Source organism: Alexandromys fortis, unplaced genomic scaffold (genome assembly GCF_014885135.2).
Source record: "Alexandromys fortis isolate MF-2015 unplaced genomic scaffold, M_Fortis_MF-2015_v1.1 scaffold_2_1_26212458, whole genome shotgun sequence".
Taxonomy (NCBI): domain Eukaryota; kingdom Metazoa; phylum Chordata; class Mammalia; order Rodentia; family Cricetidae; genus Alexandromys; species Alexandromys fortis.
In genome coordinates this window covers 16802197-16874285 of record NW_026067930.1, presented here as the reverse complement: position 1 = coordinate 16874285, position 72089 = coordinate 16802197, and the positions used below count along the sequence as shown (strand labels likewise).

Below are 72089 nucleotides of genomic sequence, written 5' to 3'. Positions count from 1 at the left end.
TTAGAGTTTGTGGGCACCATGAATAAAGCTGTTCTGAATATGTGTATACAAATCCCCATATGGACCTCTTATTCCATCCTTAGGGAAATAACTATAGGAAGAAAGGTTTGGTTATAAGAGAGCATGGATTTATTTTTTAGGTTTTATTTAAATTTTTCATACAATACATTTTGATTATAATTCTTTCTCTCTCAAAGTTTCTTTCTGATCCTTTCTACAACCCAACCCACAAAAAAGTCACATTAAAACAACAACAAACAAATATTAAAACAGACAATAAAAATAAGAAAAGAAAAATGATTACATGTATATGCACATACACATATATGTATCATATATATATATATATGCAAAGCAAAAAACACTCACACAGAAAACACGGAATCTATTTGGAGTTATCCTAAGCATGGGGCTTGCCAGGACGTACAGTTGATATACTCTGTGACATTCATCATGGGAGTATACCTAGTTTGTACCTGTGCTGGTCGGTGTACTCCACCTTCCTAAGTCTTCATTGTGGAGCCTTTAAGGAAAAAAAAATACTAGATTTGTAAGATGAGGTTGTATAAGCAAAAGTTCAAAGCAATTAATTTCTGGTTCACTAATACCACTGACAAGAAGAAATTAACACTTCACTTTCCCCCATCCTTATGAAGCAATTGTTCATATTTTATAGATTTACCTATACAATATAAACTCTCTGTAGCAGACTACGTGAAAAACCTTAAAATTCCATCTCTAAGGCTAATCTGGACGTTTGTACTGTGCATGCATTGCTCATGCTGTGCCCCTTCCTCTTAGCACAGAGGTATCAGTGGAAACATGGAGACACTGAATTTCCCATGCACTTTTATCAGAACCTGGGTGAGCAGGAAGAACTGGGGAACGTGATACTGCAAGTGTACAAGGCTTAAGGTTCTTTTAACAGCAAAGCATAGGAAGAAGTCAGTCCTTGCCAGAAGTATGCAGAACCTTCCATGAGGGTCTGTCTCTCCAGCATCATTTCAATATCCACAGCCTTCCTTGAAAACACACAATTTAAATACTATTGTATGATACTATATCAACACAGCAGCATCTGAACATTAGCATGATTCCCTAAGAAGACTCCACCCTTTTTGGTGCCTAATGTTCTTAGACCATTCTTTTTTTTTTTTTTTTTTTTTTTTTTGGTTTTTCGAGACAGGGTTTTGGAGCCTGTCCTGGAACTAGCTCTTGTAGACCAGGCTGGTCTCGAACTCACAGAGATCCGCCTGCCTCTGCCTCCCAAGTGCTGGGATTAAAGGCGTGCGCCACCACCGCCCGGCTGACCATTCTTTTTTTAAATATAGAAAACGGTTTCTAAGTTTCCATCTTTTTCTGCCATGATTTAAATATTGTCCTGGATTTTGGAGATTATGTAATATTATCAATAAATGAATGCTACCAGTTGTCTATGTAAATAACTATCTAGATTGACTTACCTAGGTGCCATGTATTTAATTTCTGTTTTTACCCCCATAACGTATATTGAGACTGTGCCGAAAACAGGCTTTGGATGTCAACATAAGTTTCTAAATATCATTTTTAAGAGGTCATTTAGCTAATAAAACTGAAAGAACCCTGGGGAAACCTATTTTTCCTCTTCAAAATATTTTTCTTCTTAACTTTGTAAGTGATATTTTATATACAAGCCATTTTATATTCATTTATTTTAACCTGTTAAAATGTTTATAGTATTGTCAATATTTTAGCATTTTTAGGATATTTTCCAAATTTTGTGGTTGAAAACTTTATTTTCATGCCTATATGCAAATGAAAACCTCTTCACTTTTTAACTATTTAGAGAATTTTCAGTGATTAATAATATTAGCTTGGATGCTTTTAACTGGATTCCAAAATCTCTCCAGTCCCCTGGCCAGCTTTTATTTTGCTAGTTAAGAAGCATTTACTGTTCTGTCCATTCCTGCAGGTGAATTCTGAAACCCAAATAGATCAAGGGTCCCCTCTGCTGGCAGAAATACAGACGAGAAATCAATTCTAAGCACTGTGTCTGGCCTACCAGTAACAGGGAGATTTGGGGCCAGAGAGGAGAGAATCTCAGAGACATAAGGAGTGGGTTCTGGGAGCAAAGGGAAGATTTGAAAATGTTAACATCCTAATCAAAGCTCCATAATGTCACTTTACACATAACAATCAAATCATTTGGATTACTGAATATTTTATAGTTAAACTATTCAATTTGGTCAACATAGTAAGCCTAAAAAACAAAACCTGATTGCTAATAATCTTTTGAGCAAAGATTCTTTTACAAACTTCATTGTCACTATACTAATTTTAGATATAAAAAAGCTAATATTTAAAAAATTTAGATTTCCAATTGCTATTTTATCTAAGCTGTGCTTACAAAATTTCACTAGTTTCCTCCATTAACTCAGCTACACATTCAACAAATATTTCCTACAGACATATGAGTTTTCCTAAATGCCTATGATATCCTGAATTACTATAACATTGATGATGGTAGGCATTTTACTAAGCAATTTCTTTTAAAAATGATTTGTTGTATGTAAGACAATATAGGTCTACAAGAAGTCAAGATAGGGATGTTGTGGCTGGATTCCACTCTGCCAGCAGAAGTGGGATTTTAAGGAAGGGGGATGGTGTTCCGGGAGTTTCAGAAGAGGTTTCTCTTGCTCAAACTTTTTTCAAATGAAATATGAAATATGGAGCTAGGGGAAAGACGACAGGAAATGAATAACATAGTTGGTGTGGCATAAATACAAGACCGACATGTAAAAGGATAAGTCAGATAGGAAGAGGTGGGAGGAGGGCACTAGCAAGCAGTTTTGGTTGAAGACCTACAGCATTTTCAGGATTGTGGTAGGTTGCAGGAGTTGGTGAGGCAATATTTTAGGCAGAGTTTCCAGTAAAACCACTGGCCCATCAGATCAACAACGATGACCCTAACGCAATAACCTGCACAACACCATGTGGACACAGAGAAGAGGAACATATAAGAAAATTTCAAGAAGGACTCATGTGCCGTGAATAGTAACATATAAAAAAAGAAAGGATTTTGAAAACAGAACCTCTTTCTCTCTTATGTATGTTGATTGGATAGTTCTGAGATTTTTCCTAAGCAAATACTGGGTCGCTTATTATTCGTGATCTTGCCTCCAGTCTGCCTCAGACTCCTGCATCATTCATCAGTAATTGTTGACAATGTCCTCACCCTCTGAGGACAAAATCCTTCAAAGGCAGACGCGACTTCCCTAAATTCATTATTTCTGTCCTACAGTCAGTACCACAGAGCATCAGTATTAAACTGGAAGATAAACAAATAACCCCAGTATCAAAAAGGAAGGAGATTGTTCATAATTATTATACTAATAGAGGAGAATAAGAAGGAGCTGAAAATCACTTGCTTTGACTATCCAAGACGAATAAAACTTAGGTAGGTAGGTAGGTAGGTAGGTAGGTAGGTAGGTAGGTAGGTAGGTAGATAGTTATGCAGATAGTTAGGTCAGTAGGTAGATAGGTAAGTACTCAATCAAAAGAGAATGCGTGTAGAAAATCTATGCCACCCCAACAGAACTAAGTAGGTGAAGCCAGTGACTAGAACAGGAATGTCACGTTTCTCAAAAAAAAAAAAAAAAAAAAAAAAAAAAAAAAAAAAAAAAAAAAAAAAAAAAAAAAAAAAAAAAAAAAAAAAAAAAAAAAAACCAAGCAAACTCACTAATTAGGCTCATGGTTTTAGTCGGTTGCCTATTTGCACCTGGGGCAGCTCACCTTTTCCTCCCTTGTAGCTTCGGTTCCACACGCACTTCTACGTCATCAATATCAGTCATCTGTGTTGACAGTAAACTAATTTTGCTGCGCTCTGAATTGTCCCCTACAAGTCATGTGCTGAAAGTTCATCTCCACTAGGTGGCATTAGCAATTGAGGCCTTTGGGGAAAGGTGATGAAGAGATGAGGGTCTCATGCTAACAAACTGGCTGATGTCTTATAAAACACAGGAAGGGACTAGTCCCCTACTCCTTTCTTCTATTCCTTCATTCACATGAAGACACAGAATTTGCCCCAGAAGAGGAGGAAGCGAATACATTTTCTCTTCTCTCAGAGTCACAGACAAAACCCTCCCAGAAACTGCTAGAACCACAATCATGGGTTCCCAGCCTCCAGAACTGTGATAACCAAATTCAGGTGTTTTACCTACAAATGATCTGAGACACATTATTGAGTGGGCCAATGATCTTCTACAGAGGACTTACTTACTTCAGGAGAACAAAATGTCTTAGGCAGGTAATAGGCTATAATGTCATAAAACTAAGCAGGGCTAAAATAAGAACAATTAGAGGTTCAACTTATCAACCCTGTAACAGCCTTCAGAAGTTGTCAGAAACCATGGAGGACAGGCTACTCTGCTCTACAACTTTTTCGTTCTAAATTAGTTGCTTTATAATCTTGCTCAGGAGTTTGGAGTTGCCTCCTGATTTGATGCTGTCATGTTTATGGAAGGGCTGGGATAACTCAGTGGATAAAGTAGTGGGCATGCAAGAATGAGGTATGGGATTTTGCTCTCCAAAACCCCCACAAAAACTGGTTGGGCATTGTGGCCATCTGATATCCCAACACTTTGGAGGCAGAGAAGGGGGGCCCCAAGACAAACTGAATGCCTAGACTAGCCAATCAGCACTCTGAATTTAAATGAGAAGTCAGCCCTAATAAATAAAGTAGAGAACAGTTGAGGATGATACGATGATACCCGACAACTACAGATCTCCATGTACACACACACACACACACACACACACATTGCATCCATACTCTGGTGACCCGCAGATGTGTAAATATTCATATAAACATACACACACACAGAGACCATACCAACCAATACACATGAAATATAAAATCATTTTAAAACATATGGCTAGCTATTTAGTATTTAAGGAGACGACTAGGAGGTAATATACATTTGCTAGTATTAAATATATTATGTAACTTATACAAACTCAGTGGACTCTTGGTAATGTTTTTCTCTGAGAAGTGACATATCCAGGTAACTCTGGCAATTTAACAAATATATACATGTATGCACACATACTTACAACCACAACTGAAAACTGATATCCTCATCTATACTAAAGGTATAGAGCAATAAGAGAAGAATGTTACAGACAGAAAAATAAAATATTTAGCTCTGAAGAGAGGCAACTAAGAAAAGAAAAAGTGGGGGAAGAGAATTTAAGTTCTTGGAAATCACAAAAAGTTTGAGAGGTCCCAGACAACACAGTGAAACCTAACTGAAGTCAGGAAGCAACCTACTGGGTGGGCCACCTTGGGCAGTCAGTAAGTATCTTGATAGAACTTGATTGGGGACATGAAAACAAAATTCAGAATTAAGAAGATGTGATGCAGTCATGTAAGTGGAGAGAGAGAGAAACTGAATGGCACCCAAATGGAAAAGCCTGCATCTATCATGAGAAGAAATGATGACTTCACAATGAACCACAGTTTATTATAACATGCTAGAATTGTCTTTGCTTGTTTTCACTATGTATTGCTTTACACCTACTGTGTTGGAATTAAACCTTTATGTTGGAGAGAGGTTTGGAACAGATTTTGACTCATGAATTTTTGCCTTTTTCTCATCCCTACTTATTTGAATGTGATTGTTGCCCATAAGAACATATTAGAATACATAGTCACCTGCAGATGGCGCTGATTTGGAAGGTTGTAGAACCTTCAGAGTTAGAGTTTTGCTGGACAAAGTGTGTCCACAGGGGTAGGGCAAGGCAAGTCTTGCTGTGTATAACCTAGCCCTCTCGTTATTCACTCTGTGCTTTCTGGGTATAAATGCAACGTGACCACACGAGTTCCTCCTGCCACCATGACTCCACTGGCTGCTTCTTTGTCTTCCCAACCGTGATGATTGTAAAACCTCTGGAACTATGAGGCCAAATAAATGCTTCTTCCCTTGAGTTGCCTTTTCATTTCTTAGTCTGAGTATTTATCACAGTAAGAAGAAAATAACAAGAACAGTAATTCAGCCAGAAATGATTTTACACAAAACATCCCCCATCATTCTTTCTTTGTGGATCATGTCTTTACTGTGAATGATGAACAAACACAGTAAAACAAGAACAATGCTTTTTTTTTATTGAGAAAAGGAAAAAAAAATGTTTCCGCCTCCTCCCAGCCTCCCATTTTCCTCCCCCTCCTCCCACCCTTCTCCAAAAGGGAAGGGGGATTAAGATACATATGATACATACATTATGATACACTATGAGGACTAAGGTTTCAAAAGACTTTTTGTAATTATTACTATTATTTGTTTTAGGATAAGAGTATACTATTCCTTGAATGAAAATATCCAGAAGAGAAGAATATAACATTGGTTTCAGGATAAAAATAACATGAAAAAGACAAAGGGATATAATGTAAGAAGAGAAGTGGAAGAAGGCAGAGACAATAGAGGATGACTCAATACCTGGAAAGCATTTTGAGTTTATAAGTGACAAGCTACAGGAGAGTAAAAATTACTATCTTTAAAAAGTGAGGGATAGTTTTCTAAAATGAGAAAAATGTTTATATAAGAAAATCCAGCCACTGACTCGACCTTCCTTCACAAGGTCCCTGATACACAGACAGACAAGGACCCTATGCAAAGACACACAAGCCACAGATAATTTGGATAGATCTTTCTGGGTTTAAAAGAGTATTTTCTACACTTTAAACAACCTGGGTTATTTTTCATTGAGTTTGTCTTCCTGCTCTACTTAAATGATGTCCCGAGTCAGCCGTGGATTTCCAGGAAAAGACTGAACAGAGAGTTCTGAGACCAGGATTCTGCTCATTGTAACACAGAGCTGTTTCAATGTTTATTTACTTGTTTGTTTGCTTTTGGTTTAGAAGTGGTGGTGCCCTTTCATAAGTTACCTCATTTACAAACCAGACAGAATTCATAGCCAAGTTCCCAACTCTTCTCTTGCTATCAACTCACATTTAGGCAATACACCCTGCAGAGAGTATCCATATGATATTGCCATGGTATCCAAGCCAAACACTGAGGTCATTATCACTGTAGACAAAACAAAGAGGGGGAAGGGAGAAACCTTCTTTGCACAGAGTGAATTCAATGAATGATTATGTTCTTTTTTTCTTCTTTTTTTTAAAAATGTATTTGTTTGTTTTTCTTTTTTAAAAACCCTCTTTTTTCATTTCACATGCCTATCCCAGATTTCTAACTGTGAAGTTCAATTCCCATGTCAGTGACTTCCACCCCAGTGACTGAGAGTTTTACAAGCCTGACCGTCATTTCTCTGCTGTTCCTCACTCACTAACATCAGGAACACCCATTACTCCACCCCAGGGGACTTCTTGGAAAATACCAGGCATTGAGACCCAGCCCAGACTCTGCTTAGAAAAATGTGTCAGAAAGAGAGCAGAAGTCTGCCGCATTTATATTAACCAAGGTAAAACAATCATAAGAGGGGACAACCTTGATCATAACATGCACTGCTTTGGTGAGAACAATCCTGTCATCCAAAGTCACGACAGTGTCATCCTTAAAATGTTTGGGTCTCGTCTCTCCATCATTGGGTGGGGTTGGCTTCATGTGCAATTGATTGAGCAAACATTCTTGGGGATTCTAAGCATGGCTTCTGCAACAAATACCTTGAAAGAAAGGATAAGAACTTTAACAACCTGTTCTGAGTGTTTTCAGCTGGAGTCATGTGAGCTTACAGCACCAAGCCAGAAAAGGGTCCAGCTGGGTTCATGAGCAGGTAAAACTCACTAGCCAGCAATCCAAAGGTATGCACTTGTGTTGCATAATATTTTGGTTTTTGGTTTATTGGCTTTTGCTAGACATAGATTGAATTGATTTCACTGCTGTCAATTCACTTCCCAGGAATAACCACAGTATAAATTTTAGTGTCATTTCTTTCCTCTCCATCTTCTACTTGAAAGGGGAGACACCATGATGGGAAGCTAACAGTCAACTGAACCTAACCGAGAGCCACCTGGAAGAATTTTCTAGATTTGGTGGGACTGTAGGGGATTTCCTTGCTTAGGTCAATTGATCTGAGAGGAACCATCCTAGGTATGGGCAACCTCATTTCATGGACCCAGTCCTGAACTGTTTAAGAGAAGAGAAACTGAGATTATCAGAAGCAGTGAGGAAAGGAGCACACATTCAAGTCTCTCTGATCTTGTTGGTAGATGAGGGTTGACCAGATGTCTCAAGTTCCTGACATTGTGAATCCCCCACAGTGATGGACTATAATTGGGAATTGTGAGCTCAATAAACCGTTTAGCCCCCAAACTTGCTATCATCAGGATTTGAAGTAGAAATGAAACTAGAATACATGGGGTATTTTATTAATATGAGAAAGGAATTGGAGGATTGGTAAGAGACACATAATTTAAAATCTTTCCATAAGACATAACAAAAATATATAAAAGGAACAATTTATTTTAGTAAGTAATAAAGCTTCCAAATCAAAGTTAAGTAGTGGGAAAGTAATAATATATTTTATGAGTTCAAAAAGCTTATGAACACTAACAAAAATTTGAAAGTTCAAGCTCATTATCTATGTAGGTAAGTTGCTTCTGAAATGTTAAAAATATTTTGTGTAATTTTTGTTTTATGTTTTTAAAAGTTATGTTAGATAGAGATGCAAATAAAATTTACCAGAATATATCAAACAGATACTCATACTCTATCAACGTAGTATAAATAAAGGGAAACATGTAAATATGAATATAATTATAAATATTATGAAGTAGGCATGTAATATGTACATGTATTTTGTGTGTTATCTATTTTTGCTACTTATCAACTTTAATATTTTGAGGCTAAAATTTGCAGGGTACTCATAAATCCATGCTTATTATTCTACTCAATGGGAGTAAATAAAGCTTTGGCCTGTGATATAGACATTTTAAGGCTTGTTCTTGGGGTATTTATTAATTCTGGTGAGAAATACAAAGTAGCCATGTGGAAAACGGCACAACAAGTACACTCCCAAACATCAACCTAGTGCCGCAGAAAGTTTGATTTTTAAACCTTTGTCTCCCTAGTACTTATTTCTCAACTAACTGCAATTCACACAGATCTGTGGCGGACTTTCTTCTGCCAAATGTAGCTGTTGTTTTAATTTCCACCAGTTATCCTGTCAAAGGAGACATCACAGTGAAAGAATAAGGCCTAGCACCAAACTTCAGTCAGTAATGGAGCTGCCAATTAATGAAACATCCCTTCTTCTTAGTTTGTCCTTATAGGGTATATCTAAAAAGACGAGAAATCTAAGTTCCTATGCACAATTGCTGAAGACACCACTCACTTTGTATGCAGGACATAGAGAAACATCTTTCAAATGATCAGGAAATTCTCTCTACTCACAAGCTTGCACTTTGCCGGAAGGTGCTATGCAGTCTGCTGGGAGAGAAAAGAATCTGCGGTAGTCTTGCCCAGCAGTGAATTCAGCATGCTAAAATACCGACCTGCTGGTCAGATGTGTCCCCTGGTACAATAATGGTATAATAGTTATAGAGGTAATGAACTACTTTCTGATAGAGTGTTAGACTTGCTTCCTGGGAGGAATTTCATATCTGGCTCTGTAAACCTAGTCAAAAGGCCATGACTTGAGCAGATCTTAGGCCATAGAGAGCAACCTAAACTTGTCATTTTGATAAATAGTCACATCTTTCAAATGATCAGGAAATTCTCTCTACTCACAAGCTTGCACTTTGCCGGAAGGTGCTATGCAGTCTGCTGGGAGAGAAAAGAATCTGCGGTAGTCTTGCCCAGCAGTGTATTCAGCATGCTAAAATACCGGCCTGCTGGTCAGATGTGTCCCCTGGTACAACCTAGTCAAAAGGCCATGACTTGAGCAGATCATAGGCCATAGAGAGCAACCTAAACTTGTCATTTTGATAAATAGTCACACTGCTAAGTTACATTCTAATTATTTATGTTCATAGCCATAGATTTGCACTGTTCTCAGCTATGGTCAGAGAAGCTTCCTTTTACAATGATCTGTGCTCACCTGAAATACGTTGAATTATGTCTCTAGAGGATCAATGATAAATCCAGTTATCAGAAGGATACATACTCTCAGTTTACAATGTCACAGAATAAATACCGTCATTTAAAAATGTATGAAAGGGTGGACAGTAATGAAAGGCAAATCCAAGCATGACCAAATCCCACAGGGAAAACATCAAGTGGTAAAGGTCCCTGTATCACATCTGGGACTTGCAGTGGCCTTGTCTGGGCAATGATAGCTTTGGTAGCCCTTGCCCTCCAGTTCTACTCTCTGCATAGATGTCCCTTTTGTCATGGGCTGGTTCCCTTGTAAGTTGGTAGCTCTCCTTGGGAGACTGAATAGAGAGACTTGATTCAGTCCCCAGTGTGTCCAACTACTGAATTCAAGGCTTGTTGGTTTTGTTTTCCCTCCACAGGAAGAACCAGATGATAATGTTGTCTGTTTACATTGGTACCCATAGAGACTCTCCAAGATTCCCTGCCACTTTGCAATTTCTAACTCATGAAAGCGGATGATGCAAATGCCAAAGACTGTGAGACAGGGGCAGGATTGTAGAAGCCACCAGCCCCTCGTTGGCTTTAGAAACTGTTGTTTAAGTAAGTACTGGCCTTATTCGTGACATGTCTGAGATTTGAAAGAGATAGTATGTCGTCACTCACAATCCTACTTGGCCCGGATAAAGATGCAACAGCTGAGTCTGTGGACTTTTTACTGGAAGCTGGATTCACTGTGTCAAAGCCCCCACCCCCTCGATCTAAAAGGAGCCTTTGAAGAAGACGGGAAGACTCCACTTTCCACATCTTTCCTGACAATGTGCCCTTTGAGGCTCTTTCGATGTGGCTGAGTTTTATGAATTCCTGAAGAAAGAACTTACATGAATAACTGCAGGGGTCATAAAAGATTTTTATATAAATGTTCATATGCCAGATTGTAATCCTAAATACTTATATTTTGAAGTGCCTAGGTTTGCCGTTTCTATACATATTTAAACACATTTGGGTCCTTTCATTCTTTAGCATATGTGGTGGTGTATATAACATTGAATGTATTTTTAAGGAGATTGATTTAAGAGCAACATGAAACACAATTAATAAAATCTCAGACAGAAGAATTGGGATTCAGCCTGAAGATCAGAAAAGCAAAACAGCCAGCCACTAACTCTCACCTCTACCTCAGTCTGAAATGGCGATCCTGCCTCCAAAAATCTCAAAATGAGACTGAGCCTGAAAGCAGTCTCCTGTTTTATAATCCTCTCCATGGCTGGGATTAAAGGTATGCACCACTGGGATTAAAGACCTGCACCACTCAGTTTCTAGGGCAACTAGTGTGGTTACTGGGATTAAAGGTGTGTGTCACCACTGCCTGGTCTGTAAGATTGACCAGTGAGGCTGTTTTGCTCTCTGATCTTCTTGCAAACTTTATTTATTAAAATACAAATGAAGTGCCACTACAGCAGCATGCCTCTGTTCAGAGCCCTGTTCTAATATTTGTAATTTCTGTAATTTCCTTTCAGGAATCTACCACAAATACTTGGGGACATTGGTCCCTAGCTGATGGGTACCTTTAAAGTCATCTTCCTGAGAGACTTTTCACATTCCCCTAGCAATCACTAACAATCAACTGCCTTCTAGTTATATCCTAAGATATAACTCTGCAAATTATAGCTAGCTTTAACTAGCAAAGAGAGGGCCATATAAACATGCCACTGGTATCATATTCTTCCAAGTGTATGTTCTTGAGTTCTCAGTCATCCTCTTTCTCCAATACACAGTAGAGTTAGGACCCAGATCCACCAGTAACAGTGGCTCCTGATGTCAAGTTAAGGTGATTGACAGTGCAGAGAAAATCAGATGCAAAAATACCAAGGTAGGCGGAAACAGATAAAACTCTCTAATACAAATAGCACTGAGGAAGCTGAAGAACAAAAGTGGGTTGTTAATTGTGTGGAAACCCAATGGGACAGAAATTCCAAAGCCTTTCCTAACTAAAGAATCTGTAATGTTCAGAGATCAATGAGAAAATCATGGAAGAATTGTTTCAGATGCCTGTTTTTAGAAGTTTCTGTCAGGTAGCAATGTGGCGACCACGTTTTAGAAGATGTATATAAATAGGATATGGGTTGAGAAGCCATCATGTTTCACAGGTGCAGTGCCAAATTAAATCTAAGCATAATAACATGTTTACTTCCCAAAGACAGCAGCACAGATACCAAGACCAGCGGTGACCTGAGTCATGACCAAAACTTTCTTTGGAGGCAAGTTGGGGAAATGTGAAGAATTAGCAAATAGACAACATTCTAACAGTTTCATTCATCTATTTTTCTCAGACACTAAGAGGCTGCAATGTGGGATTATTATTCTGTACGTGGAGAAGCACGGGGATGGCAATTGTGCTGTTTTTTTAACTTCAGGGAGAAGAGAAATTGATGGTGCTTCGTACCACTAAGAGAAGACCAATCAGCTCAGAGAACCTATAGATTATGAGTCTACTATGCCGATTCTACATCTCGATGGCTCTGATATGAACCATCAGATATGATAGGATAGTAACTCTAACCTTGAGAGACGGTTGTAAACATTACACAAAATACTTACCAAGTGCACGGGATAGCAAGAATTTGGTAGCGGTTCCTTAATAAATACAACTTTAACTATTTTATGTTAGCCTTTAATTTATTTAAATCATTCTGTCATCAGCTATCTGTTTTGCATATAATTATTTTAAAGGCAGTAGATATGTAACCCTTTTAAAATAACATTCATAAATTTCTCTGATTGTAAAATAATGACATAAAGAACCTCAAAAGTATGAAAACCACACTGATCCTAAGTACTTATAATGAACAGAAATTTTCATTTTTCTCACTTCTGTGTCTAGAAGAGATATTATAAAACATATCTGGGGTCCTGACATATATAAACCTTGGAATAACCAGGGAATCACTGGGTGAATACAGAGTAAAGATGCCTGGAATTATGTGGAGAAAAAGTTATAACCAAGGAGAATTCAATTATAGCATTCTTATTTCATAGATGTTGACTGAACTTCCTAGCAATTTGGAAAACATGCCTTGTTAAAACACTCAGTAGCTAGCTATATGATGGTGGGAGCCCTGAAGCGGATAAGGTCACACACAGCTGCGGCTGTCAGAATGATGCTATCAGAAGTGATTATCAGGCATCCAAGGAGAACAACAGAAGGCGAAAGCACCAACAGAGAACAGACAAATGTCAAGAGACTTAGAAACAGAGGGTGAAACCCTAAGTTATCTTATCAGCAGACTTGCTGAGAGACAGCCGCGTTGTTCTCATGACAAAGTTTCCGGAACTCAAGTGCTTTGAGGTTCATGAGGAAGCCTGGAAAATCCTACACCCTAACAGAACCTGAAGAAAGAAATCTATTTCAGAAATCTCCCAGGGCGGATGAACTAAGGAACCGCATACGCAATATGTTTAACCGCAAGCATAGGGTATTTATGAGATGATGTATTAAACTACAATGAGACAGTATAGTACCAGTCCAAAAAGAGATGAAGTTCCTTTCCAGACAGTTGTCTCCCTAATGTAAATCTCACTCCAGTCCCCCTACAGTAGGTGTTTTTTCTCTCTGTTCAGTGGAGACAATAGAGTCTATTGTCTTCTTAAAACCAAATTTAAATCAGTTTAACCACTCTAACGGGCAGCATTACTAATGTATCAGAAATTCCTTACTCAAATTACCTCGAATGCTTTCTCTCTTCTATTACTTCAGTGCTGCATCCCGTTCCCCTCAAGAAGTCCGAGTTCTTTTCTACATCTAACTTCTACCTTACCCAAAGCCCTCAAAGTATTCTTATGGCTCCTTGGATAGGATCCAAGGCCAAAGGAACTAGGATAGGACCTAATGTCAAACTTTTGATTTTGGTTTCCACTGATCTCTCTCTTGTTCTAGGTCACAGAATTCTCTTTCCTACTATCAGGTATTTCAGAGCTTTAAAATGAAACACCAGACTAGGGCTGTAGCTCTGCTGCTAGGGTGTTTTTCTAGCCTGCCCAAAGGCCTGAGTTCATTGCCAATACCTCATTACAGAGTACAGCTGCTTAACAAGCCCGCGTCTCAGCACGTGGGAGGTAAGGGCAGAAAGATGAGAAGTTCAAAGTCACCCCAGAAATCTGTCTAGCAGCTACATGAGACCCAGTATCAAAAAAAAAAAAAAAGTGGATTGTATTTTTTACTTTCATCTGATGCATTTTCTAGATTCCCCCCTTACATTTTGTTGTTTATATGAAACCACAAATGATGACCAGCAAGATGGCTCAGCAGGTAAAGATGCTTGCAGTGAAAATTTGGCAATCCGCGTTTGATCCCCAGACATCACTTAAAGGTGGAAGGAAAGAACAGACTCCACAAAGTTATCTTCTGTCCTTCACGTGCAGGCCCCTGTATGCACAAACACATATGGAAGAGAGGGGGAAAGAGAGAGAGAGAGAGAGAGAGACTTTTTATCTAAGACTATGAATGATTTATTCGTTTAGACAGTGCTTTTCATACTCAAATACTTTTTCAATTTCCATCCATTTAGTTGTCATTTTTTATATTTTTTTCTACAGGTTTCCTAATAATTCAGATTATTTTAGATAAGCTGCTATTATTTTTCCATTTGAAAAAAATCAATCATTATTTCTGATGTTCATTGTTTGGAACTTCTCTCTTTGGAATCTACAGCAGAAATCTTGGTCCCAGTGTGACAATATTAAGAGATGGTGAGACATTAAAGAGATGGCCTTATTAGAATTTGGCACAGTCCTTGGAAAAGATTAAAATAGATCTTTGAGAAGCCCAGGTAATCTCCATTACAAAAGCTAGTCTGACCTCTGACTTCTCTCTTTGGCTTCTCATTTCACTTGTGATCTCTCTGCCTCTCTGTCTCTGTGTCTCTACCCCTCTCCTCCCCTCCCTCACACACACACACCCTCCAACCATGATGTCATGATGTCACTTGCCAGAATGTGACAGGTAAGGCACCCTCATCCTTGCCAGTGAATGCATCCAAATATCCAAGACTAATAAATATCTCCGTTTTAGAAGTACACTGCCTAAGCTGCTTTATTATACCAATGGAAAATGGGCAGCAGCATTCATCTGAACAGGAATGTGTTCCTCATCTTTTATCTCTACAATATTAGAAGTCAAATGGCATACAAACTAAATAGGTCTTAGACACTACTGCACCTATATAAGAAACTTTTACCTGAGTACTATATAAGAAACTTTCACACACACCTAGAAAGCAGGCTGTTTGTGAAAGAGTGTGAGCAATTTAATTCACAATAAAGTTCAATAACACCAAACATGTATGAATATCTGACTTAATACTATTGTTGTCCAGTGTTCTTTGGTTTTCCCAAGTCTGTTCTTTCCTTTCCTTCCTTTGTACTGGTGTTTACTGTATGATTCCCAGGAAATAAGATCATTACCTTGTTCACAGTAGTACCTAAATCTCCTTTTGAATATCTCCAGTCACTACTTTGAAGAATGGCAAGCTTGGTCTGAAGCATAGTATCAATTAGAAAGATTTGTGGAGAAGTATGCAGAGAGAACTTTCAAACATTAGATAGACATCAGAACAGCACGATCCAAAACACAGACAGACACAGTGGCTAGGGCCAACAGCAGGAAAGACACCCAGGGAATGAGACGTGAGGGTTGATATTTGAGTTTTGTCAGAGATTTGGAAGATGCGTTTACACAATTTACTCCTTCAGTTCTGCCAAGACGGTTATCTGTGAGCCAATGGCTCAAAGAGAGAGGTAAATGGCAAAGCATGTTCAAACCAGTCCTTCACACAAATCCAGTGAAGGGAAGATGAAACCCTGTGTAGCAAGAATTCAAATGACAGATAAAGTTTTCAACTTTACACTATTGAATTACTAAAAACTATAGGTTTTTGAAATATTGAAGGGGAAGGGGTGTTTTAGAATCATCTGGCTGTTGCTAGTAAGCTTACCTGAAAAAAAAGTGAAATAAAAGTCTTCATATCAATTTATCAAAGGGAAAAAACAAATAGCATTAAGTCATGTACTTGACCTGTTACAAAAATGGGGGAAATCTAAAGTAACATGAAAATCATGTGTGGTGCAATTGGATGCTGAAAGTCAGGTAATATGGAACTATCATTGCACCACCAAAAAAAAAAAAAAAAAAAAAAACACTGAAGCTCAAGGCTAGAGAGATTATACAGTGCTTCTATTCCAAAAACCTGAGATAATTTCTAGCAATCCACATCGGACCACTCATAGCTGCTGTAACTCCAGTTTCATGACAATCTACATCCTCTCTGGCCTCATTGGGTAACCATACATGTGGCATATATGCACACATACACATAAAAAACCTTTAAAAATCATGCAAAAAGAAATGTTAAGATGAATTATCAGACTGCAGAAATGGTGAGAGAAAATTACCAAAATAACTGACGTGATGTGTGCTTGTAGTCTGTCAAGTGCTATGTACTAAATTAAATCCTAAAACAGAAAAAATAGATCATAAGAAACTCTCATAATTGATATTAGTTTGTAATCTTGTTTGGGAAGGGGAATATATTTTGTAAAGTACCTTATTTCCATTTATATCACAAATTCAATGCTATAGGTAACGATAGAGTATAGAAGTATGAAACGATAGCTTACAGTATATACATCTAAGAATATTTTAGGGCATAGTCAAAGTGAAAATCTTTTTGATGTATACCAATGTATCCAACTATTCCCAAGATCTTTCTATGTATTTTCTTGTCATTGTAGTAGTGAGAACCTTGTAAATCCTCTTTCCATCTTCTTCGACTTATTGGGCTTTAAGGTTGTGTGCGTTGGAGCTGGAATGGCAGCTCAGTAGTTCAGACTGCACTCGTGAAGATCTGGTTCAATCCCAGAAACCACATGGTGACTGACAACTCCAGTCTCAAGAGATACAACACCCTCTCCTGCTCCTGGGGACACTGAAGGTTGGTGATGCTCAGATTTACCTGCAGGCAAAGCACATACACACAAAATAAAATAGTTACTTTGAAAGATTGCACGTGTTACTGCCTTTGTGGCTAATTTACAAAAAGAGCCTCACATCGTATGAATTGGCTGTACTTTGTAAACACGTTCTTAATAGTTCTAGTCAATCCCTTCACCAATCACCCTGTGTGGTGAGAATTCAAAATTCTTGGTTTAGTTCTGAGTATTGGAACAAAGTCCATCTTAACTCTAGCCTACTGCCATAATACCTGCGCCCTTGCTTTGGAGAATTGGCAGGTGTTATTGTCAGGATGTATGTCATTTGTGATTTGAAAACACAACAACTTCCCTTTGTTCCCTCATTGCTTTATGAACTTGCCATTTTGGATCAAAAGAATCGATTCTTAATTAAAATAAATACCGAAATTTACTGTTTCCAACTTGCTTCCTTTATGGAAACTGATCATTATAATCGTCAAGGTCCAGGCATTCAGAATTCTGGTTTATGGTAGAAAACTCATTTTCTAACTAATACGCAAGAATTGATTAATCAATAAAATTTAAACTTCTCTAAATCTTCTTGTCAAATATTGAGATGAAAGAGAAATAAAAGGGAACTTCAGAACCAAAAGGAAGCTAGCCTCCTGAAAACAAAGAACGGTTTTGATTAAAATATCTGCCATTTCTTCTGTAAATTATGCTAGGTTGGCAAAAAAACAATCTGAGTTGATATTTATATAAGCACATTAATATGCATATGCGCTATTATGAAAAGATGCCAACTCTAGATGGTAATTATGTTTGTCATAATAAGAAAGGATATCATTGGGAACAGAATTAATGGAAATTTAGAGAAACCAGAATTTCCAAGAGCATGATTATTCACTAGGATTAAAAAAAAAAGCCTTAGTTTAAACTTAAAGAAAAATCTTCTCAACTGTCCAAGGAAAATGAAGAGAATAAAATAGCTTAAACATTTCAAAACTGTTTGGTGCATATCAGATTCACCGTCTTAAACATTATAATCCTGTAAATTATCTCAACAGTGGTTAAAAACTTTAAACATTCCCATGGAGAGGTTAGCGGGATAAACAAGAGGTGAGCCTAATATCTGCTTCTTCATTTTTCTAAGATAATTCTTTAAATGTTAATGAGGAAAACTGGATCATAAGCATAAGAAAGAAATTTGGATCTATTCGTATTTGAAGATCAAAGCCTGACAAGTACACAAAGACTAGGAATCCTCCATCTCCTCTTTGTTTCTTTATCGGCTTCTGTTCCTTGTATAAGACGATTAGACTCTCCTGTTAGATATGTAGAGATTTCTCAGGTGGTGCAGTGCGGGGAGAAAGGGCATTTTCATGCACCTCAATCTATTTAAATGCTGAATCATTCACACCACAATCTGCCTCACTTCCACTCCCCTACAGCTCTGGGTTGTGGAGGACTTGCTCAGGCCCTGGGAATGAGAGTTCTATCTGCAGCAGTTGCCTGAGAAAGCAGTGCTGTTGCAGAGATCTTTTGTAACCATTAGACATTGCCAAGTCACTTTTTCCACAGCTGACAAAGCCCTGTGCCAAGTAGGTAACAAGAGGGTAAAGCCATGTCTCCATACTCAATCCTGACAGGAAGGAAGGAACAAAAGAATTGGTCAAGTTTGGAGCCACCCATCTCTGCATATCTGGTGAAGAGTTGTTTTGCTGAGTCCAGCAGGTGGGTTCAAGTTCCCACCAATCCTGCCATTACAGGGTGTCAAAGTAAGTTAGACTGGTTCAAAAGCAGGGAAATAATACAAAATAACATTGGACGTGATTTTGGTCTTTAGAAAATCTTTATCACTGGATAGTATAGGCAGGTGATAGAGCCAGACACCGCTCTAAATAGAGACACATGCACTCGAATGCATTGCCCTGTAAAAAGGACCGAGGCAAGGCAATGATGAAGACCAAGTCCCAGCTTCATCCTACAGGTTGAGCTCTTGCTTCATCCTGTAGAGGCTTTACATAGGAAGAGATCAGACTAAGCCTTGGGAACTGGGGGAAAAAAATGTTTTTTCAAGACAGGGTTTCTCCCTAGCTTTGGAGCCTATCCCGGGACTAGCTCTTCTAGACCAGACCAGGCTGGCCTCAAACTCACGGAGATCTGCCTGCCTCTGCCTCCTGAGTGCTGCAATTAAAGGCATGCGCCATCACTGCCAGGCTTAACCTTTCCCTTCTTAAGGTCTTCAATTTCTATGTATCAGACCCTAGAGCAATTTGTGCCACAGAGACTTATGTAAACTATGAGAGTCAGAAAAATGCAACTTGTAGAGGCTCACTGCTGCAGGTGACTCTAAAGAAATGTCAACCAGAAGACTGGCAGGAATAAGGGAGGGATGTGGCAAAGAGAGTCCAGCCAGACTCACAGTCACCCGGGAACAGCGGGACTCCTTCCCAAAGAGCCACCCTCTGGAAAATAGACGGAGAGAAGTTCCAAGCTGCACGCGTTAAGCTAAACAGAGGTCAAATCCATCAACTCCCTAAGCAGGAAAGAAGTTGGCTAGCCACCCCCAGACACATACTAATGGATAAAAACCTCACCCAGGCACAGGAACTGACACCGACCACTGGCCCGTCAGTATCTTTTCATGTCACAGCACTGACTCAAGGAAACATCCGGAAACCCCACTGAAAATCAAAGACTAAAGTTGCAAGAGGGCATCACAGTCTTCATGAAACAAAGGAAACTTGAACACATTTACCCAGCTGAATCGGTTAAACACAAGATGAGCAAAAAAAAGGCAAAACTGGCAGAAAGTTATAGAGGAAGCATCCTCAGCATCCAAAATTACTACAATAATTTAAATTATTGTACATGTCCAGTTTTTAAAAATTATTACAAGAGTTTAGAAGAAACAGGAATGAATAAGGCAATGAGGGTATATTTGATTTTAAATGCAAAAGACAGCAGACAAGAACTTAAAGCAATACTATGAGAAGATAAAGGACCTAAAGGAAATGACATTTAGAGAGGTAAAGGAAACTAAAAGTGAATATCTATAAACTTTTCTGTAACAATGCATCTATCTTCTGTAATACATGTTATACATTTTTACTTTTCATCATCTCAAAACATTTTTGATTTTTTTAATTTCCTATTGAATTTATAATTAACTACTATAGAGTAGCTATCTACATATTTTGACATTTCCACTTTTTTTTTAACCTTTGTGTTTTTTATTTGTAGCTTACATGTGGGCTGGAAGAGAAAATATTCGGATACTCATTACTGGCATATTATAAAAATAAAAACATGTAACATGGTGATAGCAATTTTGTTGATTCTGCCATGAACAGTCATAATAGCATGTGTAATGTCAAATCTAGTGACAATAACGTTCGTGCTGTTTGTAGGCTCACTAATATTCCACTAATTATATAATTTGTTAAAAATGAACTCTTCAAATATTCATGTGTAAAGTAGATTTCACTTATTTTTCCCATTTTTCAAATTCTGTTAATATTTGTCTTCTGTATTTTGAAATCGTTTCTTCAAGAACATGTTTTTAAACATAAAGCAAAGAAAACCAGCCCACAAATTACAATCCCAGAGAACCTAGAGAACAATGAGGACCATAAGAGAGACATACATAGATCTAATCTACATGGAAAGAAGAAAAAGACAAGACCTTCTGAGTAAATTGGGAGCATGGGGACCTTGGGAGAGGGTTGAAGGGGAGGGGAGAGACAGGGAGGGGAGCAGAGAAAAATGTAGCATTCAATTAAAACTAATTAAAAAAACATGGATACTTACAACAATTAACCATTTTCATCATATTAAGTTTGTTTAATGGTCTATTAAATAATAATTTTCAGAAAATAGCCTCTAATCAAAAGTCTGTTTTATTTTTCTGCTAGCAGTAATACCACTTCAATTCTTTCAAAAAGTTATAATTTACCTAACTTATCTTTTTTTAATTCTCTTAACTTTTATGAATTAAAAAAAAACTAAATTGAGTTTGTGGTAGGCAGCAAGCAGTTTGTCCATGATTTTTTTCAGGCTAACAATTTCTGCCTTATTATTAGGATGCTTAGAAGTGAAATAGGTAAACTTTTCTGCAGAAGGCCGTATCATACATGCTTTCATATTGCAGCCCACTGAGTGTCCATCACAATGAGTCAGTCCTGGAAGTGTAGTGTAAAAGCGGCATCATTGATATTCAAAGCAAGCATGACTGGACTTGGCTAGTGGGCTGTACTTTGCTCACCCCTGGTTTAGATCACTGACATTTAATGTTATTATTGATATGGTTGGTTTAAATCTTCCGGCTGTTTTCGGTTTATTTCATCTGTTCCTTGTTTCTGCACACACTTCCTTCTCTGCTTCTTTTGGATCGGGTACTGTTCTTTGCTTCTCTTTGTCTTTTCAATCAGCTTGTAAGAATGTAATCTGTGTTTTCTTCTTCCCTGTGGACAACTTTTGGCTTCTAATATATGCATTTAGTTATAGTGACTCCATTAAACTAATAGACTCCTACTCCAAGTGTTGTGATCTCTAGCCATGTACATAGGCATTCCTCCAATCCACTGTATCAATTTTGTATCACATCTCACATTTTTAGAAACATAGTAAACCTGTTTGAAAAAGAGATTTCATAGTATCAGATATAGGTAGTCATGAAAGTTTGATACTTTGAACTAAGAAAACAACATAACAACAAATGTGTTTCCCAATGAGAAGCAATGGCCTTCCTTTAGTGATAGTTCAAAATTTTGCCCTTACAAAGATGATTGGTGAGCTGGAAAAATGGCTCAGCAGTTAAGAACATTTGATATTGAGAGGACCCAGTTCCCAGCAACTCTGTGGTGCCCTATACCATCCCTAACTTCCAGTTTCAGTGAATCTTACACCCTCCTCTAAACTCTGCAGTCATCAGGCAAATATGTAGTGTATATACATAACACAACACCTATACATCTAAAGTAAATTAATAAACACAAAAAAATAGAAATTATTGCTATAATCAGATAGTCACACTTAGGTACAACTAAATATAAACTTCTATTAAAAGTATGTCCTTTTAAAGAATCTGATTGAAATGTCTTGTTCTTTGTTTCAATGGTTTTCTCCAAACAACATTAATGTACAACATGATAAGAACACTGGGGAAGTGTTTGTGATCACAACTAGATTATGAAGATGTGCACAATATAGGCTTTACTGCAAGGGAAAATCCAGGTACACGGGGTGAAGAAAGTTCTATTTGTACATAAATATCAAGTCTTAACTAAATCATAGTAATCACTATCAATACAACAGCTTTAATATAGCTGTACTCAGTTTTCTGTGGCTTGGGCACACTCAAACTTTCTTCAGTGTTCACATGTTTTTCACTTTATCTGGTAATCAACTGTGACATTTTGGGACAATCTTTTCTAAAGGGTTCCAAAATGCAACAAAGTTAGCAGCAACCATCAATATTTCAATGGGAACTATTTCCTGATAAAGAAAATTTCGTAAAAGGTAATTCACCTAGATTTTGCCTTCTTCATGCTTTTTAGACACACATGGTTTTTTGACACACTGCATATTTTGGGCCATTTATTTTAACTTTTCAGCATAGTAAATTTGCTACTCTACAGATGGATTTCTCCATGGCAACACACTAGCGCCTTGCAGCCTCCCTGACTGTATTTCCTGTCGACTATTATTTTTAAAAAGTGCCTGGTATTCCTTTATTGAAAGTAGCTACAATCTCTCAATTAGAAGACATGCATGATTTATGCCTTGATGATGCGTGAGTCCAAGTATAGCACCACTAAGTCCTTGTATACCATCACTAAGATGATCTATGAGTCCATGTATTTTGTCACTAAGTTATTTTCATCTTTTTCTGTTTTGCTAGGAGTTCAGTATGTTCAAAGCAAAGTCCCCTGCCTTCAAGTTCAGGACTCTTTGGTAGGCTTGGGTTTCACTAGTTCAGATGAACCCTTTCCACGCCTTTACATTGTGCTGCAGACTGTGTTCTGCTGCATACCTCCTGGTAGCTCAAGATCCCTTGCTTAAGGTTTCAGCAGCAGTAGCTTGTTAGTTGTGAGTAACTCTTTGAAAGAACAGTGACTCTTTCAATTTATTGGTACATATTCATGCTTCTACCAGGCGCTATACTCTTTGATAAGAATAACTTCCTTTATGCGTCTATTTTCTGGTATTGATTTCCAAAGACTTTGTTTTCAAATCTAAAAAAATCATTTATCTTTCATAATTTTTGTAAACTATGCTCGATTATTATAAAGGTCAGACTAAGAAGATATTAGAGACCTGTATGCCAAACACTGTAAAGTAGTATTGAAAGAAATTGAAGAAGACAAAAATTTGCGCTTATAAAATAGCACCTGTGCGTGCATTAAAATGAGTACCATTTAAATGTCCACATTAACCAAAATTATTTGCAAATTTCATGCAGTCTTTATCAAAACTCACAGAAATAATTCTAAAATTCTGATGGAGCCACAGTTGTCCCAAAACAGTAAAAGCCATTTTATTCAATGCCAACAAAGCCAGAGAAACTACAGTATTTGATATAAAAAGACAACTCATCAGTAATCAAAACCGCTTGATGTAAACATAAGAGCAGATACACACATCAACACATCAGAATATAGTCCTGAATCTACTTACTGGCAGCCAATATAACCTTGAAAAAGGCATCAAGGCAATGCAATGAAGAAAGAAAGTCTCCAGTAAATACAGTTAGAACACCAGATACACATAGAAACATGAGATTGAACATTTCTCATTCCATATAAAAATCAACCCAAGTAGAAGATGTAAAGCTATAAAATGAATGATTTTAACAGAAAAGCCCTTCTTGACATCCGTCAAGATTATAATTTTCTGGATATAGCTCTCAGGGAATATGCAACAAAAGTAAACATAGACTAAAGAGATTCATCAGGATGAAATGCCTGGGAATTGTGAAGCCAAGGAAATAATCACCGGAGTAAAAAGCAAGCTTGCAGATTCAAGGAAGTCGTTCCAAAACGTAGGTGGATAGAAGTTAATATCTAAGGAATCAAACGCTAAATGTAAGAAAACAACTAATTTTAAAAAGTTGGTCAAAGGTCCTAAAAACAAAATTTCTCTGGTAAAGACATTCAAATGGTCACCAAAAAAAAAATGTTAAATAGCAACAATCATGAAGAAAATTCTAATTAAAACCATGAAGAGGGCAGGGGATATAATTTAGAAGCAGGATGTTTTCCTTTCTTCAGCATACATTAGCTTGATCCTGGAACCTCAAAACTAAAAACAATCAAACAGCAAAAATCACAATAAACGATTTTACCTGGCTCTTATTGGGATAGAGATGATCAGAACAAAAGATTTTTAAAAGACAAAATGATAAACAATGATTAAAATCTGAATTATGGAGTCCTGTACAAATTGTGGGAATGGAAATTACTAAAGAAATTATAGGACACAGCATCGAGGACTCTTAAAAAAGCCAAAACTAGAACCACCATAAGATCCTTTCTCGGGATAGAGCTACATAGATAATGGAAGAGATATGCAACCACACACTCATGATAACGGAACTCATAATAGCCAGAAAGAGACTCAAATTAAGCATTATCAAATAGAAGAGTAAATAAAATATTTTGTTTTATGTAGTCAATTGGTTGTCATTCAGTGTTTAAAAAGAAATAAGTTCCATCGTTTGCAACAGCAAAGATGGAACAAAGAGAACATTTTGCTAACTGAAATGAGTCAGGCACAGACAAAAATATTTTATATCTACTTATATATGGAATCTTTAAAAAGCTAATAGAAACAGAGACTACACAAGGTGGTTAGCATTGCTTAAAAGGAGATAGTGGGGTTTAGAAATGTCTCACAAATGATTAAAGACCTCAGTTAGACACCAGGAACAAAAAATTTAGAAGATGAGGTTGAATAATAATAATAATAATTCTTAATAACCATCTATTTTATACTTGAAAATTACTAAGTGGTTGTAAAATATTCTCAGTAGAGAAGGAAAATTAAGCATAGGAGGTAATGAATCTGTTGATTTCCTTGACGTTCCATGACAGTGACATGTGAGAATACCGGGTTCCATGCATATGCTATATGTATTTACTGTTTAGTTGTCTAGGATTTCTAGTTTCATTCTATTATTATCTGATAGCATGTGAGAAATTTTGCATTATTTTGAAACATTGAAGTCAGCCTTCATGGTATAGAGTATGTTCAACTTTGGAGAAGTTCCATAACGTTATAAACAAATGTATTTATTATAAATTAATTAGATAAATTGTTGTATATGACTGGTAGGTTCATTTTGATTTATCATGTAAATTAATTCTAAAGATTCTTTGTTGGTTTTTGTTAGTGTTGTCTAGATGGTAAAACTATTGGCAAGAGTGGTGTAAAAAATGGCTTTTTGGAGCCCATTTTCTTTGAAGGGATACCTTTGTCAGATGTGATAAAGTGGGGAAGGCCTTGGTTCTGCCTCAAAGTGGTTGCTAGACTTTGTTGACTCCTCATGGGAAACTTTATCCTCTCTGAGAAGTAGATGGGGGTGGGCAGGGGGACTTGGGGAGTGGGAAGAGGGAGGAGTGGGAGCTAGGATTAATATGTAAAATGAAAATGAATGTTTTAAAAGAATAAATTTAATCATTTAATTTAATTTAAAATTAAAAAAGATAAAAATCACCTGCTATTAATGTACTGGAAACTATTTGTCCTTTTATGGTCATTGAATATTGTTTTATAAAATGACTTTCTTCAGCTGTGTGTGTGTGTGCATGTGTGTATGTGTGTGTGTTTGTGTGTGTATTAATTAAATCATTAGGATCATTGATATTTAGGGTTATTTTTGAAAGTTATTTTATCATGTCTGCAATTTAGTTGGCTTTTCTTTTGGTTGTTCTTTTTCTTCATTTTCTTGCCTTTAATTTTATTAGAAGTTTGATGATTTACTTAGTCATGCTTGATTCCTCCCAAGTTCTAGGTTCTAATTTGCTTGTATATAACTCTGGAGAAACCTTTTTTTTTTCTTTTAGTTTATAAATATCTTGAAAGAGAAATTTCCTCTTCTTGAAGAGTAATTTTGCTCAGTAAAGCAATGTTAATTATCAGCTACTTTCCTTCAGTGTGTGAAATGCATCATTGTTTTTAGAGTTTCTGCTCGGGAATCTGCTTAGTCTGATAGTTCTGCTTTGAAACTTTGCTTTGAATTTCTGCCTTGTGCTTCGGATCCGTTTTTCCGTACTTTGGTAGCTTTACTATGGCATACTGTGGTAACCTTATTTTTCTCTTTTGGTTACATTTACTAGTATTCTAAATGATCCCTGTATTTGCATACCTATATTTTCCCAAAATTATGGAAATTGTTTGCTGTTATTTCACTGAATTGCTTTTCTATCTTCTTTAGAGTTTTCTTCTGCTATTTTTATCTTTATCAATTTTTCATTAGCTTGTTCTCTTGAACTTTCTATCTGCCCTTCATTCTTTATCCTTGGTACTTTTTAAACATGATGACCCATTAACCTTTTTTTTTTCGGGCTCTAATATACTTAAGACTTTCTACCAAAGTTTGAATTTTACATCTGAAATTTAAATGGCTAAGATTTATGTGTGCCTCATTTTCAGACACTATATCCATATTGAATTGCTCTCTCATATCTATAATTGTTCTCTGCTAATACAGCATTTTCTTCTTTGGGGTACTTAATAACTTTAATATTATTCTTGTGAATTCTTTATCAAGTACGTCATTCACTTTGAAAATACAAAATCTGTCTCGAAAGGCTTCTGAAATTTGTAGGGGTCATGTTGCCTTTTTCTCGTATTTAAGCTGAGATTTGTTAATCTAATAGGATGGGCGGCTGTTGCACATGAAAGCTAAGACCTTCTGATAGAACTGCCTTCTCCTTGGTTTCCAGTTCAGTTTTCAAGATTCCAAATTGAACAAGCACTGTGAATTTTTGTATTTTATCTGCCTTTAATTCATGGGTATTAGCACAATATGTGCTCTTGCCAGACACTAACCATCTTCTTCTGAGGGTCTCAGATGTGTGAACTCTCTCTGGTAATTCAGAAAGGTGTTTTATACTAAGTGGAATATGCTGTTTCAACTTCAGCAACTGCTTTTCCATTCCCGTCAACAATGTATTCCTTGGAGGTGTCTAGGATGATCCATGTTTATGATCCTTGTAGACATAACAACCACTACCTCGTCATTTCTTTCTGCTGTTGATATGATAGTGAATGCTCACCATCAAAACATAGTTCTCCCCAGCTACTCATGCCTGTTTGGGACTGAGTCTCCAGGTAAGGACGATTATCACCTCTGGGTAAGTTGACATATTTGCCAGGCGTTGAGCAGAGTTAGACTGTTGCCATAGTGACATGCCATCTCTTGCAGCTGAGATACATTTACAACTCAGTGGCAAAGATTTTGTTCAGTATGCTAGAGATGCCAAACTTCATTCCTAATTCACAGACAGTGAGAAAAGGAAAAGTACATAAGCAATTGCATTTGTTTTGCACTTATCTCTCTGTGGCCTTTACGGATAATTTGTGTTCTTTAATTGTCCTGTAACTTCTTTATTAGTTCTCAGAAATTTTTTTCTTATTTTCTCTTCTGGAAAAATAGTTTATCTTTTCTTGTCCTGCCTCTTCTACTCTGGAAGGTCTGAGAAGCATCATTTAATTCCTTCATCTCCTCTGGAAGACTGAATCTCCTATCAATATGCATAAATTGGGGTCAGCAAGTAATCAGAGACCTCACGACATTATAAACAGAAAAAAAATTAAAATAAGGAATGCGATGGACCACGGAGATCGCTCAAAGGGTAAAAGTACTTGCTGCAAAACATGATGACTTGAGTTTAAACCCAAGGACCTATACGGTGCAACAAGAGAACAATCCCATAGGTTGTGCTCTGATTTACACACACACACACACACACACACACACACACAAACTAAACAAATACAATAATAAAAGAAAGACTGAATGACAATACTTGAGTATTCACATATTGCTAGGAGATTAAAAAAAAAGACTTTTATAGAATACCCCTGGGTTGAAGATATTTTCCTGTTATAGAAGAGTTTACCTTATAGTTGAGGTTTTGTCATCATTTCCAAGAGTATGACTAAAACTCACTGGATAAGAAAAAGTCCCCTAAACTATTTCTAGGGCAAAGAATTTTTCTACAGTTGGTGCCAAGGATCTCAGGAGATGAGTTTGGTGATTATGGAAATGGAACCCCAAGGTGACATATAGGAAATTTCCACAACAAAGTACAAGAGGCCTGTCTTTGGAGGGCAGGAAAGCACTTTCTATGACGCTGAAGGATTCTGTCAGTCTGCCTATGGTGACTTTGAATGAGCTACAAAGTTAGCTGAAAGACAACAGAGTTGAAAGAAAGCTACTGAGAAAGTGCAAGTTAAGCAGGTAACTTACACACTGGGAAGCTGACAAGGGAGCCTAGGTTCCTGGGAATTGTGTGTGTGTAGACCTTGCTAAACGAGAAGCCAGCTGATTGCACTTAGAGTTCAATGGGAGTTTGACGAGGAGAAAACAATAAGATAAACTGAGCTACATCGCTTTGGGGGAAAGTAACTGTATTTTCTCAAAGAAATTAAGTGGAAATCGACATTGCATGATAGGATATGCTTATCATCCAGAGGAAAGACTGCTAGGGATGTAGAGATTTCTAGGGAAGCAAGAGTAACTCCTGAACCTCACAGAAGACAGGCAGGGCTATATATGTACTTGAGAAGACCACAGACCTGCTTCCAGGACTGTCCCTCCTGGGATCAGGCATGCTAACCTAGCTTCTCACAAGATAACAGGATGACGCTCTTCAGAATCAGTTCCGAAGTCCATCCTCTAACAATATCCCTCCAGTGCCCTCTACTGTCAAATTTTAAACCATTCCCGTGCCACCACAAGAACAGGCTGGGGGATTTACATTCAAGAGGTAAGTAAGACATCAATAAACAGATTCCTTGGGCTTATTTCCAGGTATAAGATCAAACCAATCCGTTTTCACTTCCCCAAGTATATCTGTTGATGCCACTTTTTGAACCCAATTTATACCAAATTGAGATCCATTCAGGAAAGGAAAGCAACACCATGATGTAGATATGAGCGAATTAAGAACTCCTTCCAAGGAATTGACTACTAAGAGGGAAAAATTAGTACCAAAGGACAGACAAATCTCTGCTGAGAACAAATACACCAGTGAGTCACTGGCTTTGAAGGGGATAAAGAATCCCCAGGTCAAAACCGGTCTCGCTGAACATAGCGGACAATGAGGACTACAGAGACCCCAAGAACAATGGCAATGGGTTTTTGATCCTACTGCACCTATTGGTTTTGTGGGAGCCTAGGCAGTTTGGATGCTCACCTTACTAGACCTGGATGGAGGTGGGTGGTCCTTGGACTTCCCACAGGGCAGGGAACCCTGATTGCTCTTTGGGCTGACAAGGGAGGGAGACTTGATTGGGGGAGAGGGAGGGAAAGGGGAGGCAGCGGTGGGGAAGAGACAGAAATCTTTAATTAATTAATAAAGAAATAAATAAATTTAAAAAAAGAAAAAGAAATATGAAGATATAAAAAAAAAAAAGAATCCCTAGGTCAGACTGGAGACTTCAAACAAGGAAGGTTGTATTGGGATCTGAGAAGCCCTGACTAGGCTACCAAGGCCTAGGATGTCTGTGTAAAATATCCACACAAGATCCTGTTAAGCTGTCTGACTTTCCTGCCTCCATTCTTTTTGCTACCACCCCCTGTAATAGTGACTCTTTACTCCAGTCCTAAAGGTAGCAGAATTAGCAGCCTTTCTTTGTCAGTCTAAGTTTGAGTGACACAGGAAAAGCATCACTTTGGGTTTCCATGAAGCAGCTGTTCCCTTTACCTAGGATTATTTTAAAGGGAAACTTCCCCGTGATTCTGGTTTTTAACTCCAGTTTGTCTTTTGGACAATAGAGGAATAAGGCAATGAGCAAGGGGAAGCAGGTTGGGAGAGGATCCCCACTGGTCTATGGGATCCCCAGGAGATGTGGGCAGGACAAAAGAAAGGAAAGCTGTACCAGATGTAGGGTTGAGGTTTGCAGGAAGGGGAAAAGCTGGAGGTCTTCAGTTAATGTACCTATCTCCCTGGCCTGCTCAGCATTGAAGGGGCAGAGGCGGTGAATAAGTTCAAGGAAACAGTGTTTTCCTGACACAATAGGGCGGTTGTACATATTCATTCACAGTGTTTGTGACAACATGCAAACCATCTGGGCAAACAGATTTCACAAAATTCTAGCAAGAAGGTGCAGAAGTGGGCACAAAATCTTACCACTAGCTGAGGAGGAAACTTTTTAACGGTGTGACACCGGCAGTTCCAACACACTCTGAGGAAGCCCCAAGCCTAAGGGTACTTGGGAGGTGCAAATGCAACTCGATGGAAAAAGGGGGAAAAAAGGAAGGAAAAACCCTTGTGTGGGCAGGGAGGTAGAGGATGGAAAGGGTGGATTTGAAAAGAAGTTAAACAAGCGCTGATTGTGATCCAAATTCATTACATGAAATTCTCAAGGAATTATTGTAAATACTACTTTTAGAAATTAGTACAGGTAATGATGCTAGAAAAGAAGATGAGGAAATTAAACAGAAGAATTAACTTGAAAGAAGAGAAGATGAAATTGATCACATGAAATACAGTAAAGAAGAAAGGAACCAATCAGCAAAGGACAATGGAAAGAAGAATTCTAGTAAGAGGAGGAAAGATGAGAACAGAGAAATAAGAGAATAAACTGTTGCAGCTGAAAAAGAAAGATAATGAAAAGGGGTGAGTAGGAAGGAGAAGATAGTAAATAATAAAGTATTAAAAGCTAAGTGTTAGTGCTCCTGTCTGCAATCCAATAACTTGGTAGACTGAGGCACAAGAACTACAAGACCCAGGATTGACTGAACCTGTGATAAAAACCAAAATTTAAAAAGAAAATAGGAAAACAAAGAAGATAAGAAATTAGAAATTAAAAAGAAGAAAAATGAGAGCAAAATAAAAGAACAGAGAAAGTACCCTAAAATTAGAATGAAAGCATATGTAAATATTTAAAGCAATTTGGTCTGTCTATAAGGAATGGGGGGAAGGATTCAATTGCTATTCACTGCCCCACTCTTTAGGATGGAGCTGAATGGGTAGCAAGCTTTCTACCAGCCTGCTGGCTGGTCTGAAGTCCCCAGAATGACCGAATGTGTGGACCCAGTATGAGGTTTTAGCAGTCTACACCAAGCGGTAGCAGACACACAAAGCTCAGGTGGCCCATCCTCCTAATTTCTGGGGGTTTTTTTTGTTTGTTGTTTTTGTTTTGTTTTGTTTTGTAATTTCGCATCAATAAGTAACTATTTGCAGCCACTTGTTTCCCATGCCAGAGTTCTTGTAATTAGGTTTCCTAATTAGTGGCAATGAAGGGGAATAAACCACTTCCCTCCCTACATCTCTGACCTGCTTCTCATGGCCTAATGGTTGGCATATGTCTCCAGTCTTTCACTTACAGAATCATAGGATTAGTTCATGACCTTTGCTGGAGGTCGTGGTTTCAGGTCAATAGAGAGACTTTTGAGTGTCAAGCTGAAAACTCAGATGAGTCATTTCAAAATGTCATCCAATTCCACTAGTGAAACCAAATGCAAGAGTGAAGAAAGACCACGGCATGTGACAGTATGCTAGAGACTCCAACGGCATATCTGGTGAGACTGATGTTCTGCTTAGTGTTGGGAGGCTGCACATGCTTTTTTCAGAGCCTTTCACTATGTCTTTCAGCTCAGCCACAGTTTTTGCCCAGTTGTTTTCAATAATGGGTGCTGCAGCTCTTGCTGTTCCTCAATTCTACTCTATAAAAATGCCAGGTTTTCTGTGTTTGCTTCCATAATTCTATGTGCTGGCTTCTGAAACTTCAATACCTTCCCACTGTAAAAAGACCTGGAGCTGTGAGAAACTGATGGATGCTCTAATCCGCCATTTTTCTATATTTAGAATAGCAAAACACTGGAAACAAATGCAAATGCTCACCCATGGAATGGTGGATAAACAGTGACGCCACATGATATATATATGACACACCACCAGAGATAGATGATAGATAGATAGATAGATAGATAGATAGATAGATAGATAGATAGATAGATAGATAGATAGATAGGATGGATAGATAGATGATAGATAGATAGATAGATAGATAGATAGATAGATAGATAGATAGATAGATAGATAGATAGATAGATAATCCTCTCAATAATGGTATTGTGAAATATATTGAGAGGATCAATTTAGTAAACAGTTTCTCTTCAAGGAACTATGACCATACTAACAAATGATTAGTACGCTCCCTCTCCAAACCTACATCAACTTCAGGAAGAAGATAGCATTATTCGTATTATGGAGAACTTTCAGAAAATAAGAATTGGCTTATGGAATTGCTGAAGGAGAAAATCTGTCTTGAATGTTTTCAAGTGTCCTGAATTTGGAAAATTTATTCACTCTAATTCACTTCTGCTTCCCACACCCACGTTCATCATTTGTGCTTCATCCCATGTGGAAGTCGTGTAAGGAGATTATGAGGCGTGCTTGTGCTTCATGCGGAATATAAAATGTAACACATGAAACAAAGGCCTGACCTAGAGGCTTCCAGAGTGTAAGATTTCTGAGCCATTTAAGATCTTGTGTAATTTGTTCCTTCCAATCCAAATTTTATTAGAAAATTTGCATAGAGAATGCAAATATTTTCCATGTGCTTCTTGACATCTGACAATTCGCTGATATTGCCCCTCACCAGATGCACTTAACTCTTTTCTCACTACCAAAAACCTAGAAAGAAGGTCTGAGTGTATAATCCCTCGTTATGATGTTGCTCAATTCTAGTTATTGTTAATATATGTTCATTTGGTGTCTACAAACATGGTAATCCCAAACTCATTACATATGAAACTGTCAATATGTGGGAATTTTTAAAAGAATTACCAAACAGTTAAAAACCATAGTACCACTTTTATCTTCTAAATGATTATCAAGTTGTTCAACATAGTCTCTAACTTCCCTATTCTTACCATCAAACTTTTCCAAATCAAAACATACATATTTCAGGACAAGCACAGAAAGAGAATTGGTTGGTTTCTTGGACAGTTTGTTCTCAATTTTCAATTTTAAAAAGAACTCATTTCATTTACTATTAAGACAAAGTATTTTTGTACAGATTTGTTTTAATTTTTTTCACGAACAGAACCTTTACTCCAGTATTTAATAAACCTTTAGGTATTTCATCTATATTATGGAGATTTGCTTTTGCAATAATAAGTATATTTGTGGATATCCATCAGTGGATCAAGTCTCTAGAGTACAGAGCAGAATAAGGAGGGTCTATATTTATGAACGCCCTGTGGATTTTGGCTTCTTTAACACTCTGTCGTTTCCAAGAAGTCTTGCTCTTCTTTTTTACTGATGCTTTTGTTCATCAACCTGTTCCAGGAATCAAAGAAATAGAAAAAGCATTAGATGAATGGACATTCAAGTGAGACAGAACTGTTAAAAATATATAAGTAAAATTTATTTGTATTTCACCAGTTATTACACCTCTCCACCTCCCTTAAATATTCATTCAGACTTCCCAACATATCAGAAATATATTGCTTTTCATAAATAATACTGGCTTTATGAAAGAAGACATATGAAATGTGAAACACTCATGTTCTTGATCTGAAAACTATAAAACTTGAAAGAGAAGAGTGGACCTGTGGCAACTCAGCAGGTCTATGCCAGCATAGTGGACCTGTGGCATGTCAGCAGGTCTATGCCAGCATAGTGGACCTGTGGCATGTCAGCAGGTCTATGCCAGCATAGTGGACCTGTGGCATGTCAGCAGGTCTACGCAGTCATTATGTTATCATCCGGGACTTGTGTATACAATGATGAGATGATGTATTATCTGGAAACAAATTATTCATGTGGAGATGACACATAAGGTGGTCTGTTCTAAGAAACAAACATTTTTACCGATACCAAGTAGATACATATGTGAATGTTGTCATAGTTAGCTTTAAGTTTTAATTTGAGAAGAAGGTATATTCTTTTCTGTTTGGATGGAATATTCTATAAATGTCTGTTAAGTCCATTTGAGTCATAGCAAATTGTTAGTTCTCTTATTTCTCTGTTAATTTTTTGTCTGACTGACCTGTCCAGTGGTGAGAGGGGAGTGTTGAAGACTCTCACCATTAGTGTATAGGCTTTAATGTATGATTTAAGCTTTAGAAGTGTTTCTTTTACATATGAGGGTGCCCTTGTATTTGGGGCATAGATGTTCAGTATTGAGATTTCCTCTTGATGGTTTTTTCCTGTGACTAATGTGAAATGTCCTTCTTTATCTCTTTTGATTCATTTGAGTTTGAAGTATATTTTGTTAGATATTAGGAAAGCTACACCTGCTTGTTTCTTAGGTTCATTCCATTTGATTGGAATATTTTTTCTCAACCTTTTACTCTGAGACGATGTCTGTCTTTGAGGTTGAGATGTGTTTCTTGTATGCAGAAGAAGGATGGAATCTGTTTACATATCCAGTCTGTTAGCCTATGCCTTTTTATAGGTGACTGAAGTCCATTTATATTATGGTATATTAGTGACCAGTGATTGCTATCTCCTTTTAATTTAGTTTTCATTTTGGGTGATGTTATTTTGTGTGTTTTTCCCTTCTTTGTGATCTGCTGCTATGAGACCATCAATTGTCTGTGTTTTTGTTGGTGTAGCCAACTTCCTTGGGTTGGAGTTTTCATTCTAATATTTTTGTAGGGCTGGGTTTGAGCCAGTAATACCACTATTTGGTATATCGAAATGATGCTCAATTGTACCACAAGGACATGTGCTCAACTATGTTCATAGCAGCATTGTTTGTCATATCCAGAAACTGGAAACAACATAAATACACTTCGACTGAAGAATGGATAAAGAAAATGTAGTACATTTACACAATAGGGCACTACACAGCAGAAAAAAAATAATGACATCTTGAATTTTGCAGGAAAATGGATGGAGCTAGAAAACATCATTTTGAGTGAGGTAACCCAGGCACAGAAAGGCAATTATCACATGTACTCACTCATAAGCGGTTTTTAAACATAAAGCAAAGAAAACCAGTCTACAAATCAGAATCCAAGAGAACTTAGACAACAATGAGGACACTAAGAGAAACTTACATAGATCTAATCTACATGGGAAATAGAAAAAGACAAGATCTCCTGAGTAAATGGGGAGCATGGGGACCTTGGGGGAAGTTAAAGGAGAGGGGGAGAGAAAGGGAGGGGAGCAGAGAAAAGTGTAGAGCTCAATAAAAAAGTAAAATAAAAAGTTTTAATTTGACACAGCCAATGGTCTCCTGAGAAGGGAGTCTCAGCTGAGGCACTGCTCCGATCAGAATGAGCTGTGCATATGTCTCTGCAGGGAGGGCCGGTTTATTGGTTGTAGTAGGAAGGTTCAGTCCACTTTGGGAATGAAATCTTTCAATAATTTACTGAAGCTTGCTCATGATCAGGTTTTTCATATATATAATAATCGCAAAATCATTGTGAACCATAGCAGGTGTTCGTGCTGATTACATGGGAAAATACAAATGAAATTCTTCTAAAAGGTTGTGTAATTTTCCACGCTTATGAAATGGGAAACAGCCTAAGGAAGGTTTATCCCAATCTTCATTGTCCACCAGGACAATGACTGATGTTTTAGGAAAAGACAGATTATTTCACAAAAACATCCTCTGGTAAAAATTACATGCATAGCCTTATCTCTATGACCATCATCATCAAAACACTGTGCTAAAAGCTTTAAGGGTTTAGAAAGTATAAAAGCAATCATTTAAATTAAGGAAAAAAGCGTGATTATTATCAATTACTATGTCACAGATGGATTTGGAAAATTTTAAATTTGATTATTCACCCATAATGTTTAATGCTTAATATATAACATTTAAGACCATCAGGAAAAGCAAAAATAAAGCAATATTTGACTTCAAATAATTTGGGTTCCATATCTAGTTCTTTGACTAACACTGACTGATTATGCATTTTCACATACGTATTTCTGATATTACATAATATATACAAATATCTGACTAGATGGATGACAAAAAGATATGAAAAACATACCCAATTTTATAGTATATGATATAGAAATTATGCGTTCAAAGTCACAGCTCATATGAAATAATATATAAATAAACATTTTTTTCATTGGCAAACATATCAAGATGCTAGGGTATTTGTTACTTAAATGCATAAATGTATATACTAAAATTATTTTGTAAAAACAATCACAGTTGTGTGTCTTATATAAGTATTAATGTATAATAACATAATATTAACAAAATTAACCAAAATATTCTGGTCCTAACCTTATCAAATTAGCATATATAAGTCTACCATGTAATCCTAAACCATTTCAAAATTCCACACCCTACCTTCTCACAAAATCACACCAGCATAAGAGCTCACCTTTTCTCCAAATCTTTGATAGTGTCCATAAGTGGAATATTTAAAGTCTCCGGCAGAAAGTAGATGTTGATTGATGCCAGTACGGGTATGATCCCATAGAGGATCAAAGGAAGGTGTACAAAATACTTTCTAGTAACAAGTGCTAGGGCAGACAATATTGCTGCTGTTCGGGCAGCAGTATTATAAACACCAAGTAGAGTGGACCTTCAAAAATAGACCAGAAATGCAAAACCTGAATATACAAGCTTTGTCTTAATAGCATCATTTTCAGTACAGATATCCAAAATCACCCAAGGTCAATGTGGATTTTCCAAGCATCCAATGCTGTTAATGGTGTGCATATATCTACATATCACAATGCCTTCTAGAGTCCTAGAAAAAGCGACACAGCCATCCCTGGGCAGGTGGCCCCGAATGCTCTAAGAAAGCAGGCTGAGTAAGCCATGTGGAGCAAGACAGTAAGCAACATGGTCTCTTCGTCAGCTGCTGCCTCCAGGTTCCTTCACTGTTTGACGTCCTGTCCTTAAAGTAGATTAAATGCTGGAAATGCCTCTTAAAATGACACCTATTAACCCACTTAAATTTTCTAGAAGCTTCCAGCAGTATTCAGGGGGAACCTTGTCAGTTTCTTTCCTTACCTGAGCACTGTTGGTGTGACTTCATTGGAGTAGGCAATACTCAGACAAGAGAAAGCTGAAAAGGAGCATTTTCCCAACAGGAAAAGAACAAGGCGCAGGACATACATCTCTGCAGACAGTGGTAAGGGAGAAAATGATGATTTTATTAATATTTATTGATCTCTGATTTAAAAAAAACTACACAGGTTTTATAAATATTAAACACTAAGATATAATCTGGAATCAAGCACTGCCTTTTCTATTGAAAATGCATTCTGATTATGGTTTCTGCTCCCTTAACTCCTCCTAGATCCTCTCTACCCCAACCACTCACCCACCCAAATCCACCCAGAAAGCATGAAAAAGTAATAAAATAAAAACAAACCTGAATATAGAAAAACAAACATATTAACAAAAGATCTATATGTTTTTAAAAAGTTTAATTATCATTCATCATCTCAACATAATTAAGGACATAGATGAAAATTCACTACCAACATCACATTCAATAATGAAATATGAAATCTTCATATAGAGCAAGGTATATGAACTCCAACAGACTGAAAATGGACTCTATACAATGACAACAAACAAGTACCTGACAGTATTAAGTCCAGAATATTAAAGAACTCCTAACACTACATAACAAGACTTCAGATAACATGGATGAAAAATGGGCAAAGACATCAACAGAAATGAAAAAAATAGAATACTCAGAAATGATTGTGGTAATAGTTATTCTGAGTGAATGAACTTCTGAGTGAATATGTGTAACAGAAAAGATCAGGCCATTTCAAGGACCCCAGTCTCAGACTCATGACAAAATAGCAAAGCCTGCCTCCCTGGAAAGTAAGACTCAGGGATAATCTCTAGCCACACACTCACGACTTCATGGAGCCATTGGCCATCTTGCCTTCGCCATCATAATAGTGACTATCTCCCATTAAAGCCATCAGTGAAAATAAACTTCTCAGTTACTTTCTGTCAGGACTAGTCACAACCACACACCACAGAAAGAGCTGATGGACATCAAATACCCTTATTTTTCTTTCTAAGGAAACCTCCATTCGCCTGATTCTACCTGTCTCCAGTACAAACTAATCACAGTTCATGGTTTCAGCTTTATGTGATTTAAATAAATACTCTGAAATGCCGTCATGAAATAGTGCCCAATTAGAAGCCTGACTTTCCTACTGGTGAGGAGCTTCAATAAAATATTTGCTAGACAAAGACAATGAAATACTTTGTAATCAAGTTCCTCCTCATCTCTTTCCCCCTCGTTGTTTACAGGTTATTAACACAATGACACCAGTTTTCCAAACCACATGTCCTCCTTCTGCCTCCTAATGCATCCTTTTTGTGCATTTGTTACCAAATAATATTCATTTGGGTTTAGAGGTTCGACATTCAATGGCACTAGAGAGATTCTCCAAACTACTTGTTTGTAGTTACTGTCCTTTCCACGTGATATCTTCATGCCTTATTATACTGTTATTATAGGCCTTACAGTATTGACTGTTTTCATAACTGATAATGCATAATTATTTCCTAGTAATATCTTTTCTAGAACTCCAAAGTTTAAAGGATGCCATAAGGTCAGAATTCTTCTTATTAAGGAATTCACAGTCTTTAAAATGTACAGACGTAAAAGTTGACTGTAGCGTTGGTTAGATGATGAAGAAGGTAAAGAGACCATCAAGCCTTAGGACCTGTTTTGGTCTCAGAAGCTTATGCAGTAGAAGGAAAGAATTAACTACCGTTGGTTATCCTTTGACCTCCACATGTGCACTATAGGGCATGTCATTTTCTGTATAGAAATTAATGGGCTCAGGCCCCCTATTGTAATTCTTAACCCAGTCCAAGAATTCAACATGCAACCCAATATAATTTTCTGTAATCATTTTTCTTATCCTGAAATTTGACTAGAAAAAAAATCTCTTTAAAGAAAGTTATACATTTTAGCTTTGGTTTGGTGGTGGAAATATTACTTGTAATGATTGTATCCTTTCCACTGCTTCCATATAAATAAGTAAATAAATAAATATTAAAATATGAAAGCTCTTTTAGACTAAATAATGAGGGGCTGGAAAGATAGCTCATCAGTTAGGAGAACCTACTGCTCTGGCAGAGGACCAGAATTCTTTCCCAGAGTTCACATTGCCCAGCTTATGAGAAACTTTCTATAACTCCATTTCTAGGTTGTCCAATGTGTCTGTCCTCCCGGGACACTCACACTGGTATGTCTATACATTCACACATAGAATGTACATACACATGTGCCTATGTGCACACACACAAGTATAATTATATAAAATAAATAGTTAAGTTAAATATTCTAATGCTCTTCTAGGCAGCAGAGTATGAAATACATTCACTATTGGGAAAGCCATGTGTACATGGATATATGTTAATAATGAGATTCTAAAGACTGAGGAAGTCTCACCTTCAGGTACAAATATGGTGATGGCAATACAAGTGCCAATTGTAAGGAGTGTAAAAGCAATTGAAGGACGACGTCTTACATTTCTTATTATAAAATATGTAATTGTTTTGGTGGGTATGTCTGTCACTCCTAGGAGAATCAGGTTCAGGAATATGTTCTTTCCCAAAATTTGAACATCCAACAAGATACCATAACCACTGAAAATTTCTGCAAAACTGGAAGAAAGCACACAGAGTCATTCAACCAATTGAGGCATGAAAATATTTTATTATGGTGTGTGTGGAGGGCTCATTTGGGATTATTAGTTCCTTCAAAGATACAACTAAAACTTAATATCCCAAGTATGGAGTTTTATAATGTCACAGAAGTTACTTAGGAAAAACATATGAAAATAAGATAATGATAAAAATTATCAGTAAATTGAGTAGAGTTTACATAAGTAAATTTTTATTTATAAACATTCTGAACTTAGCCCACTGCCTTGATAGACTCTACTTGTGAAATGTTTTGGGATCAAGTGAAAATAGATATATTCCTGAGAGATGCATAATTTCTTTAATATTGGTTTGAAGTTTAACATCTTTATAATACACTAGACTGCCTTATAATTTTGTTAGAATTAAAAATAACACATCATGTGCAGTGACATTTCATTCAGAAATGTGATGGGGTTTCATTTGTATTTTAATAAGTAAAGCTTGCCTGGGGATCAGAAAAGTAAAGCAGCCACACTGGCCAGCCTTACAGACCAGGCAGTGGTAACACACACCTTTAATCCCAGTAGCCACACTAGTTTGCCATAAAAACCAGGTGGTAGTGGTGCACGCCTTTAGTCCCAGAACTAAAGAGACTTATAAAATGGGAGGAGACCGCTCTCAGTCTCAATCTTATTCTGAAGGCAGAATCACCATTTTCAAACAGAGATTGAGGTGAGAGCCAGTGGCTTGGCTGCTTTGCTTTTCTGGTCTTCAGTTTGAACCCTAATATGTGGCTCTGTGTTTTTATTATTTGTGACTCAAGCATAAAATAAGCCTTCTGAAATTTGAAAATTGTGATAATTTTTTAATTTGAAATGATTATACTATATATACACATTGTAATTACTACATATAATAATTAATTACATATAAAATATATCATCATTAGCTAGGTGGTGGTAGCACATGCCTTTAATCCCAGTGCTCAGGAAGCAGAGGTAGGAGGATCTCTGTGAATTTGAGGCCAGCCTAGTCTATAAGAGTTAGTTCCCAGATAGAATTCAAAGCTACAAAGAAACCCTGTCTTGAAGAAAAGAAAAAAAAGTGTGTATATATATATATATATGCATATATATATAATTAGTAGGACAAGATAAAATATATGAACAATGGATCTATGTATTACTGATGCTCTTAATAGATCACTTTAAATTTATATTTTAAATAATATAATTTTATGATGATAAGCTGCTTCAAAGATCAGCTTTCTAAATTCATTTTATATATAAGGTAATAGACAAAGATTTCTATTATTTCATTGTATATCACACCAACTTTTATTGATTTAGTGTTATTTTTCCTATATGTATTTTTGTGTGTAAAGAGGTCAGGAGAGGATATGTTGGATTCTCTAATACTGGAGTTACCTACAATAGTTAGTTGCCATACAGGTACTGGGAAATGAATGTTGGTCCTTTGAAAAGTTAACAAGTATTCCAAACCCCTCACTGGTGTCTTATTTTATGTAAATAATTGAAAAAGAACTAGAACCATGAGTGTTAACTCTGAAATGAAGGAATAAAGATAGTTTAAAAATCTGTACATCACTACAAGAAACTGATGGAGGAAGGTTATCGGTTAATTAAATAAAGGAAACTGCTTGCCCTGATAGGTTAAAACATAGGTGGGAGGAGTAAACAGAACATAATGCTGGGAGGAAGAGGAAGTGAGGTAAGACTCCTCAGACAGACTCCATAGCTCCTCTCAGAGATACACGCGATGAAGCTCCAACCCAGGATGGACATAGGCTAGAATCTTCCCGGTAAGCGCACCTTGGGGTGCTTACACACAAGGCCAGCTGCCCTGGGTCTGAAAAAGCCTGGGTTAAAACCCGTCTCACTGAACATAGTGGACAATGAGGACTACTGAGACCTCAAGAACAATGGAAATGGGTTTTTGATCTTACTGCACATATTGGCTTTGTGGGAGCCTAGGCAGTTTGGATGCTCACCTTACTAGACCTGGATGGAGGAGGGTGGTCCTTGGACTTCCCACAGGGCAGAGAACCCTGATTGCTCTTTGGGCTGACGAGGGAGGGGGATTTGATTGGGGGTGGGGGAGGGAAAGGGGAGGCGGCGATGGGGAAGAGACAGAAATCTTTAATAAATAAAAAAAAAGAAAAGAAAAACACTGACAAAAGAAAAAAAAAAAGAAATGGGCTAGTCCAGGTACGAGAATTAGCCTAGAAGAGGCTAGATAGAAATGGGCCAAGCAGTGCTTCAATGAATACAGTTTGTGTGTTGTTATTTCAGGCATAAGCTAACCAGGCGGCCGGAGTGCTAGGGACGCAGCCCCGCCGCTCTTATTACAACAAAATGGAGCCCAGACATGTGGACAACTGAATCCACCAACAGCCTGAAAAAGCTTGGGAAAGAGTAAAACATGTTTTCTTGGTAGCAACATTTTCTTGGGTCTACTCTGCTTGCTAGAGGCAAGCAAGTGCTCTCATCTAAGAGGGGCTTCCTGACTCAGCTATAGCTGCAAAACCCTGCAGCTCATTAAGAGGTCCTGCCACGAAACACTTAAAAGGTGTTGACGAAAACACATGCTTTTCAATTTTCAGCCGTAGCAGGAAAAAAGCTGTGCCATTTAAAAATGCCGGCTTTCTGGGCTGTCCTGTCAGGGAAAACTCTGACTGAGGCAGGAAGGCCAACTACCGAGAGAGGACTTGACTGTTTTCTGTTGTAGCTCCCTGGCTGGCAGGGACCTTGAAACACCATAGAATTTTGGCTATAAACATGGCTACAGCCTGTATCTCCGCCATGAGGCTGGAAAGCTAAGGAATGGACTGTATCTACCTGGCAAAGGCCACAGCTTTAATCCTACTCATATTGCTCAGTAATTTAAAGGCTCGTGTGGTCAGAAAAAGAGAGATACACAGTAAAGCGATTCAAAGACAAGGAAAATTTCTAAATGATTTACAGTGTGTTAAAAATATATGCAGGCTAAAAGTTAATGTTCTTAAAGTAAAAAAAAAAAAGGAAGAAAGAAAGTAGTTGGGTGTGGTAGTACACACCTTTAATCCCAACACTTGGGAGGCAGAAGGAAATTGACCTCTGTGACTTCAAGGTGTGGTAGCACACGCCTTTAATCCCAGTGCCTAAAAGGCAGAGACAAATAGATCTCTGTGAGTTCAAGGTGTAGTGGCATACACCTTTAATCCCAATGCCTGGGAGGCAGAGACAGGAGAATCTCTGAGAGTTCAAGGACAGCCTGGTCTACAGAGTTATTCCAGGACAAAGATACAGAGAATATAAAATAAAAGTAAAAATAAACGAAATAGAGGTTAAAATAAAGCTCACAAAGATGGAAAATACACAGAGAATCTTGATACTGTATGCTATTATGCTCTCTTGGAATTGTTTGAATGCTGAGGAAGGAGCAACAGCTGCTAAAAGATATTTGCTTATAAATGCTGCTGAACTAATCCAACATAGATATTTTGAAAATGCTTTGAAATTTGGATCTAAGGACATGATACTTTGGAAAGGAGTTTCTTATTTTGTTTTCACAGAGGGTGAGAGTCTGTGGATTTCTTCTATTCCTATATGGTATGATAGACCATGCCCTCCTGAAAGGTTGCTGTGAACTCCTTCAGAAAATTGCTTCACTCAACTGCCAACTGAGATGAAACTAGCACACAGGTTATACCATGAAAGACCTAATTAACGACACCCCCATTCAGCAGGAAGCAGTTTGGAGAGATAAAACTGTGCCCATGTTCCCAAATATGGTTTATAAACATTCTTTTACATTTAAAGGGGGATATGATATAGATATTAATAATTTGCATTAATATAGATTTTGCTATATCTATTGATAGAGATTTAAGGTCAATTTTATTATATGTATATGTATTTCTTATCTCTATTAAGGTATTGTGATTGTGTAGTTCCCTTAAAAATGTAATGTATATAGGTTATTAATGGATAGTCAATAATAGTCAAGCTTGTAGTCATGTTAGTTAAGATTTTCTAGATGTGCATAGATATATTTTAGATAGGCATTCTTCATATTTTTCAAAGATTATAGAATATGGCATTTTAAATGTTTTAATAACTTAGGGTTTTTCATGACAATGAGACACTATGTTCCTGGCAGCACCAATCTACTTCAAGAAGAAGATGGGCATCGAAGAGGATCCTTATGGAGTTTGATAGCCATTTGGGCAAGAAGCTGCTCTTGCCTGTACTGTTGCATAAACTGGACACAAAGAACCTGCAGAGAGAGGACTCTGAACTTGCCTAAAGATGAGATGATCTTTCAGGGTTCTTGATTCATGAAGGAGTTTGCAAGACATTCTGCAGGACACAACAGATAGTGACTGAACTGACTTTGAATTTTCCTGCTTCCTGGAAATGTCTGCTGGAAACTATGGGACTGAAGGCCAAAGATGGATGCCCCAACAGTACAGAGAAACTTTGGGTGACTGTCAAGGCAGCGAAATGTCTCTGTCATTTCTAGAGTTTTGAAAGTTGCTTACTTTTTATTTGTTTAGGTAATATTGTATTCTTCTGGCATCTTTGATGGAGTTGAAGAATAGATAGATAGATAGATAGTTATAGTTTTCCTTAGTTATGATAAAGATAAAATAGATATAAATATTGTAATTTTTACTTGTTAACTGTTTTGTTATATCTAATTTTGCTATGTTAAAGTTAAAGCCTTCCTTTTTTGTTTAAACAGAAAAAGGGGAAATGATGAAGGAAGGTCATTGGTTAATTAAATAAAGAAACTGCTTGCCCTGATAGGTTAAAACATAGGTGGGAGGAGTAAACAGAACAGAGTGCTGGGAGGAAGAGGAAGTGAGGTAAGACTCCTCAGACAGACTCCATAGCTCCTCTCAGAGACACACATGATGAAGCTCCAACCCAGGATGGACATAGGCTAGAATCTCCCTGGTAAGCGCACCTTAGGGTGCTTACACACATTATTAGAAATGGGCTAGTCCAGGTGTGAGAATTAGCCTAGGAAGAGGCTAGATAGAAATGGACCAAGCAGTGTTTGGCCCATTTTGAATGAATACAGTTTGTGTGTTGTTATTTCGGGCATAAGCTAGCCAGGTGGCCAGAGTGCTGGGGACACAGCCCCACCTCTCTTATTACAACAAGAAACACACCTGAACCTCAAAGACAGACATAAACACCTCAGGGTAAAGTGTTGGGAAAAATTTCCACTCACATGAAACTGAGAAACAAGCTGGTGTAGCTTTTCTAATATCTAACAAAATGGACATCTAACTAAAATCAATCAAAATAGAAAAAGAAGGACATTTCATAATAGGCACAGGAAATCTCAATGCTTAATACCTATGCCCCAAATACAAGGGCACCCTCATATGTAAAAGAAACACTTCTAAAACTTAAATCACACATTAAACTGTACACACTATTAGTGGGAGACTTCAACACTCCACTCGCACCACTGAACAGGTCTGTCAGACAAAACATTAACAGCAAAATAAGGGAACTAACAGATGTTATGACTCAAACAACTTATAAGACATCTATAGAGCATTCCATCCAAACATAAAAGAATATACCTTCTTCTCAGCAACCCATGAAACCTTCTCAAAATTGGACCACATACTAGGTAACAAAACAAACCTCAACAGATTAAAAAAAAAAAAAGGAATAACCCCATGTCTCTTATCAGGTCATGATGGCTTAAGATTAGAATTCAACAGCAACACTAATCCCAGAAAGCCCACAAACACATGGAAATTAAATAATGCTCACCTGAAGCGTCAATGGGTCAAAGAAGAGATAAAGGGAGAAATTAAGGACGTCCTAAAATTCATTGGAAATGACCACAGAACATACCCAAATTTATGGGACACAATGAAAGCAGTGTTAAGAGGAAAATTCATAGCACTAAATACCTACATAAAGAAGCTGGAAAAAAATCCCACTCTGGTGAGTTAGCAGAACATTTGAAAACTTTAGAACAAAAAAAAAAAAAAAAGCAAACTCACCCAGGAGAATGATACTGCAGTAAATATCTAATTGAGAGATGAAATCAACAAAATAAAAACAAAAAAAATCACTGAGACAAAGAGTTGGTTCTTTGAGAAAATCAACAAAATAGACAAACATTATCCAAATTAACCAAAAGGCAGAAATGAAAAGGGGGACATAGCAACAGACACAGAGGAAATATAGAGAAATTGAAAAACTTAAAGAGTATTTTGTGTAGGGCTGGGTTTGACCCAGTAATACCACTTTTGGATATATATCCAAAGGATGCTCAATTGTGCCACAAGGATACATGCTCAACTTTGTTTATAGCAGTGTTATTTGTCATACCCAGAACCTGGAAACAACCTAAATGCCCTTCGACCAAAAAATTGATAAGGAAAATGTGGTACATTTACATAATGGAGTACTACAGAGCAGAAAAAATAATGACATCTTTAAATTTTCAGGCAAATGGATGGGTCTAGAAAACATCATTTCGAGTGAGGTAACCCAGACCCAGAAAGACAATTATCATATGTACTCACTCATAAGTGGTTTTTAAACAAAAATCAAAGAAAACCAGTCAGATCACAATGCCAGAGAACCTAGACAACAATGAGAACCCTAAGAGAGACATACGTGGATCTCATCTACATGGGATGTAGAAAAAGACATGATCTCCTGAACAAATTGAGAAGGTTCAATGAGGGAGGATAGAAAGGGGGGGGGGGAGCAGAGAAAAATATGAAGCTCAATAAAATCAATAAAAATAAGAGTCTGTGCAGCAGTAGAGTCATTTAATATGTGCTTTTTCAAGAGGCTAAAAATTAAGATTGTCTCTTCATTTTCCTACTGTTTGGGAGATGGTAATTTCCTTTAAAAAAAAAGTATAAAGTGGTGGTATAACATGTCTTTGATTTTCTTACATTACATTTCAGTTTTTACTCTATATCATATCCTGCTCACCCAGATTTTTTTTTAAAGTGTTTGCTACATACAAACACTGAAGAATTGGGTCTCTGGAGAGTTCTTCAGATGCCTGTCCATCTATCTATAAAATAACTCTAGTGAGAAGTATGAAGCTGTTTTTAGTGATCATTTACTGTACAGAACAGCCTGGGCTCAGAATCCATGTCTTGTAGCTCTTGTTCCAGTGGAAGAGTTTGATATGCAGTATGTTTGTGTTTAAGAAGCTTAGCCTTGAGCAAAACTTGAAGCAAAATGTGTGTGGATTTGTTTGCAATGTTATGCCTTTAGGTTTACTGCATCAAGATATGAATAAAAGATATATTTGTCTTCCTTGTTATTTAATAAATCTTAGTTCAGATCTAAATAGCCTTTTTAATTTCATGTCTATCTTTCTCCAGCCCCTGTAAATTGCAATCATCCCATGAAGCATTTCAAAGTAATATGACCCATATAAGTTGCTTTTATTTTTCCTTACATGTATTTGTATTTTGCATTCTAGTGTCTTGAATAAAAGGAGAGATATTTGTTTAGCCCATATGTTCTCCCAAGGTTTAGGATGATGATGAATCAGTTGACTGTGTGTTAGAAGAGGAAAGAGTAAACTACTTACATTATAATGGAATTACAAATCAGTATTTTACGCATCATGGGGTTAATAATGATGTCCTTTATTCTGAAATGTTTGCTGGTTGAATTCTGATTTTCCTTAAGTTTAGATTGCATAGTCTTCAAAAAAATAAAAGGTCAAGTCAAAATATTTAGATCAAACAAAAGTTTGAAACAAATCTTCACGAATTATATTCCACTCCTGTATGTTGATATAAATCACCAATAATTACCTTACAAAGCCAGAGCAGCCTAGATTATACTCAGACCATCTAAAAAAAATGCTTAGGGTAAAATTCATGCCACCAATCCTGATGACTTAAATTCAATCCCAGCACCCACAGTTCTAGTCCAAAGCTGATTCCCACAAGTTGTCCTCTGACCTCTATGTGTTTTTCCTGGCAAGTGTGTGCCCCAACACATGTACACAAAATAAGTAATAAGTACAATTAGAATTTTAAAGCAAATAAATAAAAAATAAAGAGAAATAAATTTCAAAATGTTTAGATGAAAAGCATATATTATACACTATGAAACTGTTTCCTAATAAAAATTATAAAAATGACTTGCTAATAATTCATAGGTTTCTTATTGGTGCAGTCTGATCAGAAACAGTTGCAACTAGTTAGGCGGTGCTCAAACTAAATGACAGTTATCAAAAACTCCCTAAGAATCTCCAACTGTACTAATTATAAATGATTAATTAATAGCTGTTTCATAGTGAATCAAGTCTTGCATCTAGTTAATAACTAGAAAAATTCCAGTTAATGTTTTTTGCATCTTTCAGACTTGTATATAACTTATACTGTTATTAATTTTATGTGAAATTAATTTTTCAGTAAAATTATACATTAACTATGAACAATAGGACTCAATATTTTAAAAGAGTATATCTAGTTTTTTTTTAATATATTTTTATTAATTTGGGGAATTTCATACTATATATTTTTTAACTAATTGTTTCCATGGCTTAAATTGAAAAAATTATAGAATGATCAAGAATGGAGATACTTATATCTAGCCGCTTATTTATGATGCCTGTAATTACAGACATCAAAAACACAAATCCTCAACACAGTTTATTTTATCATTTTTCCTCAATGTGTACATATTACATTATATCCAGGACAACAGCTAGGCTTATTCAACTTATTTTCTTTTTTCTTAAGTAAGTGCAGTGACTATAATTAGCCTGGCAATCCTGTGGTTCCCTCAAGACAATCAGAACATGTTCAACATATATAAATATTAGTTCACTAAAGAAATGGAGTGTGGTGGATTATATTTTTAAAATTATAATAACATCTTATCTTTCATTCCCTCCAACACATCCCATGCACCTACTTTATCTCTCCCAAATCCATGGCCTCTTTTACATTTTACATTTGTTACACATATAGAAATATTATTTATTCATTTATTTTTTTATTCCTGTATATATAAATACCACCATCTCAGTCCATATAAGACTATCTGTGTGTATACGACCTCAGGGCTGGTCACTTGGTACTGGAAATGACTGGTAATGGAGCAGAGGACTCTTCCCTAGTGGAAAGCATTTCTCCATGGTGCATTTTAAAAATAAAATCCAAAACAATGTTCTTTTGGATCATTTTTTTTTCATTTAGAAAAGGGTGATAATGTACACAGACTGTAATTTAATGTTAGGTTTTAAATCAAGTTACTAAGTCTATGCGTGCGTGCGCGCGCGCGCACACACACACACACACACACACACACTTTCCTTCCATGACCAGTGTGATGAATACATTGTGGACTTCTGAAATACCTGAACATATTACTCTACTCAATTCTTCTCACCCTCTCAACATAATCTTAAGATAATGCTGAAAAATCACAAATGTCAGGAATATTGTTTTCAAAGGATACCTACACATTTGTGTTCACTACTGATAAAATTATAACTAACTAGAAAATGGAAGCAACCAAAATGTCTTTCAACAGATGAATGGACAATAAAACTGCAGAATATATAAACTAATTTAACAGGAAAGAAAAATGAAACCATCAACTTTATATGTAAAATGGATCAAATTAGAAAATGTTACACTGTCAATATTAAATTGACAGACATTTTCTGTCTTCTCTGTCGTTACTAGCGCCAAATCTTCAGATTTGGGATGACAGTGCACACACAAGGATAAACAGATGATCTAACAAAAATTCTAGTCCCAAGCCCATGAAATACCGTTTCACGTTAGTGCAGTTTAAGAGACTTCCAATACAATACATGCTATAGATGTTGCCTTTCTTCTCTCCTAAACACTGAAGGTAAGTCCCTATTGCTACAGACACCATGAGCTTTGTACATAGGACTTAGTAGATGTGAACTGGATCTAACCTTAATACCTCGCTGAGGTCTGGTTGGCATAGTACCAGAGGGTGCTGTGCAAGTTGCCAAAGGAAAGAAACAATCAATAGTCTTACCCAGATGAGTATGAATCACAACAATGGCCAGCACCACAAAATATCACTAATGGTATTATCTTGGTGGTAACCAATAGATTTCTAATTGACTTGAATTGAAGGCCCCACCAGTGCCCCGTACTGGAAACTTAGCCAGATACCTAGCTAGAGCTAGAAAGTCAACGATCTTAGAGGAGAGACTTCTACCATTACTTAACTAAACCAGAATCATTTGCAAACTGCATTCTAAATATTTGTCCTTATACCTTTAAGTATAGTTCTCACCCCTGATCCAACAAAATTCTCACTGCAAAAGACCAAAACCATTACAGAAAACCACAGCTCATCAAGATACAAAGATCATAAAGTTCCCAGCCACTTTTGATGCATCTACTGCACAACTCTTAACAATTTTGACTCGGGAATCATCAAGGAAGGGGAGAAGAGATAGTAAGAGCCAGAAGATCAAGAATTCTGCTGTGATATGCATCTCATGAAAATAGAAGGGGGGTATTACCCATGATACCTGAACAATATGGCTGCCTAAATAAGACCAGGACTTATAGAGATATTGGAAAGTCTTTCACAGCCCCCCACACCAAGACAAAGAGTTATAGGCAACTAAAAAATTCTGAAAGAGGTAGAGATAATTATCTCCAGGGAATGGTTTTCCTAATTGATCATACAATACATATAATTATCCTTGAAACCAAATACATGTAAGTAACAGTAAACAGACTGAGCAGATTGTATTAATTTATTTAGGTGCAAATATATAGCAACTTCTGATGTGCAGAATGGGGCTCACTTTTTTACATCTGTATATATAGTGCATGTAACCACGCAGAAAGTGGGCCAGTATCTTAAAGGCTATTGGCTGAAGGAGTTCCCACGAGAGATGGGACTATCATCAGAGGAGTTACAGGGAAGAAACTGAATGGGAAACTGATATATTTTAATTAAAAAAATTAAAAAGAGTAGTCATAATAAATCTTTTTAATATGAATCTTGCCCAAATTCTTCTAGCTCTTGAGTATGTTTATTTATAAATTCACTGTGGTTATTATTAGTTGGTGGCAGCGAGAAATTTAAAGATAATTATAGGTTTCTAGTACCTCAGTAGTTAGGTTATGTGCAATGTCTTTCTTCCCATTGATAAAGGCAATTTTCTGTAGGTCCTTTATTGCTTGTTCTGTTTTCCCTGTGGTCATTAGCCACCGGACTGATTCTGGCCCCCAGCTGTTTAAAAGATGAATAGAAAGGCAGGTCATATTAAGGTTCAAAGACATTCCTCTTTTATTCAGGAAAAGAATAATTTTATAGCTATGCTCCCGCTTATCAATAGAGAACATTCCAGGATTTAACCAACCTTCAATTTCTGCATGAATCCCACTGCCATACCCTGATGCTAATCCTCTTAATATTTTTTTTGCAGCTAGGAAAACAACAAAACTTCTATTTTTACAGAAGGAGTAAAGATTCCATTATTCAAATTCTAAATGTTTCATAGCACTCTGATTCAAAAAAAGTCCTGCCACTTCAGCATGGGACTCTAAATTGAGATTCACATTTTTTAAATACAAAAACGCACCTATTCCAAATTTAAAATACTACTACATTCTTAAACTGTTTATTTAAAATAACAACTTATGTTTTATCCCAGAGAACACTAAGCTTAGAAGATTATCTGAGTAGTTGAGTTTAGAAAAAAAAGAGACTGTTTTAATTTCCTAAAGATGGATTTAAAAGTATCTATTTTCAAACCTCTCTGTCCTTGACTGCCATGTAGGTAGATCTTCCTATGGAAATCTCAATGTTCAAGTGCAAAACAAAGGGATACATAAATGAAATTTTGAGCCACCATCCACTTAGTTTTATAAATTAACTGAAAGAATTATCCTAATACTGATTTTTTCTAAGACTTCTAAATTTATTTCTCTACATATAGCACTTTAAAATGGCACAGAGTAAATGTGTAATTGGCCAAATACTCCTCAGTAGACATAACAACACCATCATACATACAGTCATTGGAATTTAATTAGTGTGTATATCAAAGTGCACATACCAGAAAACAATGAAAAATATGAAGTGGGGCAAGGCATAAGCAAGTTGCAGCATATGCCAGTCTGAAAGGAAGTAAGCAAGTCCCCCAAGGCAGGATTGGCCAATGCTGAAGAACATTCCACTGAGTACTATGATTTTGCTGTGCCACTGAGTTGTGGTTTCTTCTAAAACTAAAAGAAAAAAAAAGAGTTCTGTATTAGTGTGCATTTTACTGGTTTGTTTATCAGCATAGGCAATAAAATCTTGAGGAGGAAAGGGTTTCTTTCATCTTAGAGACTGTAGACCATCATGAAGGGAAGTAAGGACATGAAGGGAATTTGTAGGCAGGAACTGAAGCAGAGGCCATGGAGCAAGACTCCTTCCTGGCTTGCTCTTCATGGTTTGCTCAGTCTGTTTTACTGAATAACGCAGGACTACCTACTCCATGGCGGTAGGACCACTCAAAATAGGCTAGGCCCTTCTAGCCTATTAATTGATCACTAATTAAGAAAATGTCCCTCATGTTTGCCTGAAGTCTATTCTAATAGAATAATTTCATCTGAGGTTCCCTCTTCCCATATGACTCTAGCTTGTGTCCAGTTGGCAAAACTAACCAGCACACTATCCAGCACCATTTAAGAAAGATGACTTCAAGAGCAAAATGTAATGTATATGTACAGATCAAGGCAAACTTACCAAGGATAATACAGTTGTTTAGAATATTACTTATGGAGGCAGACAACAGGAATCTCAAAGCACAGTAAAGGAAGAAACTTGGGGCAAAGGCACAGCAGGTGCCCAAAATCCCATAGGCTAAGCAAGAATACACCAGCATTGGTTTCCTTCCAAACCTATGGTAATAGTAGTTAAAGTAGTGAAAAATGTAACAACTGATTAGTTACATATTATTAGCATATCCCCAGAGAATCCTCATTACTCTTAGACCCTTGTTTCCTGAGATTGTTTACCAACACCACAAAGCAATTAAAGTCATCTATCTTTACATAAATGTTAATGTATGGTCACTACATTTATGTATCTAATAAAGCACATTTCTCTATTTCTGAGTGAGCCAACACACTGAATATATTTTAAGTTCTTTAAACAATTTTATTTGCGTGTGTGTGTGTGTGTGTGTGAGAGAGAGAGAGAGAGAGAGAGAGAGAGAGAGAGAGAGAGAGAGAGAGAGAGAGAGAGAGGCGTGCAGGTACCCACGGAGACCAGAATGAGACAACTGAGCTGAATTGTGGTCCTCTGAAATAACAGCAAGCACTCTTAAGTACTAAGCCATCTCTCTATCCTTATCATTTTTGCTACCTTTTCTTCTTCCTTGCAAACATATCCACACATACTAATTGAATTGTATTCTTTCTCATAAATATTAATAACTAACAAAAGTTAATAGTATTATATCATTCTTAACCCATTTGTTTTCAAATCTGCCTCATTACTCATCTATTCTTAACTAGATATTTTCTTTCTAGAAATTTCCCTGAGCAATCACCATACTCAAATGTTCTTAGTCTCCTGTCATAAGCTTTCTTATGGACTTAAAGCAAATGAATTTTTATAGATGAGTATTTTAAGTGCACTATATATTTTTCTTTTTTCCTTTTTTATAATTTTATTTTATTACTTTAAATAATCTCAACCCAAATCCTCATTCCCTCCTCTCCTCTCACTCCCTCCACAACCCTTCCACCCCACACCCCTCAAATACACATAACCTTTTAGTTGTCACAATTCTCTGGCCTTATCATATACCAAATGTAAGAAGAAAATGAAAATTCAATTCTTACAAATTTAGCTTCTTAACTTTGTCTCTCATTGCTAAACCTATGCTATTTGGGCATTAATCATGTTTGTTACACGACATTTTGTGACACTTTTGTTTGCCCCTTACCTTTCTTCCTCTACCACCTGTCAATTCTTTATGGGTCAGTTCAAAGATCACACATTTTGGGAGCCTGAAATAATGATTTCAATCTTCCAAAGATTTTTATTTATCTGAAACATACCTATCATTATAATGCATTCAGTCTACCTAGATTCTTTCAATGTTAATAACTTTTAATAAAAATGTATACTCTTGAAAATCAATTTCATAGATGGTTCTTTGTCAAAAAAAGAAACTTACTTGTCAGAAAAAATGCCACATACTAAACCAGACACCAAATGTCCTGCTATAGCGATGGCTTGTGAGTAGTATTTGAATGATTGAAAATCACAGACTAAATCCCACTGTAAAAGATTGAATAAAAGATACCATAGCATGAATAATTATATATAGTATCTGGAAAGAAGCCTCAATTACAACCAGATAACATACTTGCTGGATAATGAGAAACAGGCTATGATATATTTTCACACTGGCAATGATCACTTCCTTGGTAACTTATGGTTAGACATGTCATTGTCCCTAGATGAGTGCCCACTACTATTACTTTGTTAAATGTACGTAGTATTTAACTGGCTCCTAATGATTACATTATATCCAGAGATTATTGCATCAATCACTTATTTTCAGAACAGTCTCTATTCCTTAGTAGTAGATGATGATCAATAAAGAGATCCAAAACTGGTCAACACAGAGAAAATAAGGGACTGCATAATACTCAGTCTTAAATGGAACCTATATACCATACACCACACTGTGGTATCATATACTAAGCTATTTCTAGAGTAGTTGGGTATCCGTGAAACATTTTCTAAATATTTTTAGTGTTATTTTGTTCCTCCTTCCTTTGTTCCATCCTCTCCTCTACTTTACCCTCCCAAACCACAATTCCATTACTCCTTTTGAAATTTTTATACCAGTGCATTCTATCTCCCTTCCCTTAAAACTCTCTTCCCATGCCCCCTTAATAATTTTCTGGCCTATATAAGTATATGAAACAAAACACACATATGTGAAGACTCAAAGCTAACATTTCAAGTTGAACCAAAACTTGTAACATTTTTCTTTCTAGTTCTTGGTTACCTCTCTCAGAATGATTGTTTCCAGCTCCATCAATTTGCCTGTGGATTTCATTATTTTATTTTTCTTAATAGCTTAATAATATTCTTTAATGGTTGCATGATTTTAATAAATGGAAGTGATGTGGGAGTGACTTCTTTCTAATCTGTTGCTTTCATTGGTTAATTAATAAAGAAACTACCTTAGCACATTTGATAGGCCCACCTTTAGGGGGGTGGAGAAAATAGAACAGAATGCTGGGAGAAAGAAGCTGAGTGAGAGAGTCGCTGAACATAGTGGACAATGAGGACTACTGAGAACTCAAGAACAATGGCAATGGGTTTTTGATCCTACTGCACGAACTGGCTTTGTGGGAGCCTAGGCAGTTTGGATGCTCACCTTACTAGACCTGGATGAGGTGGGTAGTCCTTGGACTTCCCACAGGGCAGGGAAACTTGATTGCTCTTTGGGCTAACGAGGGAGGGGGACTTGATTGGGGAGGGGGAGGGAAATAGGAGGTGGTGGCAGGGAAGAGTCAGAAATCTTTAATAAATAAAAAAATAAATAAACTATTTTAATAACTTAGGGCTTTTCATGACAATGAGACACGTCTGCTCCTGGCAGCACCAGCTACTTCAAGAGGAAGATGGGCATCGAAGAGGATCCTTATGGAGTTTGATAGCCATTTGGGTAAGAAACTGCTCTTGCCTGGACTGATGCATGAACTGGACACAGAGAACCCTCAGAGAGAGGACTGCTGAACTTGCCTAAAGGTGAGATGGTCTTTCGGGGTTCTTGACTCATGAGAGTCTGTGAGATATTCTGCAGGACACAGCAGAAAGTGACTGAAATGTCTTTGAAATTTCCTGCTTCGTGGAAATGTCTGCTGGATACTATGGGCCTGAAGGCCGAAGATGAATGCCCCAATGGTACAGAGGAACTTTGGGTGACTGTTCAGGCAGCGAGATGTCTCTGTCATTTCTAGAATTTTGGATTTTTTGTTTGCTTAGGTAATATTATATCCTTCTGGAGTCTTTGATGGAGTTGAAGAATGGATACATAGTTGTAGTTTTCCTTTGTTATAATAAAAGATAAATAGATATAAATATTGTAACTGTAATTCTTGCTTGATAACTGTTTTGCTATATGTAATTTTACTGTGTTAAAATGAAAGCCTTCTTTTTTGTTTAAATAGAAAAAGGGGAAATGATGTGGGAGTAACTTCTTTCTAATCTGTTGCTTTCATTGATTAATTAATAAAGAAACTGCCTTAGCCCATTTGATAGGCCCACCCTTAGGTGGGTGGAGAAAACAGAACAGAATGCTGGGAGAAGGAAGCTGAGTGAGAGAGTCACCATGATTCTCCCACTCCAGACAGACGCAGGTTAAGATCTTCCCTGGTAAGCCACCTCGTGAGCTACACAGATTATTAGAAATGGGTTAGATTAATATGTAAGAGCTAGCCAATAAGAGGCTGGAACTAATGGGCCAAGCAGTGTTTAAAAGAATACAGTTTCCGTGTAATTATTTCAGGGCATAAACTAGAGCTAGCTGGCTGCCAGGAGCTGGGGCAGCAGGGAAGTGGCCTGCAGCTCCTCACAACATGGAGCTCTTGTTGTGCTACAATCTGTGTCTACATTTTCTATCTTCGGTGAAGAGGATTTAGTTATCCTTTAGAAAATGTAAGTTATTTGTCTTAGTATGGGGACATGTTTTGGACATGTGAAACAATTTCTAACAAGAGATGTATCCACTCATGCAAGAGTGATGTGATTTAACAATCATGACACAACTAACCACTTCTCCACAGGATTTGAGGCATGCTTCACAGAGGGAAATTTCACGTTTGTATGGTAATACTGGTCAAGAGTCCAAGGTCAAGGATAACATAACCCTGGGGTGGAACCTGTTGTTGTTACTTCACTCAATGGCTATAATATCAAATTGCCTTCTTGTGGTAGTTTGAGTGAGTCCAAAGACTCATATGTTTGTTCAAATTGGTGGAGCTGTTTAGGGAAGATGAGGAGGTATGGCCCTGTGGAAGGATGGGTGTCACGGGGAGTAGAAATTGAGGTTTCAAAAGATTCATGAAATTCCCAAATCCTTTTCTCTGCCTCATGGTTGTGGATCAAGATGTGAGCTTTCAGATGATCCTTCTCTCCTCCATCATGGACTCTAACTCTATGAAACCATAACCTAAAATAAACACTTTCTTTTATAAATTGCCTTGGCTATAGTGTTTTATCACAATAAAAGTTAACCAAAACACATCTCATTATATGTATACCTATAGACCTATTTCTTCTCTCAATCATCCTCAGAGAAGCTTCTTCTAGCAATAGGTAGCAATCAGTGGATGACACAGAATTACTCAATAGCTTAGAAAAGGAGACTAACTGGTCAGTCCTAAATATAACATTTTACATATTTGTATCTTTATTAACTACCACGTGCCCCCCAAACTCAGGGAAAATTCTATATTCTGAACATATCATAGCTATCCAATTCATGAAGTTGTAGCATCGGTGGTAACCTACTCAAGATATGCAAAATACCAAACCAGCATAGATATAGGTAGTAACCTCCAGAGCTCACCTTTTGCAGAAAATTCATTTCTGAGAACCTCTGTTTTAAAATGTACCATAAATGTTTTCATTGTCATCCTTGAAACACTCTAACTCTAAATAGTTATCACTTATGTGAAAAATTGGAATTTTAAATGATTATGTTCAGATGATGATATTAACCAGAAATTTTCCTAAAATCATAATATATGGTAGTATGCCTTAAATATTAATAAACTGAATCATAAAGTTGATTAACAGTAAGAAGAGATCTAAGATTTTTCACCCAAATAAGATGAGCCCGAAGATACACTGCCAACCATAATATCTGAATGTAATCAGCACATTCAGTTAAAAGCTCTGTAGAATGATGGTGTTACTCTCTTTTCAAATATATGGGGAAAAACTATATGAAATATGAATATAGGGGTATAAAGTATGTGTCAAAGGCAAAAGACTATCAGTCTTAACTTTGAAGACTCTCTTGGAAAACTATATGTGGGCACATATGTGCATGCATGCACAGGCACATACCCACACACATACCCACACATACTCACTTTTCTCATCTCTTTCCAAGGTCTCAATATTTTGTGAAACTCTCTCACATCTCAATACTTGGTACCAGGGCTCCACAGTCAACAATAGATGTAAACATCTTACCTCAGTAACTATGGTAGACGTAAAATCACTGTGGTCATATGTCCATCCATCCAGGCATGGCTCAGTCTCCAACTCAGTGTTATTAGGAACTGATACATTGGAATCTAAGAAATGCCACTGGGTGTGCCTGAAGCGTCGGCATTTTTCAGGTTTCTGATCAGGGCCCATGGGGATGGAGACCTTCAGCAGAGCTTCAGTAGTTAAGTTCATAGTTGTATTAATTTCAGATCTGTCGTGGTCAAGAAGTTTTACACTGCAGTGGTGATTGGGGATGGCTGCTGTAAAATTTTCCATGAGGTCATGAGGAGATGAAAGCAAACATATAATGATGTAAAGGACAGCCCTCGAAATTTGAAATCTTCCATTTTCACCTACATGCTGTAGAATTTCATCAACGGCCATAGCTATTCTTACAAAAGGCAGCTGTAGAATAAGTGATAATGTGGTATAGAAAACAAAAATTAAAAATGATGGCTTAAATGATTTAAATATATATATATAATTTTCTGGACCAGAAAGTCAGAAATTTGAAATGCTCATTCTTTTCTCAACAAAGTATAGATTACCAGCCTGCCTATTAAAATGTAATAAATCATTTGATTGCATACACAACATTGACAGCAGTAGGTTTTAATTCATAATGACAGGAAATTGAAATTTTAAAAGTCCCTGATTTGGCAACTGCATCCAATTAACACGCAACATGTTGTAGTCCACTTAGCTCTTGAGAAGCAGTTTTTAAAGGGCACTAACACCTATTACAGTCCTTCTGCACTTGTGAGACTATGTTTCTTTACAGGACAGGAAATCAAAACCATGTCTCAAAAATATGGAAGTCTAAACAAGATCTGAACAATGACAACATCAGTGACTGTACCAACATGGATGCTGAAAAAAAATCTCACAAGTCCCTACCCCTGATTGAAGAGCTCTATGTAATCACTAACTGCTGAGGGTGAAAGTCCAAGTCCTCTCGAGAGCCTAACACTAAGTAGTTATGCAGTACCAAGTGGTCAACCCTAAAATCATTCATTTGAGCAACATAAAATGGACTCAGCAGGTTTTGTTCATATTTATATGCATGTGTTCATGTTACAATAATATTTTAAGAGAAATAAGCAAACAATAGCTATAACACATGAAAATAGGAGAACTCGAGGGTGGAGAAAAGGAAATAGTGGTTTTGGGGAAATAGGATATAATAACAGGGGATTGAAGATGACCAAAATATGCTCTTCACATGAGTAAAATGTCATAACAGAACCCATTACTTTATATAATTAATAAATACAAATAAAAATGGAGAAGAGATGCTAAGTTACAAATAAAGGTTCATATATTCAAGGGCTAAAAGGTCATGGTTGCACAATACTTTTAACCAGATTAATTTCTATTTCTATTATCAGTATATGTGCCTTATATACTGACAGCTTGCCTGTCTCGTTATGGTGGCACCACCCTTTCAACAGCACCTTTCCATCTTCCTACCCCAATAACCTGGAAGCATTATTCTACCTTTTGGTTCTATGAGTCAAATGGTTTTGGATACACATATATAAGTCAATCAAACAGTATTTTCCTTTCAGTGTTGTGCCATTTGCCTGTAAAATACTGTCCTTCAGTGTTGTTTATAATTTTATATGAAGCAAGAGTTATTATTCTTATACTTGGATAATAAAAGCAATTTTAAAAAACAAAAGTCCAGTTGAAGAGTGGGAGGAGTGAGAATTAGAGCATACTGATCAAGACCATGAAGGGTTCACCCACTGAAACAGTCTACCTGAGCTGATGGGAGCTCACCAACTCCAGCCGGACTGGGAAGGAACAAGCATAGGACCAAACTAGTCCCTCTGAATGTGGTTGACAGTGGCATGACTGGAGCAGACAGAGGGGCCACTGGTAGTGGCACCAGTATTTATCCCTACTTCTTGTACTGACTTTTTTGGAAACTGTTCTCTTTGGATGGATACCTTGCTCAGCCTAGATATAGTAGGGAGCAATGTGCTTTACCCTCTCTGAAGAGTGGATGGGGTTGGGGGAATAGTGGAGGGAATGGGAGAAGGGGAGGGAGTGGGAATTTGGATTGGGTATGTATAATGAAGAAAAGATAGTTTGTTTTCTTAAATAAATTATTTAAATATATTTATATATATTGGATATATATCATTTATACATAAATCATAAATATATAATCTCATGTTCTTTTTATAGCTAGGTACCTTTAAAAGAACTCAATATCTTATATCATCTGTGAAATGAAAATTACAACCAAGGCCAGCAACAATGATAACACATCTCCTAACATCTTGGGAGAGCTCTTATAAAAAACCTAGTAGATGTACCAATGTGGGAGAGAATAGGTAAAGAGAGGTGAGTCCTTACACATTGGTCACAGAAATGAAATGCAAATCAGCATCTCAGGTAGGAACAGTACTCTGGAGAATCCTCAAGAACATTCCAAAAATTCATAGTCCCTCTTCTGATTCTTTTTTTTTTGGCCCTAATTTTTAATCTTTTATTTATTCTTAAATTCAAATATTAATAATATAAAACATTTACAAACTTAAAATGTCCCATAGACTTATACATTTAAATATTTTTTCTTTTTTAATTTATTTCTTTATTAANCCCAACCAAGTCCCCCTCCCTCATCAGCCCAAAGGGCAATCAGGGTTCCCTGCTCTGTGGGAAGTCCAAGGACCACCCACCTCCATCCAGGTCTAGTAAGGTGAGCATCCAAACTGCCTAGGCTCCAACAAAACCAATAGGTGCAGTAGTATCAAAAACCCATTGCCATTGTTCTTGAGTTCTCAGTAGTCCTCATTGACCACTCCTCTGTGTTCCATATCCTGGTCTACAGCTTTGAAAGAAGATTTCAGTTTTACCAGGCGACAGGCCTGATCTAGGGATCCTTAGCCCCCAAAACCTCCAAGAGGACACGACACTGTACTCCACCTGAAGACACACTAGTCACCAGAACCCTTGGCCATTCAGATCAGAAGAACAGAGAGAAAAGAGAAACCAAGGAACAAAACACGCATCTAACAAAAACAAATGTGGAAATGAACATCTAGACCTATAGTCATCCCAAATCTAGATGGCTAAATACCAGTGTTAAAACCCAATCAATAACAGGAAAGGCAAATTGTATCACCAGGACCCAGCTGTCATAGACAGCAAGACCTGAACAATCCAACAGAGCTGAAGCAGAAGACAGTGACGTTAAAAATAAGTTTATAGAGATTATAGAGGTTGAGAACCCCAAGCAACCCAACCAAAAGAGCATCAAAGGCCCAAGCAACCCATCTGGGAGAGCAACAGATGCCCAAGTGACTCACCTAGGAGACTATCAGAGGCCTGAGCTAGGAACTCAGGAGTGCCAGAGGTGAGCCACCACAGGAAACTGCAGGCAACTGCTCAGAGATGACAACAGTGGCTTCCATCAGTGACTCACTGAAGCTATCATAAGAAGTTCCTCGGAGAAAGAGCACCGTGCACCAGCCAGCATCCACTGTCATTCTTGACACAAGATATCTCACTGATGCAGTGACCCCCAGAACCTCAGCCCCACGTACACCTAACAGAGTGGTTCCCAGAACTGTGGCACTGCCTCCACCTGGAGGAGAGACCACCATAGCTGTGGTCCCACCTGCATCATGAGGAGCAACAATCTAAGCCTTGGACCTGCTATATCTGGAGAAGTGATCACCAAAAGCTCTGCTTTGCCTACACCTGAAGGAGCATTCAACAGAACCACAGCCCCCAATTAAACCAATTGGAGGAAGAAGCACAGACTCCACCTATATTAATAGAAGAAATGATATCATGGTAGGAACACACTCAACAACATATAGAGCAATATAGCACCACCAGAAACTAGTGGTTCTACAACAAGACCTGAACACCACAACATAGATGAAGCAGAGTAAAATTCCCCCCCCAAAATAAAGATGAGTGAGATTTTTTTAGAGGAAATGAAAATTTTCCTTAAAAAAAAGTGGAGAAAAAGACAAAAAAAAGCAACAACTTCCTTAAAGAAAACCAAGAGAAGCAATTAAACAGGTGAAGGAAACAATTCAAGATTTGAAAATGGAAATAGATGCGATAAAGAAAGTACAAACTGAGGGATTTTTGCAAAAGGAAAATTTGGGTAAATGATCAGGAACCAAAAGTGCAAGCATAAATAACAGAAGACAAGATATGGAAGAAGAGAATCTCAGGTATTGAAGATACAATAGAGAAAATAGAGTCATGGTTTAAATAAAATATTAAATCCAACAAACGCTTAACATAAAATATCCAGAAAATATGGGACACTGTGAAAAGACCAAACCTAAGAATAATAGGGGTAGAAGGAGAAGTCCAACTCAAAAGCACAGAACATATTCTTAACAAAATCATAGAAAAAACTTTCCCAAACTAAAGAAGGACATGCCTATGAAAGTACTTGAGGCTTACGGAACACCAAATAGAACAGACCAAAAAGAAAAGTCCACTTATCACATAATAATCAAAGTATTAAACATAACAAAATAAAGAAAGACTATTAAGAGCCACAAATGAAAAAAAGCCAACGCAGACCTATCAGAATTATACCCAACTTCTCAATGTGAACAATGAAAGCCAAAACATCCTGGACAGGAGTTAGGCTTAAGGTTAGAATTCAACAGCAACACTAATTTTATAAAATCTATAAAAGCCATGAAAATTGAACAATACTCAACTGAATGGCTACTGGATCAAGAAAGAAAGAAAGAGAGAGAGAGAGAGAGAGAGAGAGAGAGAGAGAGAGAGAGAGAGAGAGAGAGAGAGAGAAAGAAACTAAAAACTTCTGAAAATTGAATAAAAATGACCACACAACATACCCAAACTTACGGGAAACAATGAAAGCAGTGCTAAAAGGAAAATTCACAGAACTAAATGCCTACATAAAGAAGCTGATAAAAAGCCTGCATTAGTAAATTAACAGAACACCTGAAAGCCCTAGAAGGAAAAGAAAAACACTCACCCACATGACATCTTGTTAAGTCTTGGAGAGATCAGGGATACAAGGAACATACATAAACATAATAAAAGCAATATACAGCAAGACAATTGCCAACATCAAATTAAATGGAAAGAAATACAAAGCAATTAACTAAAATCAGGAACAAGACAAGCTTGTCCACCCTCTCCATACCTATTCAATACAGCACTTGAAGTTCTAGCTAAAACAATAGGATGACTAAAGGAAATCAAGGGGATACCAATTGGAAAGGAAGAAGTCAAGGCATCATTATTCGCAAATGATATGATAGTAAACATTAGAACCCCAAAAACTCTAACAGGGAATTCCTACAGCTGATAAACACTGTTAGTGAAGTGGCTGGATATTAAAGTAACTCACAAAAATCAGCAGCCTTCCTATATACAAACAATAAATGGACTGAAAAAATTAGACAACACCTTTTACAATAGTATCACAGTATAAAATATCTTAGTGTAACTCTATCCAAGCAAGTGAAAGACCTATATGATAAGAGCTCCAAATCTTTGAAGAAAGAAAATGAAAAGATTTCCCATGCTCATGGATTGGTAGGATTAGCATTGTAAAAATGGCCATCTTACCAAAAACAATCTACAGATTCAACACAATCCCCATTAAAATTTCAATTCAGTTCTTACAGATTTTGAAAGAACAAAACTCAACTTCATATGGAAAAAAAACCCAGGAGAGCTTTAAAATATATATAATTTATTAGTTTGGATAGAGGTTTATCAATCTTGTTGATTTTCTCCAGGAACCAGCTTTTTGTTTCATTGATTCTTTGGATTGTTTTCTGTGTTTCTATTTTGTTGATTTCAGCCCTCAGTTTGATTATTTCCAGTCTTCTACTCCTCCTAGGTGAGTCTGCTTCTTTTTTTTCTAGAGCTTTCAGATGGGCTGTTAAGTCTCCAATGTGTGCCTTCTCTGTTTTCTTTAAGTGGGCACTTAGTGCTATGAACTTTCCTCTCAGGACTGCTTTCATAGTGTCCCATAAGTTTGAGTAGGTTGTTTCTTTATTTTCATTGAATTCAAGGAAGACTTTAATTTCTTTCTTTATTTCTTCCTTGATCCAGGTGTGGTTCAGTAGTTGACTGTTCAGTTTCCATGAGTTTGTAGGCTTTCTGGGGGTAGGGTTGTTGTTGAATTCTAACTTTAATCCATGGTGATCTGATAAGATACAGGTGGTTACTAATATGTTTTTGTACCTGTGGAAGTTTGCTTTGTTACCGAGTATGTGGTCAATTTTCGAGAAGGTTCCATGAGCTGCAGAGAAGAAGGTATATTCTTTCCGATTTGGGTGGAATATTCTATAGATGTCTGTCAAGTCCAATTGATTCATTACCTCCATTAATTCTCTTAGTTCTCTGTTAGGTTTCTGTCTGATTGACCTGTCCATTGGTGAGAGAGGAGTGTTGAAGTCTCCCACTATTAGTGTGTGCGGTTTGATGGCTGCCTTGAGTTTTAGTAATGTTTCTTTTACGTATGTGGGTGCTTTTATATTAGGGGCGTAGATATTCAGGATTGAGACTTCCTCTTGATGAATTGATCCTGTTATGAGTATAAAATGTCCCTCTCCGTCTCTTCTGATTGATTTAAGTTTAATGTATAATAAAAGAACTTCCAGAGGTGATACCATCTCTGATTTCAAACTTGACTACAGAGCTATATTAATAAAAACTGGATGGCATTATCATAAAAACAGACAGGTAGATAAATCAAATTGAATCAAAGACCTAGACATAAAGTCACACACTTATGAACACCTGACTTTTGACAAAGAAGATAAAATTGTACAATGGAAAAAAGAAAGCATCTTCAACGAATAGTGTTGGTCTAACTGGGTGTCGTCATGTAAAACAAGTAAATACAAATCTATCACACTGCACAAAATTCAAGTGGAAGTGGATCAAAGACCTCAACATAAATCCAGATACACTGAATCTGATAGAAGAGAAGGTGGGATATAATCTCGAATTTATTTGTATGGAAGATCAATTGTTCTGTCCTAGACTGAATACCAATAGCACAGGCACTAAGATCAACAATTAATAAACAGAACCTCATGAAATTGAAATGTTTCTGTAAGACAAAAGACACCACCAATAGGACCAAACAGCAGCCTGCAGAATGGGAAAAGATATTCGCCAACCCCACATCAGAGAGAGGCCTGATTTCCAAAACATATAAAGAACTCAAGAGAACTTGTATAACCACTTTGGCAGTTGGAGTAGAGTTTCTCAGAAAACTATGAATCAATCTACCACAAGACCTAGCGATACCATTATTTTGTATGCTATTATAGCAAAAATATGAAGCTTACCTTTATAAAATTTGGGTTGCATGCAGTCAAGTCACACTTAGAAAAATGCTGTTTCTGCACCAAAGAGACAAGATATCTAGTACAAGTATGACAAAGTTATTAATTTACCTCTGCTTACTGAACTTGTCCCTGAAATTAAGTGATTCAAGTGGACTTTAGTTTGTTGAGTTGTTCATGATTTTGCTTAAAGTGAACTCTCTGTTACTGAGAAATGTTGCTATCTAGACCCTCTATGACTTCCACGTGGTTTTCAGGACAGACCCAGAACAGCAATTAAAACAACGCCACCTAACTTTTCTCCCAAATCTGCGTTTCTGAGTACACGTTGCTGTCACTCTTTCCCATTGGGGCTTCTCATCTTTCTCATTCCTATCTGAATAAATGAAAGATTTTAGGGAACATTTATCTAAAGTAATGAATTTTTTATCTCAAAATAGCTACATTTTTCTCTAGTCCTAAATATTTAATTAACTCATACCACGAAGTACAATCATATTTATCCACACTTTCCCCTTCCCACTCACTCACATACTGTCAAAAGGTTTTCTTCCAACTTCATGAGTTTAAAAATAAGCCACTAAGCTCAGTTTATACTTCCCATATGTGTGTGGTTATGTGGTCACTCATTGGAGTATGGTAAGTATACCAATAGCCACATAGTCCAATTATGGTTCTTCTACATCTCCTATAGGCTATCGAAATTCTGGAAATCATAAACTCAGCTTGTATCTATCTATGATACAGGTCAATCATACATTTTATTAGAAAACAATTTAAGCAGTCCAATTAATCATTTCTAAGTTACAACTTGGGAATGTTTAACACGTTCAGCTAAATGATCTCTGAGAGTGGGTGCAGCGCTACATTCCAATCAATTTGCTGACATTAGCACAGCCACAAATGTGAGCAGGAACAACAAAAAGAGAAGTGTGATGACGTTCTCTGTTTCTGTGTTGTCCCATCTGCTGATATTTTGTAGGACCAAGCAAAAAACATAACAAAATAAGAATAAAGAGCAGTGGTATAAACTTAGCTTGCTCTGTAAAATAAATTGCAAAGCAACACCGTGAAAGTCATGAATATAGATATGGCTGACAGATTTGTACAGTAATCATAAATGCAACACATTAATTTTATGTTAGGCTCAAAATAAGTTGGACAATGCTTCCAAAGAATAGCAGATAAGATTGTCCTAGCCTCTTTACACACACATAAATACCTGCACCCACACGTGCATACACTTACACCCTTAAACAACCATTCATATGTACCCACACATATACATAATCTAATAGTTTGTGATTAATTTACCTATTTGTTTATAATTATAAAGACCCAAAATAATTAATATGTTCTGTGAGATTGTTGACTAATTATTCTTCCCAAACTGCTACAGGATATAGGAATTCAAATAGTGTTTAACTCACATAGCTTAGGTACAAAAGCAATATTTATTTCATAACTTTTTATGAGCCTCTTATAGTTCTCCAATCTATATTCCGATGCACTAGGAAAGTAGACAAAACTGTTCATAGTGCTGTACTACCTTACCTCCTCAAAAGTTTCCCTTCAGTCTTTGTTATATTTTAAATGTGTGTGTGTGTGGGTGTGTGTGTGTGGGGGTGGGTGGGTGGGTGGCATAGTGTCTGTGCATAAGTTCAGATGAGCACACCATGGTGCATATGTACACAGAGGTCACAAAAGGATGATTTTTGATAGTTAGTTCTTTCCCTCTATTGAAGGTTCCAGAGATTAAACAGAGAGCTTTAGGCTGGCATGGCAAACTGTTTTATTCACTGAACCATCTCAGCAGCCCAGGCATTTGATTTTTAACAATGGAAATAGAGAGTCTCTTAAGACTCTCTTAATTCTTTTAGACTTAACATTTTGTTCATGTTGTTTAATATCACTCTCTTTGTGAGCGGGTTTTCTAAAAAAAAGAAATTGATTAAGTATGTAGTTTATGTCTTTAGTTGGTCTCTAAAACCAATGTAATCAAATAGTTATCCCTTTGATTCCACCACAATTGCTCACTAAGCAATTGGTGATTCCTGTATTGATAATGTGTAATGGTAAACTCCATCATTGTTCCTGACTTAGTAAGTGATTTGAGACCCTGATTATTGCCTCTTTGGCAGTTGCTCCTAGGACTTTGCCTTCTTTTGACTTTCCACCATTCTTGTGACACCTTGGCAGACTCTTCATTTTGTATTGATTGGTTTGGGTTTCTGGCTTTCTTCATTCAAATTCATCACTTGGTGCATGTTTCCAATTGTGTGTCTTTAAGTACTCTATCAAAGTCCATATGTTTTCTATAAGTCCTTTATCTACCTAAAAGCATTTCAGTAGCATGCACATAAATACCACTTCACAACACCATCAAGGCCGAATGGATATGTGCCAAGAGAAAAAAAGGCAAGTTGAGTCTTAATAAAGCCAAGGACAAGAGTGTGTATTTTTGAATGTTATATTCTAATGTGACCTTCAAGAAGTTATTCAAATGATTGATTCTGCAATTTGTTCAGCAGAGAATGAAAATACAATGAATGCCTTGACCTGAAGCATTTTGATAGTGTTCCCTTTTCTTCTTATCGGAAAAATGTCTAGCACTTTCTTTCTTCCCTGTACTTAAATATTGTCTGTCCCTATACAGCCCAAGTAATGAATCATCTTCAGGTCTTCAGAAGTAAGGAAAATGTTCTCACCTCTACACTTTCACATAGGATCTTCCCATTGCTCAGTACACTCCCACTCTCCGCATTACTAAAGTACAGTTACTTACGTTGGAACATTCTGACACTCTGTAGTCAATTCCCAACTACCTCTTTGCTGTGGAATATTCATTGAAGATGTGTTACATTCATTTATGCTGTGAACTCTTTATTTAATGATGCAAAGATGTGTCGTGTTCTTTTATATTGCATTTGTTTAACTCTGTAAAGCTGTGTTACTTTGCCTACCTAAAACACCTGAATGGTCTAATAAAGAGCCGAACAGTCAATAGCTAGGCAGGAGAGAGAAATAGGCGGGGCTGGCAGGCAAAGAGAATAAATGAGTTTGTTGGAACATTCTAATACTGTGTGGTCAATTCCAAGCTATCGAGTTCAATTTCCACTAAGCTATTAACACCGTGGGGAAAGTACCTACTCTGTTTTTTCTTGTTATGTCCAGTTAAGCTCACAGTGTCTAATCAATTCTCCATCTTAACCAGAAAGAGAGAGAGACAGACAGAGAGAGAGAGACAGAGAGAGAGAGAGAGAGAGAGAGAGAGAGAGAGAGAGAGAGAGAGAGAGAGAGAGAATGGCAAAGTGCACTTCCATACCATTAGCTCATCAAGGACCTAAGATTTCATGATCAAGGTGAATTTCTCTCTGCTCTGATTTATTCAGATCTCCAGAAATACAGCTTAATCTTCTTGTATACATAAAGCAAGAAAGACATGGGATTCAGCTCTAGACTTCCAGGTGGTCTGTACAGCATCTTAAGATAGAGATTGAGATTGTGCTAGGTACGATAATTACTTATGATAGAAGGGAACGTCTTGTTTCCAACATTAGCAGAGAAAAATCCCTGGAGAATAATGAGTACCTTCATTAAATCAAAACAGAATGGCTTTGCTTTCCATATGTTGGCTCCAATCACCATCCTCTTACTTAAGATAAAACAAGCCAACTTTCTTAATATAATCTTTTCCAAAAAACAAAGAAGCTGCTAACAATACATAAATGCACCAAGCTCGGGGCTACTTCAGGCAACACCAGTGCAGACATCCTAGACAAAGGCTGGTGAATAATGAGAAATGCATGCCCATAATGGACAAGAAATACAGTTTACCCATAGATGAATATTATTCTGGAACAATTTGGCAAGATTAATTTAAGGTGAATTAATTTCTTCAATTTTGCTCAGATTTTACTGTCTTCTCAAAATTCAATCATGTAATATCAAACAGATGGCTTGCACAGTGAATAAGTAGGTCATAAGAGTTCTGTATACTTCATTGTTCTGGTTTATGGCTAAACACAGCAATCAGGTTTTGTTGAAACATGGATAAAATTGCATGTTTCACTTTGTTTGAGTTCCAGGTGATCTGGAAGAAATAAAACTTCTCCGGGAGCACGTGTTCTTGGAATCCCTACTTGATGTAATTTACCCAAGAAATTGATTCAATCCCATGAGGTTTTCCAAGCTATAGTATTTTTTTAAGATACAGGATAACCATGTCTTTGTCATGATTTGCCAAGACTAAACATGCCAACTAATTAATTACATAAATGACATAAATTTTAAGTGAAGAAAGTGAAAGTCAGTTTGAGATATAAAGGCCTAGGAAAGGTAGGGAGTTTGATGGATGCGGTAAATACTCAGATACATCAACAAATACACCACAAACATCTGTCCTTTGATGAGCAGCCATTCCAGAAGGCAGCAGACATTTTACATGACCGACTAGACCTCCTTATTTCTACACTTGAAGAAGACATTGTGGACGAAAATGTGCCACCATAGGCTAATCTATATAGAAATAGCTGACAGGTTTCCTTGTTGTATCTCTGTGAAAACCAGAGAGGATTAATTGATGTATGGAGCAATTAGTCATAGGCAGTGTATTAGATAAAAGAACTGATCCTTGAACAAAAGAGTTATGAAATAAATGCACCCACTTTGAATGCAGAGGCTTTTGTTCATTCAGAGATTTGTGAGTATTTGAAAGTGAACCTCGTGGTTCAAGAAAGCAGAAGTTTGACAACAAGGCATTGGCCCAACTGCAGGAAATCATCGCTTGCTTCTGTCCAGTAAAGACACTGACATTATCCTGGAGTTTCATCATCTAAATTTCTCTGCATCTTCCCATGACATTATTCTCCATGTGTAGATCTTTATCTCTTTATTTACAGGTCACTCTCTTTTTTACCCAAAAAGGCAACTAACTTTTAATCATTTGAATATGGTTTCACTCAACCCTATCTGACCTCATTTGACCTTGATTACATTGGTGTGCAACCTATTTCCAAATAAAACTACATTTAAAAGTACTAAGAATTAGGGTTTGAAGATATCTTTTCGTGGGGAACAACTGAACTTCAGCTTTTGCACACTTAGATGGACTCATGCAATCCATCGGTATTTCAGTTTGCATTATTGTTTGTGTAGAAAATACACTCGGCATCATGCACCAATCATTTAACTTCACTGAAAAAAAAAAGGCTCTTATAGAATGTTTAATCATCAACCTAATACATTGATGTAAATACCGTGGTGAACTTAGATAGAGAAAATTGGGGTTTTCATCCCAATTCTTTAGTATTCTAAGGACCATAAAATGCAAACCATATGTCAGTTGAATAAGTTTGGCTTGGACCCTGATTCCCACCTCTTGCCAAAGCCCAAAGCCCTCCCCGAAACATCTGTTGATTCCCAAGTGTTTCCTTCCTTGTGTTTTTCTGTGACTCAGCATCTCTGCTTCAGCTGTATTGCTCAGTGCTGCTCACATCAACATGAGGCCATTGAAACATACTCTGAAATATTTTAAATAGGCAAATCAATTGTCATGTGTCCTGCACATACATCTTTCCTGGTTATCTGTGCCTCTCATGCTCTCTCGGTGGTAGAAAAATGATGGTCATGTCAACTGTTCCTGTCTATCAAGCATAACCATATGGTGACAAGGTTTAATTATCACTCTTCCCACCTGAAGAGAACAGTTTTGAATACACAGGAATCGTTAAACAGTTTTAACCTGTTAGCATCCTTCATTTTGAATAAGTAGACTTTGTATTTTCCTTTGACTAGCTTATGACATCTCATGCCTTCTTCTTTTATTAATCAATAAATTATAAAATCTTTGCAAAATTTTCATTTTACTTTTGTACAACTCATGTTTACATTTTAAATGAAATTATCATTTAAAAAGGCAAAGCCGGGTACTTTCAGCTCAAACTAAAGTATTTATGCTAGCCACATCAGCATGTCAAGAGTTTAATATGTTTTCTAAATCCAGGATAAGGGATGAGAAGACAGAGAAGGATCCATGACCCCGCTATGTGTCCTCGGTTCTCTCTGGCAATCCCATGTAGTATCCTGAACTTGAAACCATCCATATACAGTGAAACTTATTCCCATACATGTTCATATCATGGAATTTCAACCACCACTGTGAAGGATCATGTCAAATTACATCATATCTGGCAAAGACTATACCAATATATTGAAAGAAATAAACTTTGCTACTACAGAAAATTGTATCAATTTTCTGAGATCTCTTTAGTGTATCACCAAGGGACACGTTTGTTAACTGTCTCACAGGAGGAGTACATAAAATTTAAAAGTGATTCTATGCAAAAGAATCATGTACTAAAAAGCAAAGGAAAAGATTATTAAAAAAAAACTGCTGAGCTTCATAATCCAATTTAGATCAAACACAATGGTGATAAAGAGTGATCTAATGTTTAAAGTTTTCGTGTACAATCTTAGGTGGCAATTATTGCATATGAGTTGTGACCTTCTGACTAAAGGGGGTTTGCATTCCATATCTATTCTCAACCACAAATCAGGAATTTTCCCAAGACGCAAAAACATGTGGGTTATTTTTCTGCCAGCCAAGGCTTCAGATTTTTATTTAGTCTGAGAGGTCTTTCCTAACTACCCTCTGTTGGTTACACTATCATTAAAAGAATATCTTCCTCCATGTTTCAATTTGA

The 72089-nt window shown here is 36.9% G+C and overlaps 1 protein-coding gene across 1 annotated transcript; it reads right to left on the bottom strand.

The window, feature by feature from the left end:
- Nucleotides 1–33456: 33456 nt before the first annotated feature.
- On the bottom strand, nt 33457–58444 carry LOC126503516 (solute carrier family 22 member 22-like). The gene is made up of 11 exons (XM_050145243.1): nt 58043–58444; nt 53997–54100; nt 52556–52710; nt 51882–52050; nt 50929–51052; nt 47391–47506; nt 39598–39812; nt 37176–37284; nt 36538–36741; nt 34530–34535; nt 33457–33520 (listed from the first exon to the last, which is right to left on the bottom strand). Exons 1-11 carry the CDS (start codon nt 58442–58444, stop codon nt 33457–33459), a joined length of 1668 nt encoding a protein of 555 aa, XP_050001200.1.
- Nucleotides 58445–72089: the final 13645 nt, after the last annotated feature.

Bases quoted from the DNA above. Each gene is read 5' to 3' on its own strand.
- LOC126503516 (XM_050145243.1), bottom strand. From the start codon at position 58,444: ATGGCCGTTGATGAAATTCTACAGCATGTAGGTGAAAATGGAAGATTT. The intron at 51,053-51,881 runs GTATGTGCACTT...TCTTTTAAACAG, and splicing joins ATATTTTTCATTGTTTTCTG to CTGGGGGCCAGAATCAGTCC. The intron at 37,285-39,597 runs GTGAGACTTCCT...CACTGTCTGCAG, and splicing joins CACCATATTTGTACCTGAAG to AGATGTATGTCCTGCGCCTT.